The sequence below is a fragment of the Alosa sapidissima genome, chromosome 6 (assembly GCF_018492685.1).
Source record: "Alosa sapidissima isolate fAloSap1 chromosome 6, fAloSap1.pri, whole genome shotgun sequence".
In the NCBI taxonomy this organism is placed as follows: Eukaryota; Metazoa; Chordata; class Actinopteri; order Clupeiformes; family Clupeidae; genus Alosa; species Alosa sapidissima.
Window position 1 is genome coordinate 8,380,548 of NC_055962.1, and position 70,980 is coordinate 8,451,527.

Sequence of the window (70,980 nt, forward strand, 5' to 3'; positions counted from 1 at the left end):
GGTGGAGGATTTGAGGGATCTTTGGGTCCTGGTGTCATAATCAGGTGTCTTTTGCTGGCAAAGCTGGATTTTTCTGGCTCTTGTCAGGGTGGCCAAAGAGCAGGTAGTACTGTCAGAGAAAGAGTCAGTGCTACTGCTGCTGGCACTGCTAATTTTGTTACTACTGCCCTTGTAGGAAGTGGTGGTCGTAGTAGTGGAGGGTGTGGTGACGGTGGTGGAGGCAGCGCTGATAGAGGTTTGATGGAGGACACCGGTGTTGTCTTCAGAAGGAGGTTCTTCTTGCAGGCAGAGCTGGATGTTGTTGGCTCTTCTCAGGGTGGACACGGAGGAACTGCTGCTGTCCGAGAGGAAAGCCTCACTGCTGCTGCTACTGCTGCTGCTGCCGCCACCACTGGTGTCGAGGCTATTTGAGTTCTGGACACCAGAGCTGGAAGTCGCACTGGAGTGGAGGGCCAGAGCTCCTCGAGCCCCCTTCAGAGGAGACTGGCGATCTTCGCTACCCCTCTGAGACAAAGACGTGAACGAGGATGAGGAGAAGGAGGACGTTGACGAGGATGAGGAAGATACGGCGAAGACGGCCCTCTTTTCAGGCTGGGCCTCCTGAGAGAGGACAGTGGTGGATGCCATGCTGTCGGCTGGCACTGAGCTCGCGAGTCTGCCAGGGGCTTGAGAGAAAGAAAGAGAGAGAGAGAGTACGAGAGGATTCTGTGTGTCGTACTGGCCAATTTGACAAATGGACCATGGCTAAGAGGCTGGCCCTGATTTTAAAGCATTTAGCCCCAATACGTTGTCTGTCTGGACGCCTGCCCTTTTGTCCTGACCTAGAGTCAGCCTACTCAGACCTAACATACTGGTAGACTCTGTTTTAAAGGTGTAACATGAAGGCTTTATAGGCCAGACCAACTATTATAGTATCACCCTGAAGAAAGCATTACATTTTTACTGAACCTTAAGTAAGCAATCTGTACATATTGATATTAGACTCAACTTGTAGGTTATGGATTACACTACATGTGTCAGTCCCAGGAATATATTAACAGGTACAAACAAAAAAGTTAGATTTTGATTTTTGCAATGATGTCATTGTCATCAAGCATTTTTTCCATCAAAAGCTACAATTTTACAGCTTCTAAACAAGCAATCTGAGTTCAAATGTTTGTGATGATTCATACACAGTTTCTCCACAACTTGTCAACAACAATCTGCACTGCTGACATCTTTGAGACTTTGATATAAAACAGCCTCATCTGACCCCTTCCCAAAACCTTATTGCAGCACTCTTATCTTGCCCACTCCAGAGATGAGGAAGTGGGAAGGGAAGAGTGAGAAAACATCCTCACACACAACTCATAAAGTTCAATCAGAATCATTTCAGCACCTGCAGGTAGGAAAAAAATGAGGCTAAGTCAGAGAGAGGAGAGAGAAAGAGAGAGAGAGAGAGAGAGAGAGAGAGAGAGCGAGAGAGAGAGGAGTGTATAGTACTCCCAGACCATCATGGTGAATGCGGCTATAAAAGCTCCCAGTTTAATTAGGGCAACTATTGATAGTTGAGCCGGCAGTCAAGCTGTCCAAACTTTTTTTCAGGTCAGTGATTCCTGCTGTGCATTGATCACAGGAGTAGCACACAGATGCTAACGCAAATGCATAGCGAGTGATAGTGCAAGAATGTTGGTCACCTTAAATGGAAGTAGGCTAGTAGTGACAAAGAAGAAAAGACAAAAATTGATAACACTTTATTTCACTTTATTGGGGCCCTTGTCCCACATAATGGAGTAGAGTGTAACAACCTATGTAACAATATGTACTGTTATATCACGTGATTATGGTGTCCATACATAATGTGTTTTTGTGTACCTACAGATCATTAGTACATGTGTAATAAGAAGTGCATGTTACAATACGTAATACAATATATTGCAAATGTTTTTGAATCCAATCCTTCCTTCAACAGTTCCAAACGTGTCACATCCAACACCTTCCAGCATGGTGTAAAATCACAGAAGGCTGTAGCACAACTCCAAATCACCACTATTTCCAACCATTGGAGTAGGCTAATGATCATATTTTGTTTCATGGCGAAACATCTTCTTTTCAGACACCTTCTTCATATCAAGCAAGGCTTGTGACAATTCCAGGCATTGTTAACTGAAGTTGCTACACATGCTATTCTCACAGTGTTCAAAACTCTCACATATTTAGGCAGCATCAGACCAAACTGTCAACATCCCAGAGACAGTTTAAAGCAATCTGTTTGTGGTTGAAGAGATAGAAAAATTAAAGCGCAATCTCTGACAGATCTGGATTTTCAAATTCTTGTACTTGTCCCTGAAAGGAACACACTGTTTTTTTGTTTGTTTGTTTGTTTGTTTGTAAATGAGCTTATTTGCCATCTTAGTCTACCCCAGAGTTAGATAATAGCTAAAAGGGTACTATAGACTAACTGGTGTAACCCACTTCCAGTAAAATATGCTAGCTAAACAGTGTCGGACTGGGTTAGGCGATTACACACACAGAGAAGAGAAGAGCATACTGTACATCCTGGTGTAGACGGCAAATAAAGACATTTCCCAAAAAGTTGGTGTATTCCTTTAAAGCTTTAGCTTTCCATACAGCGTCTAACTGAGCCAAGTGTGCCAAAAACTTCTAATCGACAGCATAGGCTACAGGGAGCTAAGCCAGTCAAAAAACAGATCTTAAAGACGTATTTTGGGTGGCGGTACTGAAGTGGGAAATTATTTAACCTTTTGTGTACCCCCCCCCGTTTCAACCTGAATATTGGTGGGGACATTTCAGTCATTATTTGATATTGGTGTGAATACGTCCTTCGGACCCCACGCAAATCTACGCCCATGTAACTGTGGTATGGATCTAGCTGTGACCTATTAGATCAGGGTCAGAGTCAGAGCAGATCAATTCCAACCGATGTCTGGGTATATGACATGCCACTTTGCACAGGTCATGATTAAATTAAATGCATGTTTTCTAAACTTTAGTCTCAGCTCCCTCCCTTTCTAGTGTGTGTGTGTGTGTGTGTGTGTGTGTGTTCGCATGTTTGCGCTTGTGTAAAACACAATATCGCTCCCCTTTAAAGCACTTCAATGCTGTCTTGTCAGGATTCCTCTTGTCTGGGTATATGACATACCACCTTGCACAGGTCATGATTAAATTAAATGCATGTTTTTTAAACTTTAGTTTCAGCTCCCTCCCTTTCTAGTGTGTGTGTGTGTGTGAGTTTGCATGTTTGCGCTTGTGTAAAACACAGTATCGCTCCCCTTTCAAGCACTTCAATGCTGTCTTGTCAGGATTCCTCTTGTCGTGTTTCTGCCTGTACATAGTGGAAGGGAGATATGGGTTCTCTATGCAGTATATGTATGAGCCCTGGTGTTCTGTACTCTCTGTTTTTCAGATGCAAAATACTCCCCCACTTTATCTGATTTCCTCTTTCTCTCCTCTCTTTCTCTCTCTCTCTTTGTGTGTCTCTCTGATAGTCAGAGCCACATACCTGGACAGACTTGGGAAAAGACAGAGGCCTGTTTCACTCCAGGAAGACTCATCCTCCCCAATTAGTGCTGCATAATAAGTGGTGAACTGCCTGATTCCTGTGAGAGGGGAATCAGATGGTGTGTGTGTGTCTGTGTGTGTGTGTGCGTGTGGAGTGGGGTGTTTTTGCGCATGCGTGCCCCCTGGTGTTGGGCTGTGTGCACCCACCCCCTGCCCAACCCGCTGGCATACAGGCTCCCTGGGGGCATTTCCAGGCTGCCGGTAGCGCCTTGTGCCAACAAGCCGCTGAGCTGCCTCGCGGAGCTGTGTTGCATGCGTTGAACACAGTGCAGTCTTCTCCATCCTAACCTCTTTTAATCATCCTTCTGTTGTTTTTGATGGGAAACGGTCTGTTTAAGTGTGTAAGTGTGCGCCGTAAGAAATGACTTTGATCATTTGTCCTCAATATGAAAATGAGTAAGGGAGGGGGGGGGGGCGGTGGTGGCTGGAGGGTATTGAGGAGGTGGAGGCAAATTTAGAAACTCTTGCCCTGATGGCACCACACAATGAGCGAGGTGGTGTGTATGTGTGTGTGTGTGAGGGGGGTACTCAGGAGACAGCCACAGCCATGAAATTGATTCGCACTACACCAGTGCCAGAGAGGATAATTGGTGAGGGCTGTCGAAAGGTTGTGCTCTGCCATCCTCCACCTCCTCTTCTCTCTCTCCCTCTCTTTCCCTCTGTATCTATCTATCTCGCTCACTCTTGTCCAATTGCTCTCCCACACCTCCTTTTCTCTCCCTCGGGTGCACTTTCAGACCTCTCTCTCTTCTCTTAATCTCCTCACCCTCTCTCTCTCACTTCTCTTTCTCTCCCTCTCTTCACCCCTCTCTATATGTCTTTGGATCTGAGGTCCAGACTTAAGTAATGCCCCAGTGTATGTGTGTGTCTCTCTCTCTCTCTGTGTGCGTCTCTCTGTCTCTCTCTCTGCTTGTGTCTGTGCGTGTCTCTCTCTCTCTCTCTCTGTGTGTGTGTCTCTCACTCTCTCTCTCTGTCTGTGTCTCTCTGTCTCTCTCTCTGTCTGTGTGTCTCTCTGTCTCTCTCTGTCTGTGTGTGTGTGTGTGTGTGTGTGTGTGCTCTGTAGAGGTGTTGCAGCTCAGCTCCGCTCCTCGTAGCTCATTAAGCCAGAAGCCCCTGTGGCACAGCATGGCCCTGCTACGTCTCTGGGACTGGCCCTGAGCGCCGCCTCCTCCTCCTCCTCCTCCTCCTCCACCTCCTCCTCCACCTCCTCCACTCCCACAGCCGCCGGAGGCATGACACAACGTGTCCACTTCCATTGTGCCATTCATTGCCCTTGTAGTGTCGGACATCTAGTGGTCAGTGCGCTTCCATAAGAATACCTCTCTGCTGTCTGATACAGGCTATGCTCCCCCTGGTGGAAAATGACTAGTAAGACACCTGCTTTAGAAGATGACGACCACAACGAAAATCATTGATCACATGGAATGTAAATGTAACATTAGGCTGATCCTGAACTTGAGGTCGGAAGAGAAAGTAATACTTACAGTATACAAGTTTACTCTCAAGCACACATCGTGCATTTGAGTGTTTTACTTTTGTCCGTAAGGCTTTTACATGTGTATATATGTCTTGGGTTTCTTACTTTAAAGGAGAATTCCGGTGTGACCTAAAGTGTGTTGAAACATGATACCGAGTGTGAACGTATGTCTCATAGCTCATCTCGGCTTGTCCCCTGCACTCAGTCCAGCAACTGGAATCCATGCATTTCCACAGAATTATTTTTGGAATCTGAATTTTTGGAAAGTTTAGAACTTATCGTGACTAAATCCAAGATGGCGGCGAACGGTAAACTCCCTCAAGGTATTGTCTGTATAAATCGTCTTGTAAATAAACTACCAGTGCTTTTTCAAAGTTCTCAATGTCTCGTTTTAAATGTCAAGGCCCTCAGAAGTCTACCAATGAAGTGTGGAGCTACTTTGAGCCTCATAAATGGTGTAAAACAGTGATTTATTTGCATGGCTAGGCCGATGCCCGAGGCACCCCCATCGAAAAACTGTTGGTAGCATCGGCTATCTAGCGCCAGATTTCTGAGTGCAGGACAAGCCGAGATGAGCTATGAGACATACGTTCACACTCGGTATCATGTTTCAACACACTTTAGGTCAATATCACACCGGAATTCTCCTTTAACATCTTTGTAGTGATTGGGGAAATATTGTAGTCATTTGAAGTGGATGCTGCTTGGTCAGTGCCGTGCCGGAAAGTCTCTTTGCTTTGCAAAAAACATTTTTAAAAACTTGCATCTCTTCTAACCGAGTAGTACTGATAAAAACGCCGACCAAATCATGATAGATCTGTCCTTGTCCCTATACAGTTAAAATGCATTTTCAAACCACAGGCATAACATACAAGCGCTTGAACTGAAATGGACAAACTCTTTGCTGGACACACTCATCAGTTTTCTGCATGGCAACCTCATTCATGAGGATGCAGTTTGGAGTGGCTTGTGCTTCCACAAATTGTGTCTGTCAATGACTTCTTTGTCATCAAAATACTTCAAAACACTGAAATAAAACCCACCCCCAAAGAGCTGAATAAATCTGTGGGATTTCTTGTGCAGCATATCCCATCAAAGGCCTATTCACACAACTGTCTGGCGTAATAGAACAATCAGTGAATAGAGCCTGACTTTTCGATGGCAGCTTGAAGATACTAAAGAAATACAGTATTTGAAAGATTAGAGTAGATTCTAGTTAGTCAGTTTAAAGATTCCGTTTCTCGTGTCTTGGCGACCTGGAAAGAGAAAACATAGCTGCCGAGATAACTCCACTGGCAATGCAAGGGACCATCTGACCTGAATACATGTCATTATATCCCTTCTCCCCTCACCGCCACTCTGAGTGGAGAGAAGCTGGAGTGTAACTGCCCTAATGCCCTATCTGAGTGGCTATAAGAGAGCCCCCCGTCCCAAACGCACGTGCCCACTCAGATAGCCAGGGTCACATGCCTCCACAACAGCAATCATGACAAACAGGGCTCACTCCAATTGCCCGAAACATCTAAGCGCACAGGCTCTCAGTAGACACACACACACACACACACACACACACACACTCATCTTAATTAAATTCAGACACCGTGTTCAGCTATGGGAGTTGGGAAGAACTACTGAAGATTGCCACAGCACACAGACACACAAAGTCGATCCACTTAGCAATAACTCTTTACCCCTGAGAGAAATGGCAACTCAGCACACATATTGGTATGATATATGGGTTGCTTAATACAAAGCTAATTAGTCTCTGTTGTTATGTGATTTCATCTAAACCCCCCCCCCCCCCGCCCCCCCTCAACCCACACCTTGTGTAAGTTTTTGTCTTGTTTGCATTGTTGCATACAAAAGGTTCACCAAAGCTTTTCTCGGCTGTGATTGTTTTGACACACATTAAGTCGTAAACAAGCAAAGTCTACTCAGTCTCTTGTGTCGGCACAAGGGTAACCATGGCAACAAGCTGACGGGTGGAGGGATCAAGAGGATGGCAGTTGGATGCCTCAGTCTACTCCACCCTCCCCACCACACACACACACACACACACACAACAACCAATCACTTTTTCAGGATGGAAGTAATATACCCTGAGCAATGGCTCCATCGTGTGGTTGATTTGCAAAACATTTTAAATACTGCATATTGTAATAAGGAAACAGGCTTACACATTGGAAATACTGTTCAGCGGACATGTTGAAGAAATAACTAAAGCAATTTCCTGTATATTAGCCACATCGTGTATAAACCGCAGTGTATAAACGACAGTGTCTTATGCCCATTGAAAAAAACTTGTATTGACTGCGCACACGTGGTGAACCAAAAGCCCAATGGATCAGAATCATATTGTGATCCATGTCCCCTAAGGGACTTGGAGTATCTGGTGCGCACCAAAAAACAAACAAAAAGTTATATATTCATATATATATATATATATATATATATATATATATATATATATATATATATATATATATATATATATATATATATATATATATATGTGTGTGTTGATAATATTAATACATAATGCCAACTCACAAGTGAAATGTACTGAAAACACAGATGCTGTTTTGATAGTGATGCATGCATGCATTTATTTACCGCTCCAAGCAGTAGCCTGGTAAGATATCTGGTAATCCCTGACACATGTTACAGTATTGTGCCCAAACACACAGTTAAGATTGTTTACAAACAGCATTAAGGATCAGGTGCAGTGGTGTGCAAAAAAAAGAAAATATGTGTATACTTGTTATAACATGCAGTGACCCAAGCCCCATATATTGCAAAGTACTGAGCTGTGACAGGCAGGCAATATCTGGCAAACAACTGAAGCATTTAATTTGGGGAGTGTATGCTGCAACAATTGTCGACAATTGCTTCCACTGTAGTCGATGGAACTGAATACACCAGATGTGCTTGCGACGCCTGTACACTCAAAGAAATTAGACCAGTCTCATAGAATTATTTTTACGCTCTGTGAATGGAACACTTCAGCTACATGCCTGTGAGGAGAACAAGGCTGATATTCAGAACTGAGTGCACTGAACATGAGACAGAAAGACACATTTGCCATTAGGGTACTGACACACCTGCATTTCCCTACATGAAAATAAATAGGAAAGCAAGACCAAGTGAAAAAAATTAATGCTTTCCAGATAGTGTCTAGCATTAGGGACTTCCTCCATGCTAATTTTCTATTTCATACCACCCTGATGAAAAATACCTGGAGGCATACATGTAAACTCATTTCTGATTACAGAAAAGTTTCCAAAGATCTGGAAAATGTTTTTGATAGACAGTATATCAACACACAGAAACAGGAAAGGACACTGCCGCTGTCTAAAATCTACAGGTTGGAGAGTTCATCCCATAACAGGATATTAAAAAATCATAACAACTCAACACACATACTGCACAGTGATGGCAGAAGCTACAGCAAAACAACAAAAACAGCAGCAAAACAACAGCCCCATGACAGTGCTCACTGTGATATGACATTTGTGTTTGAATGTTATGACAACTGCCACTGACATACAAAAGCCAACTGACATGATCGATTTCAAATGATGTGTAGCTGAAACATTGTAACACACAAATATAAACTTCTGGAGCATTAGATATAGGCAGAAGCCATTACAATATGTCAAGTGTTGAGGGCACACTCTGGTTCCATATGCACACAGGTGTAAAACCATAAAGTCACACTATTATATCTATTTATTCCACTGCTTGGTTGAATTTCCCATTGTCCTACGGAATTTAGAACGACCATTAACCGTATGTTATTTGCACACCTATGAAGTAGATCCATTTTTTTGGCCGTATCACACTTGTATATTAATTCGCCGAACTTGTTGTGAAGTTTAAATGAAGTTGCATCCCAGCTGTAAAATGCAGACGTTCAGAACATAGCAACATTGTAACATATGACGGAGGTGGCTTTTAGCTAGATGGATGACAGCAGGCTAGGTAAAATAGCGATGTTTCAAAGCTAAAGTTCATCAGAATCTTGGGATACGCCTGCTTGACAACGGGAGAGATAGAACTAACGAACTTACAACCGTGCATTCATTTCTGTGAACAGACCACCGTGTCGTCCATTATCCCTTACTTATGCCAAATGTTGTTACACAAGAGACAAGAGGCATTTTTATGATGGGGGGGGGGGGGGGGGGGCATAGCAAAAGCTATTTCTATCTACATGGTTCCATCAACAGCTTCAGCTTCACGCCATAAAATGATGTACTTCTTGACCTAATTTAGCGCATATGGCGTATTAAGGTACAATTTCTAATAACAATATGCAAACAGTAAAATAAAGCTAGAATATAGCCAACACACTTACTATAAGGGCAGCAGTGACAAGGGAATGGGACAGAGAGAGAACTTTCATAGTCTAAAATCTCCACCTTGATATAAAAATACAGATCTGCTTAAAGGTGTTGCATGTAACTTTTGCTGAAGATGAAAACTGATATAGATTTCAGTTTAGAGGCTGCGTTAAGAAATACATAAAAAAAAAACTGTCATCAAAGACACAATGTGCCTACAATACATACAGGAATAATCATTATATTGGGCATTAGTGCGGTGCCTTTGTTCTTACAGAGATACATTACAGTAACACCCTGGAATTCCCATATGTAAAAGATCCTTGACTCAAGAGAACCCTAGAGATGATGCATCTCTGTGCAGTGTTTACTAACTGACATAGAAACAGCATTATCTTTCACTTTGTACTAAAGTGTCTGCTAAGAACCATTAACATAAACCATAAACATGTCGCTGTTCAAACTTGAGGTTATATTTGCAATTTTGCCCTCGGTTTCGGCAACAGTGTATGACTGATATGATATTGCATGTTGTGGTCTTAAATTGAAATTATTTTATTTGGATAGCCCCTTGAGATGTATCATCTCGTTTTCGAGGGGGTCCAGGACAAAATACAGTGTAATAGTGTATAATATTTGCTTGTAAAATTATTTTAAACTATTTACTACCACTCAATTAATATACTTTACATGCACCATATGTGCTCTATTGCTGTTAGAATTATAATTGTTGAAGAGCCAACTTTTCTTTCTTTTTGACTATCCACAGATCCTAATTCCCAAGTCCCACATCTTTGCAAACATAATTAACCTGCAGAAACAAAATGGGCTACATTTAATAAAAAAAAATACCTATATAAAATAATGCCACTGACATTATCAGTGACACATCTGGTAGTTTGGAGTGAAAACTTTGTGCGTAAAGAGCATTGGTACTTTAAAATCTAAAACTTGCACAATACATGCATATTACTATACCCCAATTTGATAGAAAAAGACAATTATGCTATAGTATTCAATAATTTGTTATATCAAAGATAAATATCACAAAAAATATATAAGTCTCACTATACCTGTAGAAAAGATATTCTATGAATAATAACTAACAGTGACAAAAGATGCATCTTTGTGTGTAGCCATCAACCTACTAATGAATCAGTGCCTTTAAGTGCATCCTCAATTCTTACTACCAGGCTTCTCAATCAGCTTCCCTTTGTGGTACTTCTGGCCAATCCCATAAGGCACATGGGCGGAGATGGTCCCCAGCTCCTGTGCCCCCTCGATGTGGAACATCTGGTCGTCGAAGAAGATGTGCGGCCGGATCTTCTGCAGCAGCGGCCCCTTGGGGGCCCCAGCGAGGAACAGAGCCTCGTCGATCTCCAGGCCCCAGCTCCGCAGGGTCTTGAGCACGCGCGCCCCGGAGCTGGCTGCACTGCGGGCCGTCACCAGGAAGGTGCGGATGGGGCAGTTCATGCGCTCGTTCTTGGCGTAGAACTTCCTCTGCAGCTTGCCCAGAGCCTCCAGGAAGCACTTCAGAGGACCCTGAGGAGGCCAGGTGATAATTAGATCACAGCTGCACTTCACTGCTAAACTGTCCAAATCTGACCAAGAGTGTGAAATAATGTAATGGATGAAGAATATGAATTTGCAGTAAAAAGCCTTACTGCTTTATTGCTATTTTAATCTGCATATTAAAACAATGAAAAACAAAAACCCAATAACTTCTTAATAGCATTACTATTATTGGTAATTTATTATATCAGTAATCATATTTTGTTCCAGTTAAGATATCTGGGATGTGAATATATCATGGATATATTTGACTGGTTCACATCATTGATACCAGCACATGGCTACATATTACCTGTGCAAGAGGTTTGTTCTCATACTCCTTCTCGTGCTCAAAGAATGTGTCCAGGCCATGTTTCTTTACGATGATCTCAGATTCGTCGGAGAAGAGGACAGCATCGCCATCAAATGCCACTCTCAGCTGATCTTCACACAACTGGTTTTGCGTGTCGGAGTTGAACATGGTGGCAGCTGCAATGCCTACATGGAAGAAGTCGAGGTTACACTTCTTGTTATGGACATGTCTAAGCCTGTCTAACTATGTGTTAATTCTCTGGTCCGTCCGTTGTAGTACTGATATTTAGCAGCTGTACACAAAACACTGTATTTGAAATGAATGTGTGGAAAACAGAATGCGAAAACTGTAAAGGTATGATGGTGGACATTGCTTGTAACATATAAATATTGAACCAACCTGAGTGGCAATGCTAGCACCACACTTGTCTCACTGAATCACAGTATATGCAGATATTCAACTCTAACTGTGTCACTTCCTGAGATTCCCCTCGTCCTGTCTGTCTCATACCTTCTTCTATGGCTTCTGTGACCGTCTCCGAGTTCTTGGAGAGGTAGAGGTTGGTCATGTAGGCCTTCAGGTAGCCAATGGGACTCTTCCCGCCGGTCATGCAGAACCTCTCAATGGTCAGATCTGTGGATATAACAGCACCAGAGTGGCTCATTCACTGCTTTCCTCTTCTTCTTTAACTGAACCTTTTGAGAAAATAGCTTATTTGCCGTCTAGCCCAAAGTTAGATAAGAGGGAGGCTAACTGGTCTAACCCACTTCCAGTGACTTATGCTAACAGTGTCACAGAGTATATATCCAGACCAGAGAATGTATTCTCTTATTTAACTCTGGGATAAATGGCAAATGAGTTTATTCCCCAAAAAGTTGGTGTGTTCATTTAAACTACTACCCATTCTTCCTCTATGAGATTCCATCTTGCAGTACATCGCTTCTCTAGATACTCACTCTCTCTGAACATCCTCAGAGATGTAAGGTAGCCAGTCAGGGCCTGATTTGTCTGCCTAGCTTTGGCGATGGTTAGGGGTAGATGGGGGTTTACATAGGGTTACAAGGGTTAACATATAGGGGGGCATAGCCTGTGGGACCATCATTAATATGCAATGTTTCATTTTGATGTGTTTAAGTGTAGCATAAAGCCCAGAAGCAACAGTGAGCAAGCAGATATGGCTCTATTGATGTCTTGCACAGTGTGGGCTTCAGTGCAACCCAAATAGTGAGCTATTCTAGCTTTCTCTTCCTCATCTGGAGTTTATTGGCAAATTGCCTGCTATATGAAGAGGCCTTGCATGGGCTTAACACCAGATAGGCCAAAGAACAAACAAGAAATGCTGAAAGAGCAAACAAAACTGAAAGACATTATGATAATGCAGTTTTAAAAAAGAAGAAAATTATAATTCACAACCTCACATTACCTGCAAGTAAGGTAAACACTATTGTGTGTTTATAGTATTACAGGACACCGTACTGCCATTGACAATTAGACTGTGCATGGAGTTGAATATGATAGTTCTAGTTGCTAACTAGTTGCTCATAAAAACACATCATGACAGATTATATCAAGAAATAGCAAATTCCCACACAGCATTGCTTTACATGCAGCCTACTCTTGTCATGGATTGTAGGATATGGGATTACATATGCTAATGTGTTTATTAAAGCTCTGAGTGATATTACTCTTTTTAAATTTGCTGTGGTGAGTTATGTTAATAGCAAAAAATTTGCATAGGATCAGCGTGGACACTCACCAAAAGTGAATTTACAACAGGATTACCGGTAAGTGGAACGTGTAGCAGAGCATGCCACACCTACCGTAATGATTGATGCTGTTGATCAGCCGCACCCCGACCTGGGCATGGTTGTTAGTCATCAGAACGATGTCGAAAAGCTCCTCGCTGTCTGGGTAGAGTTCCCGCAGTTTGTCATTCACCGTCATGAGGGCCTGTGGAGATCCAGCATTTACACAGGGATAATAAACAAACTAGAAAATTGAAAAGCATTGCACACACACACACACAAACACACACATACACACACACACACAATGAAAAAAAACACACTGCACTTTGCTTTAATGAAAGTGGATTTTGATCAGTGAATTACTAACACAACGACAGTGAAAAGCTTAGATCTGCATATGCTACTGACAGTAGGGGAGGGCTGCATAATTACTTGATTTTTTAATTGGAATCACAATTTGAACTAATGCAATTAGTTAATCGCAAAGGCTGCAATTAATTGTGCGGCTCACAACTTGGTTAATCTTGTCACATCTAGCACTAGCCATGCTCACCACTCAGAGGTGGCCCAACTTCAACATTTGTAATACTGAATTAAAGCCTGACTTTCAAAAAGTATAGGCTATTGCCAATCAAATAAAAAACAACAATTGTGGTGTCAAATAATAATTAACTGATTCAAACTCAGAAGAATTGTGACAAAACAATAGAATACTGCAGAAGGTGTAGCTTTAATCCAACACAGAGCATAGGTTCATGAAGCCAGCTGCTTCTGACTTTCTGTACATGGTTCTTATACCTTCTCATGTCGTCACTTGTTTGTGTGAACTCAGAATAGAACAGAGCTCCTATGTCCTCCTTACCTCTTTTGGTAATACATATGTGCCTAGGTATTTATTCTATTTCTACAAAGGACCTTTGACCCTGGCTAAACCATGGATTTTAAACATATCCTAATGTACAGAACATCTTTTAGCACAACTACAGAATATCTTATCAGGAAACTTACAAAAATTCACCACACAATATCCTTAAATAGCAACTTCAAAAAACAGAAAAACGCTTGACATTTTTCGCCTTTTGACTGTTCCTTTATTGCATCATTTAGGCCTAAGAGTTGAATGTGCTAACATGTGGTGACACTGAGTTAAGTGCACCTTAACAAACATTCCTCCCAAGCAATATTTTGAGCAACTTCGAGGCAAATCAAACGTATGCCGTAAACTCTAGCTTGCAGTGCAATCAATCCCTGTCTGATAAGATAATACAGTCATAACTTCTAACTAAAAGAAATAGATGATTCACAACGACAATAAAACGTGAATAGGCTGAGACACAACAATAAGTCAAATCTCAACCTGAACTCACCTTTACAAATGGAAACGCCGCACCGGGTCTCAGCGGTTCGTTTTCATGCGCTATATGATGGGCGACGTATGTCTCTAGCCCTTCCTCCTCGTAAATTTTCCTTTCTTCAGTCATGTTGAATAAAGTCCGTGAAGATACTGCGATGGTCACGGCATATCTTGGCTTGGGCTATCAATGGAGAAAATGCGAGCAAAGAAAAGCTGTTGACGTGCTATAAACTAATCATAAAGCAGTGTTAAGCGCGTCTCCCTCAGCAAATGAAACTATACTCACAGGTCTTGGTTTCTTCGTTTTCAAGTTGTCAAAAAATGCCTTGGCAGCTGCCCAGTCTTTCTCCTCTCCAGCATCGGCTGCACTGTCGGCCACCACGTCATTGGGTTTTATTTCACTCATGTTGTCAGATCGTTCTGCGAGAGCTGTAATTTATTAAAAATGTGTAGGCCACGTTCTAATCCGACACAACAATTCTGCTGTATCTTTCTACGAACTTCTACAATCACGGAAATGGGAATGGATGTTTGAAAGGGGCGTGACGTTTTACCCATGATGCTCGCTTCGCTGTTTGTCCCATCCTTCCAAGTAAAGTCACCTCGCGCACTTGAGTCTAGACCCCGGCTTAGTGCGTCTAGGCTGTTTGGAGGCCTATTTGTTCAGTAAAACACCTCGTGTCCAATTCCTCCCCCTGCTTATACAAAATAATCATATGTTTTTTTTTTGTATCATCTAGTCTGGTCTAGATACCCAGTGTCTGTTTCACAATATGCATGGGCCTAATATTTCAGGCTATCTATTGAAAGCTTCTGGGTACCCAGATTAATTTAATGCTAAGAAATTGCCAAATAAGGGCATAGGCTACTATAAACCTACAGGACGCGTTAAAGTAATTCAATTAAAAGAGTGATCTAAATATGTATAATATGTTTATAACTCTTTCTAATCTCATCTAGCACATTGTTTTTCATTTTCCATTTATTTTTCACACTTTATTTTCAAATTGCTCTTGTCATTGTGTAATATCATCTCACTGGTTAGTATGAGTGATCATATAAGGTCATTCATCCACCATCTTCTATTAGATAATAGATTCTTGGAGGTTTGAGGACTTGTGCCCAACCTTCAAGGCTATATCCTATTAGTAATGCGTGGTGTGCACACTTCAATAACTTAATGGATAGGGGCGCGTCAGATGATGTTTAAACAGATTCCAGTAAGGTACCCCCCTCCCCCCCACCACACACACACACACACACATATCAGATAGACATCCTGCAGAGATATTTATTTTTGTTGATTGTGAAATGTTACAATCTATTCAAGTCATACATGTCATAATTTATTCCATTAATGTCCGACAACGATGTGCTCTACACAACCTTCACTAGGCTAGGCATGGTAGAGAGCAGGGTCTTACGGGAGGACAGCGAAATTACATAACAGGGATGCACATGGGGGTAGGAGGGAGGGGAAGTGTGGGCTTGCGCGCGCGCCAGCGCCTGCGTATCCTTCGTCGCAGCCTATTGTAGGCTACCTCGTCCTGTCATCGGACAAGACTCCTGTTTCCTCAAACATGGAAATATACCTACTCCACTGCTTACACCCAGCGTTGGTCTTATCAGAAACAGCACATCATGGCGATTGAGGGTGAGTGGCAAAGTTTAGCTTACTATGATACATGTTATTACCGTTCTTCGTGTGGGACAGACCTGTGTTGACTCAGGTTGTTTCAGGAACTGCGCCAACGTGGTTGCTGACAGATTAAAACTGAATAGGGTGAAGTTTACCTTCGGGTGGAAATCGATCTGTTCCTGTTGCTGCGAAACGGGGAGGTACAAGCTGCAACTGCATTGATGCAGACCTTGTCCTGTGACGGTGTATTGCGAGTAGCCTAGTCCTGAATGAACAGCACCATAGGTTGCTAGGAGAGAAGTTCAGCTCAGCTAAAAAAGGACAGGCGTCGGAAATGTCAGATAATAGCGTACGATAAGATGTTTTGTTTTACATCACATAAAATCTACAATATGTCGATATGGAAGATGCCATTTTAAGATGGGCTGTCAAATTTATGTTTTCGATAAGGAGACGGCAATCTGCATGACTGACACATTTCTATGTGGAGCAAAAGATACAACAGACAATTTTGCTTAGTTGCTGTACGAGTGACTCTGAGCGTTTATGGGGGCAGTTTGGATATGAAGCTGTTTCCTTTGCTGTTCGACACCCTATGGAAACAAGCCTTCACTACTCTCTTTCTCTTGCCTAAGTAAATATTTCAAATACCCTAAGTGTTGCACAGCGTAGCAGTGACTCTCAGGTGTCCAGTCTCACGTAGGCCTCCAACGAGAGTGAGAGTTAATTCATTGCAGGAGGTTGAACTGAGTGACTTATGCTTAAACGCTTGAAATGAGTTTTTATACACATTCAGGGAAATGTTAATACATAAAGTCATTCTGACGATATAATCACCCATCTCTGATTTTGTCTGAAATGTCTGATATGGATTAAGTTTATGTTACCCTGGTGTGTATGTCCACTGTCACCAATGCCAAAAGAAATCGTCAAAGTATAGACTCCACTGGTAATAAAGAATCTAGGTAAAGTTTATTTAGTTGATATTTTATACAACGATAAGGAAATTAATGCAAAGGCTTAACACATAATTTCTAACAAATTCAAGTTGAACGTAAACGTAGACAACAAACTTATTAAAGTAAGTGTAATGCTTTCTGAAGTGTTCTCTAGTGCCTTAATTAGTAGAAGGTTATATCTACCGTAACATCATTCCGGCAAATACTATATTCATCTACTTAGGTAATAACCCTACAGGTGCCTCTATCAACGCAGATATGAAACAGCTAGAGTCAGTACTGAAGGCCGGAAGGCCTATTCCATGATCATAACAAATGCACTGTAGTTCATGAATGTTTTATAAACAATATAAAGGGAATTTTAAAATATGTAGCCAACAAAAGTATTTGAAAACTCAACAACTGGAACCCTATCAAACAGTAGATATAAGAGAATATCTATATGTGGTGATGCAGTTTGTAAGTGTAGTATTACATAGCCTCTTCATATGATATTGTGATGACCTAAGGTGTGTTTACGATTCCTGAAGTGTCAGCATTACAGCGTGTGCTCTTAATAGAGTGGTTTGTAGGCAGAATTAAATTCTTTTACAGCTGACAAAGGAATTCATACACTTTTCATAGCGAAGACAAAAAAGAAAAAGAGTGAGGAGGGACTGTGTGTGTGTGTGTGTGTGTGTGTGTGTGTGTGTGTGTGTGTGTGTGTGTGTGTGTGTGTGTGTGTGTGTACAGAAACAATAACACATGTGCAAACTCAGGAAAAAAACAGAAGAAAATTATTGTATTAAAGTGTTTTTTTTAAAACTGACAATGACCATTGTAGTTGTACATCAGATTTTTTTAATTTAATCGAATTACTTTGCTAAAGATTGATGCAAGTAATTGATGTTAAACAGCTGATGTGTCTCACTAACAGATCAGTGTAGACAATAATCATGGCATGGCATATGTAGCCTAGAGTTAGTGTTTTATATATGCCCTAACAACAACTGGTTTCTCCTCAGGAGGGGGGCGGAATTGTGGCATCCATGAACTCATATGTGCCAGAAGAGGTACGTTTACCCCGAACCCTTCCACACCCCCACCTCCACCCCCACCTAAACCTGCACGGTGTTTTCGTCAAAGCTTGCCCACTTCTGTCCTTCTGTCCTTCACACTCTTCTGTGCTTCTATAATTTATTATGTGCAGGTGATGCAGTTTCTGTCAGCCTGCCTAAGCTAACACTGTATCGTGTCAGAGTCAGACTGATTTTGCGGCTCATAGTGACAGTCAGGTCAGTAATAGCAAAGGAAGCCATAGTGTTTGTAGGCACAATCTGTTCAACAGTAAGGTTTGAGTCAAATTTACAGTGAGAGTGAAGTCGGATACTTAATACTCTGGCGAGCTCCTCTGCATGGCTGTAGGGTGAGACTGCAGTATGCAGGTAGTTTGTGGTGGGCTAGCCTGGCTAAGTGTAGGGGAACAGCTATGGGCCTGGGTCTACAGAAGGGTCCTATATCACATTTAGCGTGAATTATAAATGAGCTATCAGGTTTTTTGGACCTGCTGCCATGTTTAATTTAGCGCCAACGGCTCTATTTCTCTCTTTGTGACAGAAAACAGTGTTAAAACAACAGCAGGTTAACCATTGTAGTTTAAGTAAACATGGACTAGATTTCCTTGGCTCACATGTCATTCACATTTAAGGGGCCAGGTGAGTCCCTTAATACATTTGGGTTTCTTTAAATAAACTGTTACCTCTGGATCAAAATAGCTTTGCACAGGTAGAACTACTGAATCTAGAACTTTACCACAAATGGAAAGGAATGCTTGTTATTTAAAATGTATTATACATTTCAACCTTATATTATGTGAACTATAAGCATATGTTCAGGAAGTTCAACATAAAGAATTGCTTGCAATTCTTCTGTGTAATGTATTTCCTAACATAACCCTGCAGATGGGAAATTGCATGCCCTTGCATTAAAAGCAAGCTGCCATGCCATATGAAATAAGCTGTAGCCTCAGCCTATAAGGCTGACATGCATACAGCAGCCCTATGACTTGGAGTGTCTGTGAGATGTGGAGAGGCATCTTGCTGTGCCGTGCATTACATAACCGGCCCAGAAGCATGGAATAGCTCCAGTGCTGCATCCTGCATCCTTCTGGGACACAAACAACCCAGTCAGCTGCCTGGAGGCCCATGCATGCACACTGCCTGTACAGAGCAGCAGCTGCTCTTCCTGTACACAGAGAGCTGCCTCCACAGATCCAGCTCGAGTTAGGTAACGGCTCTCCAGTATAGCCTGCAGTGGATCTCCTGCTGTTTCCTCAGCGCTTTAGAATGTAGCCGAGGCTCAAGGACAGGTGTGTGCTATGGATATGTTTGTCATTTAAATAGTGTGAAATCTCAGATGTTTCTGGTGTTTTAGCCCTTCTCTATTGTGTTACTTTTGGTGTTTTAAGCCCCCAATGTTGTCTTCCAGGCAGCGCTGCGTGGAAGGCACTAGGGTTAGGCAAGGGTTAGAGTTAAGGTTAGGGTTAGGTGCCTTGAAGTCGACGGTGGGGGCTTAAAATACCATCGAGCCTCTAAGGTAGGCTAGACATTTCTGATACCTTAGCTCAAGTCTGTGATCTAGGGGGTTCAGGCGTTTGGGCTCTGTGACGTGTCTTGAGACAATTTATTGGTGCTGGAGAAATAAATTAAATTGAAAATGAAAATGGACAAGTTTAGGATTCCTAAAGTAATACACTCAGGGAGGACAAGGAGACTTAAAAATAAATAATGCTTGTGTTTGGTCGTAGCCTGTGCATTTTGGTCGTAGCCTGTGCATTTTTCTAATGCTTGGAGATAGCTAACTTTGCTGGATTTCTTGGTAAAGCATTATCTGCACACAATAGCACAGCACATTTTTCATTTTATTAGAAACACAGAGCCATTTCAGAAACTCAACATTTTTAGTTGCTTTTCAATTGATTTTGGACTTGGACATGAGCATGACTGCCATGGGCTAGAAAATTTAACAACCCAATAATTGTGTCCAGTGTGTATGAAATTAATCAGTTATGGCATTTTTGAGCAGTATGGCTGCAAGCTATGATTGATACCTGGCAGTCGCCTGTAAACAGACAGAGAGCATCACGCAGTAGTGAAATGGGAGCATTGATCATTTCATTAGGGTGAGAAATTGCACAATTTGAAGAACTGAATCATGAATGCTCAAGGACAATTTGGATCCCATAGTGAATGCCCTATCTAATGTGTACTAGTTATAACCAGAAACAATACAGTCAGTAAAGAAACTGATAATTGACATGTTTTGAATACACAGTGTGAGTGTTTGTGTTTATATCATTGCCATCTCATGAGAGTCTCTGCATGTACTCGATACCCATCCTGTATCTTTGTCTTATAAATACTCAATTTTGAATTTCCATTGAGTTGAACAAGTCCCAGAGTTAATACAGGCCATCAAATGAACACTAAATAAAAGTCTCAACTTTAATTTACTTTAATAACTATTTTATTTTTCACATGTACACCTCCTCTGAGCTTTACAATGCGCTACCATAGCCTCTGTTCATGTATATCAACCGTATGAAACACAACACCACAGTGACCCATTTCCTTAGTGTTTGGCCTGTCTGCACAAGGGTTTGTGCTTTTACAACACCGTCGCTGGTTAAAGGCCTTCCCTTGCCTCTTCATGGGAATTACAGTGGCATCGTGTTTCTTCCGCGCTGTGAATTATTTAGTCGCTTCTTTTGACTAGCCGTGGGATTGCCATATAGGATGTCAGGTGACTGTGGAACAAGTAAAAAAAAGAGATGAGCTGAAGCTGAATCTCTGAAATGAGATGTAGACAGAGTGGGAGCCACGTAGACTAATTGAGTGTGAGCTTTAGTAGGTCAAACAGTACAACAGCAACAATGCTGCCATTTTCAAGCAGAGAAAGGAGACCTGTGCTGGTGACATTTTGAATTTTAGTGGGGCGAAGCGCAGACTGAGCTCTATTCTTTTCTGAGTACATCGGGATGTTATATCTGCCTTTTGATGTTTTGTGAATCATATTAGCAGTGCATGCAGTTGAAAGGCTCATTCTAAAAGAAAGAGGTGGGTGTTTTTATATATATATGTACTGTATGTATATATCTCCACTGAAATATTTGCTGCCTTTTCAGGTTCTATCTATATAAGAGGTGGGGTTCCAAGACTGCTGGCATGTTATTTGCAGTATTTTCTAAACTCCATGAGTTAGCTCAGTCATATTTTTTACTCAGTTGTGTTATTTTAACCTGTGAACTCCATGAGTTTTTTACCTCAGGATAAACACAAATGCTGAGTTTATTTGCTAGTCTCCTGTGAGAGTCTTTAGAGGATTTATCTCCTCTAATATCAATTCCCCCATGACATTCCCTATAGGAATCTCTGGAAACGTCTAGAAGCTCCTAGTAGAAATATTTCTGTCCTCATTATGTCCGTTTTTTTGTGTGTTTTTTTCGTCTGGCTCTCTGTGTTTTTTTCTTGATTCTCACATATTCTCTCCATCTGCTTCTTCTCTATCTTCCTCTTTCTTTCTTTCTATCTTTTTTCTTTCTTTCTTTATCTCCTCCTCAGTGTCTCCTGAGTTGCTAGGCATCCTGTCCTCCATAGCTGTCTTCATGGCGGTGATTGCTCTTTTTTTCCTCTACCTCAGTAACAAGCTGTCAGTGGAGAACACCAGTGAATTCTCCTGCTTTGATGAGTACAGGAAAGACTTGAAAGGTAAATACATGCAGACTGATTGATTAAGATGACTGGGCAGCCCACTTTTAAGTGAATTTTAATAGCGTTATTAAAAAAGTTATTAAATAACTTCTGAAATGTGTGTATATCTATTATATTTATTGTCATTCTTACAAAAGTAACAATTAAAATCATATAGTTATATGGTAATGTACAGTGCATAGTCTCATATTACTATGTAGTCTGTACTGATATTATATTACATATTCGGTTTCTGTTTCTTGTGGATGAAAGTGGATTAACTGCAAGTTATTTTGCCCTTCAGTGCTTTATGGGATGAATAACTAATATTCTCAGAGTCTAAAGCTTCTGCATACCCAGGCGTGTCTCTGGGCTCGTTTTTGAGATTGCTTTTTTTGTCTGTCAGCAGATTTTCTTTGATCTCATTAAGACAAAACTTTTGATCATTATCATGTTTATTTAGGACACAGTTCCACCCCTGTGTATGTATGTGGCTGACTCCAGGAGGAATCAAGAGTGAGGATCTACAGAAGAGCAGTAATTACTTGAAGTCGGAATAACTCCAATCATTTTCTTGTTATTCTTATCTTCATCCCTGAAGATGGGAACCTGCTAAGAGCATAATGAAAGATGAAGAGAGGAAAAGTCAGTCCATAACTTTATGATCAAAGAGCCTGAGAACTACTCTGAAGCTCTGCATTAGCTGCGAATAAACACAAACACTGGTTTCAGCCACCATGGCATTCTTTAAGAGTTTCCAGCAGAGCTTGCCGTCTGTCACCTCCCTCTTGGACTCGGTCTCGAGCAAAGTGGACGACCTAGCCAGCGCAGTGAGTGATGCCACCTACACTGTCAGCGACCAGCTGACGGAGCAGGTCAACAACATCATGAACAAGGTGCAGGCGGAGGAGGAGGAGAGGGCCAGGAAAGCCGAGGAGGCAGAGTTGGCCGCCCAGGAGGAGGAGAGGAACCAGGAGGATGAGGAGGAGAGGGAAAGGAGGGCAAGGAAGGAGGAGAGGAGGAGAGAACGAGAGAGGAGGAAAGAGGAGGAGAGACTCAGGGAGGAGGAGAGGATGAAAGAGGAGGAGAGGAAACGAGAGGAGCAAGAGGAGAGGAGACAGGAAGAAGAGAGGAGGAGGAAGGAGGATGCGAGGAGAAGAGCTCAAGAAGAGGCAGAAGAAAAGGAGGTGGAGGAGGTACAGGCTGAGGAAGAGGACGAGTGGTCTCGCAAAAATAAGGCCCAGAAGAGCAAGGAGCAGACCAGGAAGAAGAAACATGAGGAAGAGGAGGATGAAAAACAGCAGGTAGAGGAAGAAGAGGATCAGTGTACTGGTTCAAACTTAAAAAACCGTCAGAGCAGGAACCAGGGCGATAAGGACGTGGAGGACAGAAGAGGTTCTTCCTCCTCCCAGAACAAGAAGAACAAACGTGGGCAGCTAGAGGAACCAGAGGGAAATGACCACAAGGACAGTCATGAGGGCACCAAGGCAGCTGACATCAAGAACAACTCAAACACCCTCAGATCTGGTACTCAGAAGAGCCAGAAGAAAGCAAACAGAGGTTATGAAGAAGAGGAGGAGGAGAAGGAAGAGGAGGAGGAAGAAGAAGAAGAAGCTAAAGAAAGCGAGGAAGAAGCTGAGGAGGTGGAGGACTATCACAAACCTGGGAAAGGGGTGAAGAATGGCACCACAGATAAGAGGAAGACCTCCGTGGCCAGCAAGGAAGATGCTGGTCGGAGAGGATCCTCACGAGAGATAGAGATGATGAAGGAGAAGGAGAAGTCACAGAAGAGTTCCGGTGGAGGAGGTGAGAGAGTGAATGTGTGGCTCTCCACCTCCGCTGTGTGTCTTCTGGATCTGTCTTTCCTCTGTTCTTCCTCTTTCACAGCTACCTCTGTCCTTCACAGCTACCACTGCGTCCTCATGGCTGCAGTCCTTTGAGTTTCCTCCTGTCCGTCTGAATTGAGCTTTTCCTTCAAGTCAGACGGCATTCTGCTGCCTGCGTTTCTATAAATTCCGATAGCCCATGTGTGATGCTACGAGGCTCAAGGCTCAACATCAAACTCTCAGCATGGGATTCTTACTGTTACTGGGGGTTTTCTGTGAGAGAAAAAGTGCCTTTAAATTAACGCAACAACATTTTCTCTTTTTTTGCGATGAGGAGCGTTCAAACAAGCAGTGCCTCATCAGATCTTTAATTGACTGAACTGAATTCCTTTCTTTCAATCACTCCGTCTTCATTATGTCTGCCCTCTGTTTGTGTGCTATTTGGCTTTTAAGTCAGTGTTTTTCCATCCACTCTCCCCCCTCAGACAGAGGCACTGACCAGGGGTCGTCAGAGAGCGAGGAGGAGAGGCCGTGGAGACGCGGCGAGCCGGCCTCCCAGCCCCAGAAGACGTCTGGCTGGGGCAGCAACCGCAGCAAGCGCTCTGAGAAAGAGGCCTACAACAGCAAAGCCCCGACAGTTCAGGGTAGGCTGTTATTATGGAGATAAGAGGTTCTCAGTTCCATACCCGGTGTATCTTTCATCTCTTCCAACTACAAGCTCTGCTGATTAAAGTCAGTGTACTTATCCTACTCTGGATGACCTAAATCAGGTACTACAGAACTAATCAAGACAGGCACTGATGAGTTCAGACAGGCACTCAGACAGGCACTCAGACAGGTAGCAGAGGAAACCATCCATCAGGAGCAAAACTAAAATCCACTAACAGACACCTGTAAGAAATGTTACCACCAAACTATTCACTTGGAGAGATATATTACATCAGTCATCCCCTTTAAGGCTACGATGCTGCTGCTTGCTATCACAACACTGGCAACTCCCAAGCTCCAGTAAACAGAGTACTTCTATTATGTTTCCTTTCTCTTATTTCAGCCCATTTGATTTTGGTTATATTTTTTCTCTAATGTACAGTAGTGACAAGATTTACCAGCCTGCCTAAACTTAGCTTCTACTTCTCTGTCCTCTCCCCATAGCTAACAGTGTCCATCGCATGAGGCACTCCACCCAGCTCAACGAGCTCCAGCCGCCTCCGTACAAGGCCTCGTCTCAGCCGCAGTCCCGCCAGACCCGCGCCCAAGACTCGGAAGAAGAGGACAGCGAAGAGGAGGATGATGATGAGGAAGAAGAGGAGAGCGAGGAGGAAGAGGACAGCGATGACCCGGACTACCAGAAAGAGGACGCTCCCAGCGACAGCACGGCGGTCCTCGGTCCCGAGGTAAAGGAGGCCCTCAAACGCGTTCCCCGGTGTGTGCTGCTGTAGGGACCCCGCTGCTGCCCGAAAGACCTCCACCTCCACCACGACCACCACCACCTCCACCTCCACCCCTCCCATCACTCCTGCCCACCCCCCTCACCTCCCCCAATCAATTAAAACATTTGTTGACACATATACGGTAACCTATCCACCTAGCCCCATAAAAGCAAAAGGGAATGGCTAAAAATGGATTTGGCTTCACTCTTGGATTCACTTGGATTCTGGGAAGTCTGTGTTGTTTTCTGTACAGGTTTATGGATCAGGCCTAAAATTAGATCCCTGTTTGATCCCTGCTTAGTGTTTGAGTTCCCCAAGGATCTTGTTAGAGAAGCAAAGAATAGTGCAACCTAACTCTTTCAGAACTCTTTTGTTGGTTGATTATTTCTTTTTTAGATATCAGAAGCAGAGGAAGGCAAAGATGTGACTTTAAAGTAAAAAAAAAAAAACGATTCCCCCATGTTGATTGTTTTCTTTCTCGCATCGCGTTTGACAAAAACGTAACTGTTTTTGCATATAATAAAAAGCGTTCCATTTCATCATAAATTACAGAGACATTTTGCTCAACACATGTTTCACAAGAAAAAACAAAATACTCTTGCCATATCCCCTCTCATCATGATGCTCTGTACAAATTAGACATCAATCAACAGTCTCCATCTCATTTGAGTCAGCTTGTTTCAAGCAGCAGCCATGGACATTACTGAGCTACCAGTAAGCACGGACTGATTTAAGATTGTGGACGGAGGAGCAGGGGTGTCTGTCCCTGTCTTCTCGTCACTTGTCTCAGGAACACCAGAGACACATCAGTCTGTCCAGGGCTCGGTAAGTCCTGCTGCTCTCCCGGAGTCTGCCTATGGCTGCATGGTGACAGTCTCTACCTAATGCATCAGCGCTTGTTGGTGGACTAGGTACCAGAGGCCAATGTTGGCTATTTGCATTTGGAGCAGGGGAATGTCATATTCACTTCATAATAAAATAATAGTAATAATAATAATAATAATAATAATAATAATAAAATGTATCACTTTTCAAGTACAGAGCACAAAGTGCTCATAGACAGATGTCACCTCATAGATGGTGTTGACAAAAGGCGTTGACATGTGCAGGCTTGGGTAGGTCATTTAAATGAATTCTTAAAAGCAGAAGGTGAAGCTAAAAAAGATGAAAGCCAATTTAAATGAAGATAATTGTTTTTCTCAAGATTTATTTGGAGGAGTTGGTGGGAGGGGGTGGGTGTAAATTTGAGGATACCTTGCTCCATTTGTAAATTGTCAAAAGAGAGGCACAGTCATGCTACTTCACCAGCTTAGGCAACTCTAAGAAGGTTTGGATGCTGACTGCAGATGGTTTTCATGCACATAAATGCACCTGACTGTTTGTGCCCTGATTGTGTCAGAACCTCCTCTCCAGTGCTGGTTCTGTGCTTGCTCCTGCCTTCCTATGACCTCTTTTGTGCTTTGGGTTTTCTAAATCCTGCGATCCTGTTCTCTGCTCTTTCTCTTTCTCTTAATCTTTCATTTTTTTCTTTCACTCCATGCCCCTATCTCTGGCATTACTTAATGTTCTGTCTTTTCATCTACCTCCATCCTCCCACGTTCTCAACCTTCTATTCCATGCCTTCTTATCTGTCTATTTGTCTCTCTCTCTCTCTCTGTCTCTCTCTCTCTCTCTTTCTCTTTCTCTCTCAGGACTCCTCAGTGCCTCCTCTTCCTGCAGGGTACGAGCCGGAGGAGCTGGGGAAGTATGGAACGCTGGACGTGGCGTTCGAGTACGAAACGGGCGAGCAGCGCCTGGCCGTGACGGTCACGGCCGCCACTGACATTCCGGCCCTCAAGAGCACGGGCAACGTGTCCTGGCAGGTGTGTGGAAGAGGACAAACTGACCGTGGGGTTCTGCAAAAGAAAAAAAGAAATGCATTAACATTTAGTGAAAAAACTGAAACAGATGCCAGAAAACAAGTAGATTAAAGACATTCCAGAAATGACTGAGATGAAAGTACAGTATGAGGCAAAAGGGATTGTTAGGGTGTGTTCTTCATTAAATTGTGGTTCATCCTCACCCAGAAGCTTAACATCAGGAAATGTACCCTTGAGCCATAACTGTGATAGCTTACACTGCTAATTTTAAAGTGCTGGGTGATACACACCACCAATATGTTTTTATGACATTCAACATAAAAGTTCCCTAACATAAAATACATTGCCAACCAATAATGTTCCTCAGTCCCTCCACTGTTAGCAAAACAAAGGGCAAAAAGGACAAAACAGGAACTTGTTCAATGTCACATGACTAATTATCCTCTGGTCTAAATGAAGCCTTGTGCCTGCCTGTGCCTGTTTCTATCTAATGAATACTACCCTCCCTTCAATAATGCAATGATGCAGTACTTTGGCATCGGCTTTGGTACTGCAATTGTTTTGGCATTGCAGCCGGCATTCTTTATTGTGGGATGGTGCATATGTCAGCACCTATAACACCACATGCAGCCCTTGCATTGCACCGACTGGTTTATGACTTCCATTGCAGGTCCACCTGGTTCTCCTGCCTACAAAGAAGCAGCGGGCCAAGACTGGGGTCCAGAAGGGGCCGTGTCCTGTGTTTACTGAGACCTTCCGGTTCTCACGGGTGGAACAGGAGGCCCTGGGGAACTACGCGGTGCGGTTCCGCCTGTACAGTGTGCGGCGGATGAAGAAGGAGAAGGTGCTGGGCGAGAAGGTGTTTTATTTGACCAAGCTCAACCTGGAGGGCAAGATGGCACTGCCCGTCACTCTGGAGCCAGGCTCTTCTGTCACGGTCAGTACTGTGTGTGTGTGTGTGTGTGTGTGTGTGTGTGAGAGAGAGAGAGAGAGAGAGAGAAAGAGAGAGAAAGAGGGAAAGAGAGAGAGAGTTGGTGGGAAAGATGGTTAGTGGATTGTATACACTGAAAGTTTGTACAAAGATGGGGATTGATAAGAAGGAAAGTAGAGAAAGAAAGGAAGAAAGAAAGAAAGAAAAGGAAGAAAAAAAATTATGATAATCTTTCCACGCTCATGTCACACAGATTACTGCTTCATCTTGCTAATAAAACAGTGATTCATTCATGACTAAGACTTTCCTCAAATTCTTCTTAATTCTCTCATAACTCTTCACATTTGGCTACACCACAATAGATCGCCATGTTAGTTTCTCTGAGTGACACTACCCTATATGAGTGACACTGCCCTATATGAGTGACACTACCCTATATGAGTGTGCATGTTGTGTTGTGTTGTAGGGCTGTGGCTCTATGGTAAGTGTGTCCCGCAGCATGGGGGCGCTGTCCTACCACTCCACCGGAGACTCGGCCACGCCCGAGATCCTCCTAGGCCTCCTCTACAACTCCACCACCGGACGCCTCTCCGCCGAGGTCATCAAGGGCAGCCACTTCAAGAACAATGCCTCTGACAAACTGCCTAGTAAGAGACTTCATACTGTAAACGATTATATATTTTGTCATTGATGAAATGTGATTAAATTTGATGATTTGATAATTAACCTGATACTTTTATCGTGTTGCTTTGACAGAGATAAATTGTTGACTATGCATTAATTGTTCAGTTCATTTTACAAAACTTGGCACTACATATTGACCAACAACTTAACCCACTCAAAGCAACAGGATGACTTGACTAGGCATCGTTTAGTCAACAAATCATTTTTTACAGCACAAATTAGGATTGCTCATTTACCGCCCATTACTCTTAGTAGAATGTTAAGGATAACTGTGCCAAAACCTTTCTACCATCTACTGTAATGTAATTAATGTAAATCCAGGATATTTTAACCCAGTACCCTCAATCCTTTCAAATTCCAACAGCAACAACAATACTGCTCCATCTCCCCAACATTAAAATACAGGTGGGGAAATGGATGATTGATGCCTCATTGAAAAAACACAAAAAAAACCTCAATTACTTGAGGCAAAAGCTGAAAGGCTCTTAAAAGTAACATACAAATGCTCCTTGATATTGAATGTGTTTCAAAAAAGCTCATAAAAGTTCTTTTTTTTGTGACCTTATAATATAATATTTGACATGACCTCGTCAGATGACGCAAAATGGCTGATGCCCCATTTAAAAAGCACAATTCAGTAGTGTGGGATTACTCTATATCTATATTTCTGCTCGCGCTGTTTGTTTTCCTCTCCTGCTTGTCGCTTGCGCCGTTTCCTCCTAATCTTTAACTTTTCTTTTCCTCTACCTCTTCGCACCTCCTGCTTCTCCTTTGTCTGTGCGTCTCTCTCACGGCGTCCCAGTTGGCCTGTTCTGCTGCATAAAGCAGTTCATAGGAGGCCAACTCTATATCATGCGAGGTGAGTTTATGTGCCCCTTCCTCTCTTTGTTGTCTGCTGTCGATCACCCCCCCCCCCCCCCCCCCCCCCGTAAACACACACACACACACACACACACACACACACACACACACACACACACACACACAAACAACAAATGTCCTCCTACAACAAGTAGGCCCCAACTTTGAAATTGGTCCATTGGTGATCAGTGAAGGCATTGCTGGTGGTCCCTGACCATGTATTTACAGTAATAATGTAGTTCAAATGTGGAAATCACTACTGTTATTCAGTGGTTGTCTTCAGGCTGACTCTGAATGATGGTCCCTGGGCCATAATCAGTTGGAAACCCCTGTTATAATGCATCAATTCAGTGTGTAAAATGAGCAAACTGCTCACTTCACCGGCAACACAAACTCCTCCCCTCCACTTTGCTCTATCCTTTTTGCCTGGGGGTTCTCTTCCCTTTTCTCCCTCTCCGCTTAGTGAAGTCTTTGGTCTCTCTCTCCCTGTTCCCTTTCCCAGACACAAGGGATGCTGAGAGTTGTGTGTGTGTGAAAGACTTTTATGCGCTCCAGCTGTCAAAATCCTAATGTAAAGAGACTCCTGATACTGAATATACCTCATGCTTGCCATATTTCTGACATGTTCCAAATTAATTTGAGACGAGAGGCAGGGCATGTCTGTCAATCCCTGACTTTGCAGGAGTGCTTACAGAGGGCTTTCGTCATTGGCTCTCGGGATGTCAGGAACATTTGTTTGAGGCGTTGAGTCAAAATAGGCCATACAATCTTGTGATGCATGCCAGTCTCAAAGAAAAGTGAAGTGTCATTCATTCATTATGTTTGCCACTGTGTTACCCAAAGACACCACTAGATGGCTCTCTCTCCACGTCTTTCCGTTCCTTCTCCTCCCGTTCTCTATGTTGCAGGAAATAATTACTTGTGGACAACAAATGAAAGGCTCTGAAAAGTAACATAAAATGTCCCTTGATATTGAATGTGTATGAAAAAATGCTCATGAAAGTTCTTTTGTGTTCACTCTGGAAATATTTGACACAACCTTATCAGAGCACCCAGAGTTATGGTTGCTGCTTTAATAAGAGGGGAGTTTGTTAGCCTACATTTTTTACTGACTTTCTTATATAGAGTAAATAAAAATTGCTATAATTGTTTACAGGTTGCAATTTTTACGATTAATAAAATTACAGTTTTATTAAAGACTTCACTGCATGTTTTGTAATATCCCAAAGCTGGGTTGAAAATCCCTATGGAAGCATTTTAAATTCCCCTGCATATTTACAATCACCCATGGACATTAACACGACCCCCCCCCCCCCCCCCCCCAACACTCCACAGATACCTACGTCAAGCTGATCATGCTGGACTCCAAGGGCAAGCAGATGTCCAAGTGCAAGACGTCGGTGTGCCGCGGTCAGCCCAGCCCCACCTACAAGGAGACGTTTGTGTTTCAGGTGGCGCTGTTCCAGCTGTCGGAGGTGACCCTGCACGTGTCCGTGTACAACCGCCGCAGCAGCATGAAGCGGCGAGAGCGCCTGGGCTGGGTCTCCCTGGGCCTTAACAGCACCAGTGACGAGCAGGAGGACCACTGGACGCACATGAGGGAGGCCGAGGGTCAGCAGGTGTGTCAGTGGCACACTCTCCTGGACACCTGAGCGCGCAGGCCAGGCCAACCGGGGGGAAAGCGAGAAAACAGAAACGCATTACGATGCATTTACGACGCAAAACGACACATGGAAGTGAGGGCTGCTGGGATGGGGACAGAGAAATGTTATCGCAGATTTGTTGATCTTACGCGTCCGTCAGTGGGCTCAACGGCGTGTTTTTACGGGCTCTATGGAGAAGGGGAGCAATAGGTATCCGGATGGGTCAGGGTGCAAATGCTGAAACATATGCCTGTCTGGAACCGGAGACTACTTCTAAGGTTCTACTCCCTCTGAAATCCACAGACTGAAAATGCTGATGGGATGATAGAGAGAGAAAAAAAAAGAGAGAGAGAGAGAGAGAGAGAGAGAGAGAGAGTTAAGAAACAGCAGCACATGCCCTCAACTCTTCTCCGTGTTTGCACTGACTGCAACAGCTACTGTATCTGCTGCACAGCCCTTTTAACCAACCAGCTCACCCCTGGAACCAACAAACCCTTTTTAAAGCTCTGTTTCCTGTTCTTGACATGGACTTGAGGATTTTTACGAACCCTTCAATGCAACCTGAGACCAGATTGGGTCATTGAGGTCACAATTATGCAATATTTCCTCTCTTACACACTCCAGTATGAAAGTGCATGCAACTCATAGAGGTTTAAAGGACTATATCATGCATCAATCTTGGTTTCAGAGATTTTGCCATATGCTGTAGGACCAAAGAGCATGTAAACCACACTGAACAGCTAGACATTCGTGATATAGGTTTTGCATAGATGTCATGTCAGACCAGCCAATGCAGCCCAACAGGTCAGAGGTGGTGAGGAATGAAATCTAGACCAGCAAATATTCATATCTGCCGACTCTGAGATATGTATGGTTAAGACTATACTATATTCTGTTTACATTCAAATGGGACACAATTATGCATATTTCTATGGCTTTGTAACTGACTGATGTCACAGGCAGTACCAGTGTTTCTATGTAGGATATGGTTTGGGTCTGGTCACTGTTTGATGTTTTTTTGTTATGAAATGCACAAACTGAAAATAATTTGAAATCATTTGACTGATATCTATATATACATATATGTTCTTTTGTTCTTTTGACCACAGATTGGTATTGCTCTCTTTTAAGTCATGCATTGTATCATGTAATAAATCATGTTTACAGAAATTCAAATGGGAATATGAATGTCCTTATTGAATCCATGTCTGTTTTGCTTCAAATGACATCTTGTCTTATGCCCTTAGAAATAAGACCACAAGTACATTATATTGCACAACCTAATCTAGAACTACTCCTCTCATTCAGACATTCATACTTTCTAACTGCCACAGTGGTTATTTTCCCACAGGCCATACCAGTTTTCAGAGCGGGAACACTTATCTCTTTGTGCTTTGTTGTGCGACGGCAAAGGCAGCGAGAGGAAGTAAATAGGTGAAAAATACAAGCTAGTGCTTGAGTTCCTTCTTCCTATTTCTTCTGATTTCCAGGATGCCCCACTTTAAAAAAAGATCAACCAGGAAGCCCACTGCATTGCTTGTAACAATAAGGGATGCCAGTCAACTTTCCTGCCATGTGCCTTGACAACTGTTCTCTGTAAGTTGACTCATACCTGTTGTGGTAATCTTTTCTATTTGTACATCCTATAGCAGTGGTTCTTAACAGGTCTGCCTTTCGGACCAACAATTTTCCATGTTCATCAAGTCGCGACCAATATATTTTTATTTTGGCGTTCAAGACAACAGATGGGTCATTCTATAATTCGGGGTACATTTCCCATCTCCATGATAAAGATTTAGTTATTATCAAAAAAGTAAATCTTTATGGAATCAATTTTGAACAATTATGCTAACACCCTTTCACCAATAACAATGCTTTATATTTATTTTAGACCCAATTTATCCACAAAATATTAACTAAATTACTTCTACACCCCATATTATTGACTGTCTCCAACTAGATTTATGCATTCAACTTGACTAAACATGATGTTTTCGATCTATTTAGATGCTAATGATCTATTTTTTGGAGATTAATTTACTAACATCAGTTATATACAATGTCTATTTTCTGTATTATTTCTGTATTAAGTTTAAAAAATATATAATTTTTTGGTCCGTCTCAAAGTTCTTGTCAACTCTGTTAACTCTGTTATAAAACCCCTTAAAATTCACACAGACTTTGAATATGAAGCATGACGCCTGCCCTACAGAGAGACGTCAATTCCTCTGACAGGAAACTTTGGAAAGGCAGTGAGATATGTTAAGCTTGTCCTCTCATTAATTTGAACAAAATGTTGAAGATACACCAACAGTTATTGCGTTATTGGAGTAAAACTCTCGCTCAATTATAAAAAAAAACAATAATATAGATTAAAATCCATAAAATCCATGAAAACTAGTTTGTGGACCTAAACCACAAAATGATGGGAAATGTCAATGTCTCTGTTGACATGTTGACATGCAGTTAAGAACCACTGCTATTGTGGGATTCTGTGTTATTCTGCATAGATTAATGATAACAGAGTTGACAATGATGTGCTGTCAACTCTGTTTTCAATAGCATTTAATGAGAGTGTCAACTCTGTTAATTTAAGATTTTGCTCTTAAAATGATGACTAAATATGTTTTTTGTTTCAAATGTATATCAGAAGATGTGTTACAATTAATATTTTTACCACAGGATTTCTTTTTTAAAATTATATGTAAAAGCCACCTTTTTTTTTTTTTTTTTGAAAATATGCACCTCTTGGAAACTTGCCAGTGGAATGTGTTTTTTTTTAATTTCAGGAAAAAAAGTAGCAATCTTATCAAATTTAAAGTTGTTGTAACGTGGAGTTTATTTACTTTTATTTATTTGGTAGCATGTTCATGGTCCAGCGCATGTAGCCTACTACAGACAACCTGACACTTCCAACGCCGACACATCGTGTTGTAAAGCTTTATTAAACAACAAAGTGGAGCATCACAAACATTTCTATTTGAACTTCAGTTAAACAGACGAATCTGCGGCCAGGTATCGGAGGCTACATCATCAGCTGAACACATCTGCAAAAGAAGGGGGCGGTTACGTTAACTCCAGAGGCAAAGTAAACAGTCCAGCCAGTTAAAAGCCGCCGGCTGCTGTTTTGCACGCACCAATACTCCATTTCCCACCATGCAACCGTAGCCCACGAACTCACTGCGGCGCCGCATGTGGGCCTCGGCTTCATTATTCATCAGTATTCTGTCAGGGCAGATGTCAACTTTCAGCTACCCCCTCCCCAGTGTTGTGCCTGAACACGTTCATTGAACGAAAGTTCATGAACTCGTTCATATTTTGAGCGAACGTGAACTGAACGTACTGTATTAGCCTACTACTGCCTGATGAACGTTACTGTGAACTCGTTCATTCTGGTGTCTGTGAACGGCACGCTCTTTCAGTTTAACTTCGTTGAGTAGGGTGTCAGATTTCTACAGAGCCTTCCACGCGAAAACCCGGCTAAAACACACCGTAAAAAGGCCTTAATATGGCAGCATGCAGGTCACAATTTGTCAAACTATGGGCCGCGGTCCGCAATGTGGACAATGGTCTGCAGAGTGAAATTATTCCCGGGCCATCGTCTGATAATTTGCTGAGCAATTGATCAAGGAGCCGCGGACAGAAAAAGAAAACAAACATTTCTGCAAATAGTAGGAAATACTTGTTTGGTGTCATCAAAGGCATAGAATTAAGTCGTGGTATGGGCGTTTATTCAATGCATGCGTGTGCACGTTGGTAGCATAGCTAAGCTTCAACCTATTGGAAGGCTATTCAATTATGAAACGACATAGAACGACGTGGATTTATGCAACTTCCATAAAAAACAGAGCACAGACTATATAAAACACTGTTTGGCATTAAGTATTAAAGTCAGCCAAAAGCTATTAATTAGTCTTAGTTAAAGATAGTTAAAGATCTCCAGATCAGTGATTTACGCATGATCTGATCCGCCATTTACCATTCACAAAAGCTGGTATTGTGTTTCCTGAATCCTTACATTCAGGCATTCAAATGAAATGTAATTAGCATATAAATATTCTATCAGTGTATGATGCTTGCATGAGGGAAACATCCCAAAACAACGGCACCCATATAACTGCTGTTGTTTTGAGAAGTATTTCTCATGCAAGCATCATGCAACAATGCAAAAACAATGAAACTATTGTAGGCCTAATTATATTTTACATTAGTAAAGCAGTACTCTGATGTGCATGTTTTCACAAACTTTTGTGAACAATCTTAGCACTTTAAACATTGACTGGGCCTCAGGTCAAAGAAGTTTGAGAAAGGCTGATGTAGACGACAAAGTAGCAAGGAGGCATCGTATGATCATTTAAACAAGTGTTATGACAAGGTCGGTGAGGATGGGAAAAATCGTACATTTCTGTGCAAATTTTGCCCGCACTTCAGTCACAGTCATTATTCATTTAATCATTAAATAAAATACAGTAGGCCTACACGTCTTGGTTCAATAGGTTACGTGCAGTCATTTTAATATGTTTTAATAAACATTGAACCAGTCCGGCCCTCGGCTTGTAGCAAATTTGTTTTTTTGGCCCTCTAATGTATTTGACTTTGACATCCCTGATATATAGATAACCGAGTAAAAGAAAACAACAAGTAGCCTATTGCGTGCCTGCGTGCGTATTCTCTCTCCTGCTCAAACACAATGTGTGCACGTTAATTTTGATAACATGTTCAGTAACTTTACGTAATAGAAAATGGTAAATAGCCTGATGGCATGCAGCTAATGGGATACTGTGCATAGTTGGGAAGGTATGGTAGGCCAATTTGGTGTGAATACACACACACACAAGGGAAATTTACTCTCGCTGTTGAGTAGCCTGATGGTACGCACAGTGCGTATGGACGTACACCTGCAGGCGCGCCTGAGAAACACTGTCCTATAGAATGTCTCTGTAGTTAGAAGCATGCCGCTCACTGTTAAAGCGAAAAGGCTGAAATACATGCGTAGGTGTAGACCACATTGACCACAAACAAAAGTAGCAGACTAACTTTGCAGGTGGTGTTTGTGTGTGTGTGTGTGTGTGTGTGTGTGTGTGTGTGTGTTTAGGTTGACACTTACCGTCTTATGTCCCTGTTCATTTCTGCACTGTTACAGTTTGTGTTTAAATGCATTTTCTCTCATTCAGATGCCACATTCCTGCTGGCCATTTACCAATAGCAGAACATCAATCATCATGATCCATCGGCTGCAGGTTTAAAGCCACCCAGTCTAAAGCTCTCCAGTTGCTTATGCGCCTACCATTAACACAACATTGTGCTGCCTTCCTTTGTAAGACTTGTGTCTGTGCTAGTTGCAAATTACTTTTTGCATATAGGCCAGTGATATCCACTTACCACAGTTCTCCCAGTCCACCCCTGAATCCTGCAGAGCCCTACAATCAACTGACCCACACCACAAAACCCCACCCCCTCACTAACATGGCCGGCATGGTGACGAGGCTAGGTAGTTGGCACGACTTAAGTGCGGTCTCAAGTGTGGCCTGACGAAAATGAAAATTAAGAGGGTAGGAGGTAATCATTTAAGAATGTCATTCATAGATGGCTCTGTGCAAAGGGCTGGATGAATGGTGATTACGCTTGAGGAGGTTGCCCAGTATGTGAGGAAAATTACATCAGCCGAGTTGGGGCTATTCTGTGGGATATGATGAAGCACTTCAAAACTGCTGCTGGCCAGTTCAGTCAGACATTAAGGTAGACTAGAACTACCGTGTTGCGATGGTTTGCCTCTGCAAAGTCTTGAATTTCTGGTTGACATTCATTTATGTGGCGAGGCATGACATAGATTATAGAGTCGAAAGGAGTCTAACCAGCTGATCTTTTAGCCCAAGTGAACCCCAGGCATTCTTCAGATATCACATTCACGAGAAAGGGACATACATGTGGTCACACTGACCTTGACCTCCAAAATAGAATCTCAGAGTCCAAGTGCACATGACTTCAGGTATTCATGAGATATTGTGTTCACTTTATTCAGGACGCACATACGGCAATGCAAATACAACCCGCAAACACAACACCTCCGGCCACGGCTGCTGCCATAAAAATCCTGTCTTCCAGGCAGCGCTGCATGGAAGGCACTAGGGTTTGGCAAGGGTTAAGGTTAGGGTTAGGTGCCTTGAAGACGACGGTCGCAGCACTGCCTTGAAGTCGACGGTGGGGGCTTAAAACACCATCGAGCGCTTTGTACATGATTTCCGCAAGGCCAACCCAGTGCTGAAAAGGGATTGTGACAGTGGGCTCTGTCGCGGAAAACGGCAGCCTTCCCTCATAACAAAACAATACACTTGCCCTTGTATGCATGAAATACATACAGGTGTTATGTCGGTACTTAGCGTTGTATCGTAGCTTGGCAGGCACTGGTATTGTCCTCTGTGTTTGTTTGTACTTACGTGTTTTCACTTCCGGGTATGGGTGCTGCTCTGGGACAAACCAGACTGGAGGCACAGAGACTGTTTTAAAGAATTTGTCCCGCGAAATAGGGAAGTGGGGTGAGCTCATGGGGAGGGGGCGATAACAGGGTTGATAAGCCGACTCAAAGCATATGTTAAACAGGAAGATGTGAACTGTATTTATTTATGATGCATTTGCTAAAGAACCTACTTTTCATGTTGTGTAATTGCTATTTCAAATCATATGTTTAATTTTATCCTGTAACTGAATGTTATGAATTATGTGACAACCCTGCATGTTTTGGTTGGGACCATGGGGGCAGGGTTACAGGGTTAAAAGCAGGCTGGGTAGGCCTGATGGATGAGTGGACGTTGAGACCTAAGAGAAGTAGGTACAACTGAGTTGGTGACTGTGAAGGGAAAATACTGCAGCTAATTTTTGTAAATTTAGACCGTCGTGAGACAGGTTAGTTTTACCCTACTGATGATGTGTTGTTGCAATGGTAATCCTGCTCAGTAGTGGACAGTAGTGGACATAGAAATCAATGGATACCACGGACGAAGATGAGGACAAGGGGAAAAGGGGCCGACTGAAGACCCAACCAGCTCAACCTACAACAACTGGCCAAAATGCTGAATTCCTTGGGCTGATGAGAAGCTTCATGGAGGAACAGCAGAGCCGAGAGGAAGGGTTCCTGAGTGAGCTACGGGAGACTCTACGACCAGACCGAGCACCAGGTGTTGCACCAGAACCTCAGCGGCAGCGGGGACCAGCCATCCAGGGGCTCGGGTTACCAATGGCAGCACCACAGCAATCAGGTGGCGCCATGGAGGGATATGATGATCAACCCACCCGGTCATACCTGTTGCATGAGTCATCGGGGCCCTCTGCTGGTGGCGGCCGAGCTGATGACGAAGACTTTCTGCCATATCAGCCAGAGGTTTTGTCGGGGCCCCGTAATCCACGTCGAGCATCTATGGAGAGGGGGTATATGCATGACCCAAAGATGCCAGTTTACCAGCAGGGGGAGGACATAGAGAACTACCTCCTCCGCTTTGAACGCATAGCCCGCACCTGGCGGTGGCCAACAGATGAGTGGGCCTGTCGACTTGTGCCCTTGCTGACTGGACGAGCCCTGGAATCCTACTCAGCGATGGAGGAAGATCAGGCAGATTGCTACTATGACCTGAAGGAGGCGCTGTTGCAGAAGTTCGACATCTCTCCTGAGACCTACCGTCAGCGGTTCCGGGAGACGGCCATACCTCTGGGAGAGACACCTACCGAGACTTACCATCGGCTAAAGGGACTCTACAGACGGTGGATACGGCCAGAGCAGCACAGCAAAGAGGACATCGGAGAAGCCATCATTCTTGAGCAGCTGTTGCAGGTATTTCCTGGAGACATTCGGATGTGGGTGAAAGAGCACGAGCCAGAAGATGGCCAGTCTGCAGCCAAGCTGGCCCAGCAGTACCTCAGTGCACGTAAAGGGGCACCACCACACCACTACTCATCTTTGCCTCGAGGTACCCGTGATGGCAGACAAGCACAGCACTGGAGGTAACTATGGGGGCTGGGAGAGTAGAAGGAGAGAGACGGGCAGAGATCGAGATACATCTGGAACTGGTAAGGGACTAATCTGTTTTTATTGCCAGCAGCCGGGCCACAAAGCATCGGTGTGTCCAGCAAGAAAGCCAAAGCTTAGTGACTATTGTTATGTACCTAGGGAAGAGGACAAACAACAGAAAGACGATGAGGCTACTGTCTGTTATAATGTCACCGTGAATGGTCAAATTTTCCATGCGCTGTTGGACACTGGGAGTGTAATGTCACTTATGAAGTCATGCTATGTTCCAGAGGGCAGTGTTGTATATAGCCACACCGCACCAATACAATGTGTACATGGGGATCAAAAGTGGTATCCTATGGCAGAGGTTACTGTGACTGTGAATGATCAAATGTATCTGTTGAATGTTGGGGTGGTTGCTGATTTGCCAGTAGACATGATATTGGGAAGAGATATGCCTATATTAGATGATTTGTTGTCGTTCCCATGTGATTTGACTGAACCTGTTCCCAACCATGTGACTGGTGCTGTGCTTACACGGGCCCAAGCGAAAGCTGGTTTGCAGCCACTCCCAGACTTCTGTGATAGTCTGCTGGATGGTGGAACCAAAGGCCCAAGAAAACCACGCCGCCAACGGCGAGTGGAGAAATACCTAGGGAGACCCCTTGTAGAGCCAGAGGTAACGGACCTTAAGGTATCAAACCTGGAGATACCGGAGGACATAGCAAATCTCCAAGCAGAAGACAAAACATTATTACCATTGTTTGCTAAAATCAAAGGGGCAGGGGAGGTTAGTCCTGTTAACCATTGTGAGGAGCTGAGTATAGAGGGTGGGGTGCTGTACGTTAGAGATGGGGAGAAACAGCGACTGGTAGTACCCAAGAGTTGTAGACTTATGGTGCTAGAGCTGGCACACACCATTCCTTGGGCCGGGCACTTAGCGCATCAGAAAACTTACCAGAGAATCAGCTCACGTTTTTACTGGCCCTCCATGTACACTGACATCCTGACATTCTGCAACACCTGCCCCACATGCCAACAGACTAGTGTTGTCCGTAAATCTGACAGAGCTCCACTGTATCCTCTGCCGGTCATCACAACTCCATTCCAGCGCATTGGCATGGATATTGTGGGCCCCTTGGAGAAGAGTCAGTCAGGGTACCAGTATATACTGGTTATCTGTGACTATGCCACCAGGTATCCGGAGGCCTTCCCCTTGCGCTCCATTACCACACCAAAGATCATTAGCGCACTGGTCCAGCTCTTCTCCCGGGTGGGATTCCCAGAGGAAATCCTCACCGACCAGGGGACAAATTTCACATCGCGCCTAATAAAACAGCTCCATCATCAGCTGGGCATCACTGCTATCCGAACAACACCATATCACCCACAAACCGATGGTTTGGTAGAACGATTTAATCAAACCCTGAAAAACATGCTGCGCAAATTTGTCAGTGATACTGGGAAAGATTGGGATAAGTGGTTGCCATTTTTACTCTTTGCATATCGGGAGGTGCCACAGGCTTCAACTGGGTTTTCCCCATTTGAGCTGCTGTATGGGTGGTCGGTACAGGGTCCACTGGACCTCTTGAAGAGAAGCTGGGAGACGCCCACCAGCAGCAGTCCAGGTAACATGGGAGTGGTGCAATATGTTTTGCAGATGCGGGATCGGCTAGAGCAGTACCGTGAGGAGGCACAGAATAACCTGAAGAAGGCTCAGCACAATCAGAAACGCTGGTATGACGAACACGCTCGACGTCGAGAGTACCAGCCGGGTCAAAAGGTCCTGTTACTCCTGCCCTCCTCAGCAAGTAAACTTCTAGCGAAATGGCAGGGGCCATATACCATCACCCGGAAGATGGGACCGGTCACTTATGAAATCCACCATCCTGACCGTGGCAAGCAGAAGCAAACTTACCACGTCAACCTGATCAAGGAATGGAAGGAGCGGCAAGAGAGTCCAGCCAAGGCATTGATGGTGAGGAATGTGGAGGAAGATGAAGGCCCCTGCGACCTGAGAGCCTGGCAAGGCCAGTGTCCTGTGGACCTAGGGCACCTGAACAAGGACCAGCGAGTCGACCTGCAGCAATTGATCTTGAGGTACCCGGGCCTGTTCCAGGAAAGGTCAGGGAAGACAACGGTGCTGCAGCATGTTATACACTTGAAGGAGTCAACACCCATCCGACAAAGACCCTACCGCATTCCTGAGAGGCTGCTAGAGCCGCTGAGGGAGGAGGTGGAGACCATGAAAAAGCTTGGAGTCATCGAGGCATCAAGCAGTGAATGGTGCAGCCCTGTGGTCATTGTGCCCAAAAAAGACGGGACGCTCCGGGTCTGCATGGATTTCCGCAAACTCAACGCCATATCAAGGTTTGACGCCTACCCCATGCCTAGGATAGATGACCTGATTGAGAGGATTGGCCGTGCCAGGTTTATCACCACCCTAGACCTCTGTAAATGGTACTGGCAAGTGCCGCTGGAGGAGAAGTCCCGTGAGTACACCGCTTTTCAGACTCCTGTGGGCCTATACCAGTTTACTGTAATGCCCTTTGGACTTCATGGAGCTCCTGCCACCTTCCAGCGGCTAATGGACCGCGTCCTTCAAGGATGTGAGGACTGCTGTGCCGCTTATCTTGACGATGTGGTGATCTATAGCGACACATGGGCCAATCACCAACATCTGCAACGCGTTCTAGGCCAAATCCATGATGCCGGGTTGAGTTTGAACCAGCGGAAGTGCGACTGGGCTAGGAGTGAGGCGCAGTACCTGGGATACCATCTAGGTGGAGGCCAGATCCGACCACAAGTAGACAAGCTGGAGGCCATCCGCAACAGTCCTCGGCCTCACACGAAGAAACAGGTCAGGTCCTTCCTAGGCCTGGTAGGCTTTTATAGACGATTTATTCCGGAGTTTGCAACCATAGCAGCCCCCCTCACAGATCTCACGACCAAGGAAGCCAAAAATCCAGTGCAATGGACTAAGGACTGTGAACAAGCATTTGCCACACTGAAGACTCGCTTGTGCTCTTCACCTGTCTTGCAGAGTCCGGATTTCACCAAACGCTTCCTGGTCCAGGTAGATGCCTCTGCTGTTGGCCTCGGAGCTGTGTTGGCACAAGGAGAACCTGGAGAGGAGAGACCTGTGCTGTACCTGAGTCGAAAGATGCTGCCACGGGAAACCAGATATTCGACAATAGAAAAGGAGTGCTTGGCCATGAAATGGGCCCTGGACAGCCTGCGCTATTACCTGCTCGGAAGGGAGTTTGATCTAGACACAGATCATCGGGCCTTGACCTGGTTCCAGTCAATGAAGGACCGGAATGCTAGGGTGACACGATGGTACTTGGCACTCCAACCGTTTAGGTTTAACATCAGACATAAAGCCGGGAAGCAGAACATTACGGCAGACTACCTTTCCCGATTGCCGATATGCCGCATATGTTAAACAGGAAGATGTGAACTGTATTTATTTATGATGCATTTGCTAAAGAACCTACTTTTCATGTTGTGTAATTGCTATTTCAAATCATATGTTTAATTTTATTCTGTAACTGAATGTTATGAATTATGTGACAACCCTGCATGTTTTGGTTGGGACCATGGGGGCAGGGTTACAGGGTTAAAAGCAGGCTGGGTAGGCCTGATGGATGAGTGGACGTTGAGACCTAAGAGAAGTAGGTACAACTGAGTTGGTGACTGTGAAGGGAAAATACTGCAGCTATTTTTTGTATTATAGTTTTTTTGTTTTTGTCAATTTGAATATTATTCTGCACGTGGATATTGAGGACTATTCTCACCTTAACGGTGGCACTGTTTTGCATGGGCTAAAATAAAAAAAAACCTTTGCACTTAAGTGCTATTGTGGTTGAGCCATCATTTTTTTGAACGTTTACTGGACCCGGAAGGAGCCTTTCCGACAGGGATACAACATCGTCACACAAGGCGGGGTCCAATGTCCTGTGACTTCATCTGCCAATGTCCTGTAACGTGCTCTGCAGCTTTACCACTCTGGGGGTGTGAACGTTGGGCTCAGCGCTGGTCAGGGAGCTCATGCAGAATAGATGTTTGAGATTTAGACAAAGGAGTGGGGATCTTTCAAGGAGCCCATTATTTCTAGAACCTGCTTGAAGAACTATGTTTCAGTTGGGATAAGGATTCTAAGATTCTGGTCTGTTGACAAGGCAGGAGGAGGATGTCTGTGATTTCTCAATGCAGACAAGCAAAAGGTAGCCAATTGTTCCCTGTTTACAAAAGCAACTCACGCAAAATGTCTCATATTACCTACTGGTGTAGCAATGCTATTCTTACTCAGAGAGTGGGTGGGTGGATGGGTGTGGAAGGACTCCATTGAGAAACTTCAGAGCCAGATCCTTACACACTGTAAAATGAAGCAGGAGGTATGGCACCTTCCCAATCCATTTGGGGAAAACTCTCTTTTTGTATGTTAGCACAAACACAAACATAAGGTGTGAAGTGTTTTTTTTTTTACTCATTTATTATTTTCTACTGTGAAAAAAAAAAAAACACATTTGGTGAGGACTGAACATTTTGAAATTCACTAAATTCTCCAATACGTTTTGCTAAGCTAACAGGCCACACAGTAGAAACGAGTGCTTTCACTCGAGTGCTTTTTTAAAATACATGTAAGTTTTTCCAGTTCACACCATGTTTTATAAAAATAAGCGTAAATAACATAAGAAACAATGTAGAACTTAGTTCTCAGTACCGCTGTTCTTGACACAACTTAAAATCAGTAAACCACATGAATGCACTGAACTATATCTGCATTAGGGAACAGTGAAAGTACCAAATGCACGAGCAAAATCATGTCAAACACCCCAGCTCCCTAAAAAAACAAATGTACAAACCTAAACTTTGAAGAATCCTTTTTCGGATTGCAAGCACTTGAGTATGTCAGGAGCTCCTCCCTTGCACAAGTCCATACTAGTCTGGACCAAACATTGAAAAAAGGCCTCAGAAAAGAGGCAGTAGGCATTTTTGAGGAAAAGTTGTTATACAGCATTTTTAGATAGTTCAAAGGGTCCTAAATACAAATTTTCCTTCAAAAATGGATGGCTTGCTCTCAGTCGAGAAAATACTGGTAGATAGGGTAAAAATGTAAACCTTTATGGATCACCACAAAACTTTCCCAGTTTGTCACGTACATTAGGACAAGTATTTTTTGTATTACAAGTTTTCTGAAATGTAATGTCTAAATATGAAGCATCAATTGCATTTTTGAGGAAAAATTGTTATACAGCATTTTTAGACAGTTCAAAGGGTCCTAAATACAAATCCACCATATAACATTTTTTTTAGGTCACAAGTTTCTCAGAATTTTCCTTCAAAAATGGATGGCTTGCTCTCAGTCGAGAAAATACTGGTAGATAGGGTAAAAATGTAAACCTTTATGGATCACCACAAAACTTTCCCAGTTTGTCACGTACATTAGGACAAGTATTTTTTGTATTACAAGTTTTCTGAAATGTAATGTCTAAATATGAAGCATCAATTGCATTTTTGAGGAAAAATTGTTATACAGCATTTTTAGACAGTTCAAAGGGTCCTAAATACAAATCCACCATATAACATTTTTTTTAGGTCACAAGTTTCTCAGAATTTTCCTTCAAAAATGGATGCCTTGCTCTCAGGCGAGAAAATACTGGTAGATAGGGTAAAAATGTAAACCTTTATGGATCACCATAAAACTTTCCCAGTTTGTCACGTACATTAGGACAAGTATTTTTTGTATTACAAGTTTTCTGAAATGTAATGTCTAAATATGCAAATGAGGCTTAATCTACTGAAATATGCGCTAATATGCACACATTTCCAAACTTGACACGTACACATTGGATGAAGCATCAATTGCATTTTTGAGGAAAAATTGATATACAGCATTTTTAGACAGTTCAAAGGGTCCTAAATACAAATCCACCGTAAACATTTTTTTTTTAGGTCCCCAGTTTCTCAGAATTTTCATTTAAAAATGGATGCCTTGCTCTCAGGCGAGAAAATACTGGTAGATAGGGAAAAAAATTAACTTCTATGTATCACCACAAAACTTTCCCAGTTGGTGTCTTACATTAAGACAAGTATTTTTTGTATTACAAGTTTTCTTAAATGTAATGTTTAAATATGCAAATGAGGCTTAATCTACTGAAATATGCGCTAATATGCACACATTTCCAAACTTAGGCTAGGGGTACTACTATGATCGCATCAAAATGGCTAGTTTTAAAATACTAAGGCGGCTTGACACAACTGGACACTTTGCTTGTACTATTATCAGGCTTCCTACATAACTCGAACATTATTCATTCGTGCACAGAGGGATGGAATCTAGGATCTGCACCTTTGTGCATTCCAGAAAATGTTGCCCTTTTTCATGCGGTATAACCACATCAATTATGCACGGTGGGGCACTATCTACCTGAATGAAATGCACCAACTTCCTAAACCAGTAAAAACGCAAAGGTTTGGCCGTTTCTTTGCCAACCTGTCCCAGACCCTGCAACACATTGCAAACAAAGACTTGGCCACGCAGGATATTGAAAGCGAGCTGTTGACAGCACCACAGAAAGGTCAAAGTCAATTAGATACATTTGTTGTTGAGAGGCTGTTGCCATCTGGGGGAGGGGCGAGAGTCTCGTTCAGGGACAAACTTAAAAAAAACAAGTATTTAACATTTGTGTCTTTGTTTGAAGTTAAGAAGTCAGATCTAAAAACTGAAAAGGTGAAAACTGTCAAGGCAGACCGAAACATTCTGCAACGCCTCATTGCTGCATATGATGCAGGGCGCCCAGTCAATCTTGACACCATTATGATGCATGAACTATTTGTTGTGCACTTGTCTCTGGCAGATGTAAATGGACAGCTTCTTGGAGCTCCAGCAAATAAGATCATAGTTGCTACAGGTGGCTTCAGTGATGAAGAGAGAGTTGAAGCCTCTAATTCAACCTTTAACACTGACTGCTTGGAAGCCAAGCATGAAGAAGCAGACACAAGAATTGTTCTTCACTGCATTAGAAGCAACGCATCAAATATTGTTGTCTCAGCGAGAGACACCGACATCTTGGTACTGCTGATGGCCCATTTCCACATGATCTGGATGAAGACAGGTACAGCAAAGGACAGAAAGTACATTCCACTTCATGCCATAGTGGAACATTTGCAGATGGAACCACAGGTCCTCGATCTGCTTCCAGGTTTTCATGTGCTTGACTGTTAGTGACTTTGTACATTGCTGGACGCACAAAAAAGTCATGTTGGGATGTATTTGTACAGCATCATCATCTGTTAAAGGGGCTTGGTGAAGGTCCTGATCTTAGTGAACTCACCATTCAGAATGTAGAACGTTTTTTCTGCAAACTGTATGGAGCAATGAATGTTGACAACATCAACGACGTTCAAGTAAGCATGTTTGTGAAGGGCATGACAATAGAAAGACTGCCACCAACCAGAAATTCTCTCTACTTCCATATTCAGCATTCTCACTCCCAGGCTTTGGTTTGGCGGCAGGCCCACATGCAGCAGCCAATTCTGCCACCCCCTGAGGCCATGGGATGGAAAATGGAAGAAAAGTTCACTTGTTCCTCAACTCATGTCACTACCTCCATACGGTGGTGTTTGAAAGTGTCTGAGACGCATATTGTTTCAGTACAAAATATTAAGAACCGGTACCCTAATGAATATGTTATATAGTGGATTTATATTCAGGAGACATTGAACCTTCAAAATATCATGTATAACAACTTTTACCCTCAAATGGCTTCATCCAATGTGTACATGTCAAATTTGGAAATGTATGCATATTAGCGCATATTTCAGTAGATTAAGCCTCATTTGCATATTTAAACATTACATTTCAGAAAACTTGTAATACAAAAAATACTTGTCTTAATGTAAGTGACAAAATGGGAAAGTTTTGTGGTGATACATAAAAGTTTAAAATGTTACCCTATCTACCAGTATTTTTCTCACCTGAGTGCAAGGCATCTATTTTTGAATGAAAATTCCGAGAAACTGGGGACCTAAAAAAATGTTATATGGTGGATTTGTATTAAGGACAATTTGAACTATCTAAAAATGCTGTATAACAACTTTTCCTCAAAAATGCCTACAGGGTTACAGAATCCTGAAATCTGGTCCTGACTATACTTGGCAACAGTTCCAATGTTTACAAGAAGTTTCATTCAGACAAGAATCTGCCAAGCTAACCATAGGCTCTCAACCAAGAATATTTGGTTGCAAAGGTCACCCTTGCTAAAAGTATGTTGACAGTGACTTCAGATCACTTCATTAACTGATAACTTGTGAATGTGTGTGAAAGAAACAATTCTTATGTCTGAAAATAACATTAGCTCAAAATGCTCATGGTTTTTCTGGGCTCATACCTGATTCACTCCCACTACCTGAAAACCCGAAAAAACAATATTTTGTGAGACAAGAACAACCAAGACGCTCTTGTAAACTGAAACATAGCAGCTTAAGCATATGCAGTCCTTGGCACCACTAGAGCAAGAACTCCATCAAACTCAAAACTTGTGATTCTAATTCAGTTATGAAGTTGGGGCTTAAATATCTGTTGTCACACAAATCAGATCTTTCACTACCAAATGGCAGGAGTATGTCATTATTGGTATTTTTCAGGCCACAAATTTATGGGATGATATAACAGTTACACGATCTAGTTATCTGGACCAGCGCTTAACAAAAGTCTTCCAAGAGATGTTCAGAATCTGAGCGCTGTAATATTTGCTGTATAAAGCTTCTATAGCTGCTAATGTGAATGTGCACAGCAAAAGCAACCCGCTGGAAATATACCAGAGTTTTAAACACAGAGGTGTTCAGCCTACTTCAATGTCATCCTTCACCCTCCTCCTCCTCCTCTTCTTTAAGAGCATCTTCTGCCACTTTACTCACAGTGAACCTGTTCTCACTGCCATCCTCCACTTCCTCTTTATTTGTCTTCACTTCCTGTTCTGCCGTGCCATTTTGGCTCTGTGTTGATGTTGGGTTGGGTTCTGTGCTGTCCCACGAGCACCAGCGTTTAACAATGTCCTCCTGCTGCGGTGAGCTGCTCTCTGGGGAGTTTCCCTCTGGGCTCTGGTCTTCACCTGAGTCCTCCAGGAGAACCTGCTTCTCGTCGTGCTCTGTGTCGGGCACTATTGACCCTTTGGCCATGGAGACGATGGAGAAGATGTTGTCGCTGATGCTGAAGCGCCGCTTGAGACGGGGCGAGTGCTCGAGCGTCATGATGACGCCCATGTCATTGAGGATGTCGTTGCAGCTCTTGGAGCGTGGCACGTCCTGGATGGTCACCTCCTGGATGGTCACCTTCTTCTTCTTTTTCTTCCTCTCCGTATTGGGCTCGGAGCCAATCTGCTTGATGATGGCACCATAGTCCTCCTCCCGCACTGTCAGGTAGTTGAAGATGTCAATGACACTGGGCTTCGGCTCGGCCGCGCCATGCGAGTGGACCGACACCTGAGTCTCCTCGTGCTGTCGGCGCTCCTCGAGCGAGAATCGGTGCCGCCGCTGGTACCGGCGCTTCTTAAACACCTTGTGGGCCTCCACCACCATGTAGACATTCCAGCTGAAGAACAAGGACAGCCAGGCCAGTCCCATGAAGATCCAAACCTCCACAATAAACCGGTACAGAGTTGGGTATTCGATGTCTGGGTCCACACCTGACACATGAAAATATAATAACATTAAGTAATGTGTAATAGAACTTTTTTCCAGCAGTTGTCAGAAGCACTTGTTATGAGAACTATGAATCTGCAATTTTCTGTTTCAAGCTGTCATCTTTGTTCAACCATTTGGCAAGATTTGGTTGAAATAGCGTATGTCTGAGATGACGTCATGAAAATGGGCATGGCACTGTGGCCGGACGACTTCATCCTGAAACACACTTGAAACAGCATAGATATGTGGAGTAGAGTACACTGGTCGAGCATGGAAAAGCATATCTGAACTCCATTTACCTGCATTCTGAGTTTGTGATTTTAATTTACATCGAGTGCTCCTGCTTTCTTTGCTAAGCCTGGTCATAATGCTGGTCTGAATACACATAGAATGACTTGCTGAAGTAAAAGACTTTGAAGAAAAAGATTTTTAGACCAATAGTGGCAAAATATTGGGCCGTTTGTCTGCAACCCGCCAGCGGACCGCCAGATCTGCCCCCAGTGGGCCGACAGTGGTCTGCCAGCCTCTTGCTATCTGGGATGGCGAGTTGACAGCATAACATTTTGTTTCCTTAGCAACCTGTTCCAAATAAACAACTGACTAACACTGCAAGTAGGCTATGTTGGCTACTAATAATACAGCAATAATCAGCCATTATAAATTCAAGTTGCATTGAAACACAGTGTTTTTGTCATTGTTATGCTTTTAATTGTCACTCAGTAAAGTATTTTCCCCTAATTTGATGGGATCACTATTACTTGGTTGGTGCACATTCCATTGCACTGCCCAATTTCAGTGCTATTAGCAAAGTCCTTGGACACTGCGCCATACGCTAGACAGGCTAGACCAGACATGCAACTAAAGGGGTCTGTTTGCCGAGCGTGAAAATAGTTTTGGAAGACAGGTCTAATTTGTTTGCACGTCAGGTGTAGCCAGTTCCATTGCTTATAGTGGAAGCTAACTGTTGCAGCAAAATGGTTTAGGTCTGTGCCTGTTTCAGGCTGCACCTAGGCACAAAATGCAGGGCTTTCCATTAACTCTTTATAGCGTAAGCTGCCTGATGCCATGATGCATTGTGCACTGGTCTTTTAATAACTCTGACACACGCTATTCTAGCTGCTTAAATGAAATAAATGAAGTCTTTCCAAATAACAGTGAGTCACCATATGCGAACAATACACACAGAAGAGGAGCGTGATGGTGGGTGAGCTTGTCCTGTAAATATACAGCCCTAGAGGATTTGCACACAATGTAGGTCCCTTTAGCCTACGTGTGCTAGGACCAGTCTTGTAACCTTGTAAAACTGTAGTTACATGTCTGAGCCTGGTAACTTTAAATTCAAAACACACTACTGTTTTCAACTATGGTCCATACATATTCAATAGGACTGGGGACAGGACATGCTTCTTTTGTATCCAATACCAATGCTTGCCAGAATATGTAAATGTTTGCAAGTCTAACAACATTCCTGACAGAATTACCAATAGGATGGCACATTGCCCACAGTTAACAATTGCATCCATGTCTGAACAGGTCTTAGGATGCATTGAAGATGCACACATTTAAGCATTTTTAGAAGAATTCATGCCCCACCCCCCAAAGAAAAAAAAAAAAAATCTGCAGTACCTGCAACAAAGTCCCCGAAGCCCACTGTGGTGAGAGTGGTGAAGCAGAAGTGAAATCCCTCCAGATAAGACCATCCCTCAATGTCCATAAACACAAATGGAGGGATGACCAGGTGGAATATCAAACCCCATAATAAGAACAGGGCAATGCAGGTACATTGGACTTTTCTCTGAAAATGTTTAAAGTGCACATAATTACATTCATGTGCTTCGATGGACATGCAATGAAATCAGGAACTTTTCAATGAAAAGGCAATGCAACAACATGCATTAATCACAGTCTAACATGCTGTTGAAAACTGTTTAGTTAACATTAATTCGACAACAGAATCTGTCAACATACTGTAGGTCCAGATGTTGGCTTTACAAAAAAAATCTTTAGCATAATTATGAAAACTGCCACACAATGCAACTCTTTTCAATAAATGCCTTTCCACAGTAAACTATGTTGTAGAGTGAGTCTCGAAAACATCAAAACATCAAATGACCTGTGTGTTATTTGCACCCATAACGAGACAGCTATGTGGAAAACTAGATGTACCGCAGAGCAGTACAAAATATGACCGCCGCCCAGTCCAGCACATGTTTTCCACAAAAATAAGTCACGCTGAAAGGCATATATGATTCTGTCTCACTGAATTGCATTATGCACACTCAATTCTCACTGGTATCTGCTAGACAACAAGTACCAAAACATGATTAGTTCATAGATTTCACATGTAAAATACATTTTATATAACCCCACCCCCATCTTGCCTGTTCATAATTCTGAGAAATTCTTGAATTGTGTGCATGTGTGCGTGTACATGTTTATGTTTATGTGTGTGTGGGTGGGTGGGTGGGTGTATGTGTGTGCGTGCATGTGCTTGTGTGTTTGCCTGTTTATGTGCCTGTGTGTGTGCATGTGCATGCATGCGTATATATGTCTACTGTGTGAGTATATGTCATACGTAGGATTACTGTGAATGTATGTGTGTGCGTGTGTATCTGTTTATGCACATGTGTGCATATGGAATGGGTTTACATGACCCCTGGAGGAAAACATACGCAAAAAATTGGTCATCCTAGGCCCTACGGTTCTCAAGATATTCACAGAAAACTGTGTCTGCCCTACCCTCCTTTCGGGGGGTCCAGTCCAGCGGGGGGGCTACAGATTAAAACGAAAAACGATGGTTCCATGCTATCCATGTGGGGTTACATGCCCACCAAGTTTCGTGTACCCCGGTCTTTCAGTGTCCCGGGAATCCTTGTTGGTGTACGGTCACTAAATGTACACATAAATTATTTTATTGTAAGGCATGAACGAAAGTCCACGAAACTTGGCATGCATTCGGAGGGTGTCCTAATGATCCTACACTTTCAATTTCGTGCAGTTTTGACCATGTCAGCCAGAGATATTGTGATGAAAACACCTAATGTTTTGCTTTTTAATTTTTAACTAGGTGGCGCTATACATGAAATAAGTGGTAATGGGATAGGTTGACATGCCCCCTTAAGACCAACATACAAAAAAAGGTGGACCTCTTAGGCCCTACGGTTCTCGAGATATTCACAGAAAACTTTCTCCGGCCACCTACAGGCCAGTTGGTGTATAGTAACATAAATTAATTTATTGTGTGGCCCCCCATGAACGGAATTCCACGAAACTTGGCGTGCATTCAGAGGGTGTCATAATGATCCTACACTTCCCATTTCATGCAGTTTTGACTATGTTAGGTCACAGATACCTGCGATTACAACACCTCATTTTTACTTTTTTGTGTTTAACTAGGTGGCGCTATACATGAAATGAGTGGTTATGGAATGGGTTGACATGGCCCTTTGAGATCAACATACAAAAAAATGGTCCTCCTAAACCCTACGGTTCTCGAGATATTCACAGAAAACTGTGTCTGCCCTACCCTCCTTTTGGGGGGTCCAGTCCAGCGGGGGGGCTACAGATCAAAACGAAAAAAGGTGGTCTTACAGTGTCCCGGGAATTCTTGACGGAAATTTGGACATGCGAAAAAGAAAAAAAAAAAAAAATCTGACTAAACCTATATGACCGCCGCTTCGCTGTGTGGCGGTCATAATTACAGAATCACACATGAATTAACACAGACACACAAACTCATACTGCTAATAACTCACTGGTGTAAGGCCTCTCCGTAACAGCACCTGGCTGATGCGTTTGGTGCGACCGCTGAAGAACGTGCCAACCTCACTGATCCATGTGAGGCAGAGGGGAATGCCACACAGTCCATACAGGATACAGAACACCCGACCCCCCACTGTTTTAGGGGCCACATTGCCATAACCTATAGGGGCCAGGGCAAGAGAAGAGGGTTTTGATAGGAATAGGAGAGGTTGATATCACTTCAAGGACAACTGTAGAGTGGATTCAGAATGGGAAAGATTCTGAAGATCAGCTGATTCTGTTTCCTTACATGAAAAAAAAACACACTGCCTAAATGGTGCAGTCAGTTTTATACGTGTTCAAGTGGTACACTTAGAATTCACATGCGTTGTATTCACCTATTGTTGTTATTACAGTGGCAGCGAATATCACGGAATTCTGCCAGTTCCAGTTATTGAAAGAGTTTTTGCTTGCGATGGACACGCCTTGTCCAGCAGACTCTGTCACGGCCTGGGAAACATGGAAGTAAACAGTGAGGACATAACAGGCTTGCATGAAATGATGACAGGAAGTGCACATCAGTGACAGTAGCTGTTGCCAACATAACCAGTAGCGTGTAGAATCCATGGGGCTTCCCTCTCATGGCTCAAAGAATTCTTTACTATATATTAGACATCCTCTATTAATTATATTATGTATATCACGCGACAGGGAAAAGACAGGCCCCAGGAAGGATGTTTGGAAGGGTTTCAGTTAGATATTTAACTGCTGTCCCTATTTTCGGAGCGCCGTTCTTCCTGGTGTTCCTGCCAGCATGTTCTCTCTGTCCGTGCCATTAGAAGACCACTGCCAAGAGCGCCATTGACACTTGTTAAAGGAAAAACCGTTTCACAATGCTTACTGACGTAAACGGAGCCCGCACGCCCTAAGCAAATTCCTCTGTGGCGTGTCTTCTCCTCCTTGGTTTTGCTCAAAGGAAAACAGAACACGCCCAGTCACAGAGTAATCCTGCTATGGCTGACTTGGGCAGGTCAATGCAGAGTTGAGACTCGTCAACAACTACAATTCCCAACCCTTCTCATGAAACTCAAGGGGGGTTGATCTCTGATTAACTCTAAAATTAGTAACCCACACTTCACATTGTCAGTTAATAGTAATTCTTAGGGAAGCCAACTGTTAATAACTTACTAGATTACAAACCAACTTTAACATTTGGAATTCAATTCCTTGTTGCTGTTTACTCTTACTCATGGATATACAATGTGTGAAACCTGACAAGGAACCAGTTTGGGCTACTATTATTACGGCTACTGTCATGGCCAGTTTGTTACTTGCTTCGAGGTTTACTCAAAGTCTTCTTTTTCTATTCTGTAAGAAATCGGTATGTTTAGTTCAAATGCAAAGGGGAGTTAAACAATAGAACAGCTCAAATTTCTCCGAAACGAATATGATTTTTTAGCAACATAGGAAACAACGTGTGTGATCCAAAAGTTTTTTGTTAACAATGCAATAGCCTATCCAAAAGTTTGCTTTCGACACTGTAATAGCCTATTCAAGATACACCTTCAGACTAAATTCCTTCGAAATATTAGCAGGTCATACCTTCACAATCTCCTCCAGATTTTCCTTCGACAAACAAGGATATTTTTGGAGAAGTTTGTCCTTTTTAATTTCATAGTCAGCTACGGCTGACTTCCAGTTTGGCTCTTCTAGTATTTGAAATATTGCTGCTCCAATTGACAGGTAAAAAATTATACCTGAAGTCAGTATTGGTCCTTTATCAGCCATACGAACTACAGTGGTCAGTTCACAGGCGTTTTATTCAAACAACATTCACCGTTTTAACTTCAAGAAAGTATTCCGAGATTGTTGGTGTAATAAGCGACCCATGAGCTGAACTTATAGGCTTTATACAAAACTCGCGCGAAGGTTTTTTCCCTCCAGTACTCTCCGCTGCAACTTTATGTGTAGCCTATCCATGCGTAAAAGAGGAAATGAAAAACTGAACCACCCACATATAGGTGAGATCCCTTTTCATCACCCACAGACGTAGCTTACACAGTAGTGGCGGCCTAACATAACCAAACAAGTACTGCTGTTTTCTCAAACCTCGGGAAGTGAGAATTACTGTAACACATTCAGTGTTCTCCATTGATTGTTAGCACACCTGGTGCATACCCAACGCTCAAAAATGTAGTCTACAACCAGAACTGAATACTGTAAAACGACGAGTTAGGCGTAAAAGAAATGATTATATTTAGATTAGATGCCAAGCCTATCGGCTCTCTCTTATCAGAGATGTCATGCATGTAATATATGCAAAAAAATGTGAACTAAGGAACTGATGTGTACAAAAGTTTGAGTTTGAATTTGAGAAGGCCTTTTTCTGTGTGTGTGTGTGCATTGTTCGAATTATACTGTGAGCTTCAGGGGGTACAGCTATTTCGGCTGGCGACGTCACTCTCTATTTTATATAGGCTTACACACATGATTTCACACTTGTGGTTCACAGTCAATTTTCCTTCAAAATATAGGCCATATGACCGTGGCTGGCTGGCCGACACGTTAAAAGAAGCTAGTCATACTAGCAAGCACAATATACAGGGAAGGGTTGAATTTGGGTTTCAAGGTGCTCCCCGTGTGAAAAATTGCGCGCCACAGTCAAAACATATGTTTGGTATAGCAGTGCAATGCAAACATGGAAATGCATACAGATAGCACGGAAATGGCAAACATACAACTTAAATTTAAGACGCAGAATTGTTTACAGATGGGCCACAGAAAGTCTCCCGTTTAATAGCCAAGTACACCTAGCCTAAAACAAGGCCTGCCTTTGGATCATTTGATTAGTTTTTCTTGGATAGCCTAAGCCTACCAAACATCAAGCAAATAAAAAAATGACTTGTTCACGGTTGGAAAACAAAAATCTTCACGTTGTTTAGCCTAGGCAATTCATATAATGTAGCCTAGCGATTCATATAGGCTAATGTGCGCCTGGTGTTATATCACAAAACGTTTGTGCAGCAACACGCTTTTTAGAAAGGCTGAACTCTAATAATGACAACGAGGAAAGACATTTCAGGTCCAATTGATTATGTTCACGTAGCGTTTCAAACAAACTGCAGGTAGGCTAACGTTGCAATTATGGGTGTATGGGCATTTGCTTAAAAAAGGTTGAGAACCACTAATCTACATGCAAAATTCCCTGAATATTAGTGCAGATTCCCTCTTTTTAAGACATTAATGCACAACATGATAAATTGCCTCATTAAACATCTCTCTTTGTCAGTCTATCTATGGAACTCCTCCTATGGCGTGTGATTGTAAGCCAGATGTTTAAGCTAAGCAGCAGCGATGGTCGTGGCCGCTGAGTGGAAGGGAGACCTCCTGTTAAACCATAGCGATCTTGCTACTCAATGTTTTTCTAAGGTTGGCTATCACTATGTTACAAAGGCAGTGAAATATTAGACAAATGGCCAGTTGGCCACCGCTTGTTAACCCATTCGTATATCAGGCTTTAGCAGCCTACACTGTGCATTTGTTTTAATTCGTCAGTATTATATTATGGCAAAGAACACAGTCGGAACGTACCAGAGAAATGGTACAGCCCAATGGGGGTGAGGGTTTGAAAATCGTATTTCATTAGATTATATCCTGAATTGTTGGTATGTGATGGTAATACTGCATTTAATTACATGCAATATTGGATAACATTACATTTTATTACATTTTTTCAGTACCCCCCAAACTATTATTTTCATCCCTTTTGGGAGGGTCCAAGTCTTATCTAGGGGGGTAGGACCCCCCCCAATACCCCCGCTAATTCGAACCATGTGTGTGTGTGTATGTGTGTGTGTGTGTAATCTGAGTCTCAGACCAAAAGTAGTTTTCACATTGCAATCTGCTACTAACAGTTAAAATAAATGGCCACCACATATCAGTCAGTCCAGAGCCATATAAAGGCTCTGAGTCAGTCACGCTCTATGTCAGTGACAACAAATTGCTTAAAATTTGAATCTAGCATGGATCAGATTAGTGTTAAATTAACCACCCCCACCAACCCCTCCTGGCAAACCCTGGTGGATTATTAAATCACAGTCAGCTGATAGGCTGGAATTAGTTGATATGTGACATTGCAATGCTTAAATTCAGTTTCCTGTTGAATGTTTATCTGCAGATTAATTGCTTTAGTACTATTTGCCTCTGAGGGTGGGGGAGCTAAACTTGTGCCATTTTTGCTGGCTTTAGTGCAGTTAACTTTAAAAGAAGTTGTAGTTCTGGACGCATATGTGTGTGTGTGTGTGTGTCTTCACCAGAGGTAAATGTTATGTTTTACACATATTTTAATAGCCAATGATAAAAGCTAAATATGAACTCTTTCAAATAGTTTAATAGATGTTGTGGTAGGTAATCAGTAGCCCATGGCATTACAGTGAAAAGTGATAGCCTATTATGAAAAGTGTATGTAAAAAAAATCAACAGAAGGTTTCAACAGAAAGAAGAAGTGGACAAAATAGACAGAAAGAAAGTAACATCTGCACACAATCTGTGGTTAAGTCTATTCCAAAAACAACCTTCAAGCCACCTGGACTCACATGTCAGTGAGGTGATGATTTCCTCACATGGGCTTTACCTCCCATTTTATCACCTTTAATCTTAAAGTAATTAAAATGAACAAATACATGTATTGTATTATTTTCCTCCCTCAAATATATTTCAACATCTGTCTGTTTCATGTCCACTTTAATCTTAAAGCCTTCTGGAGTGGCCTAATCCAACACAACACTGATAAGGACAGTGCCTGCTTGATAAGTCAAGTGAAATGCTGTTGTAGACGGTATTGGTGGTGTTTTTTTGGCTACAAAGTTTGATTGCTTGTTGGTGATTTTGTATTTAATGGTACTGTAAATTAACCTAGAAACCTAGACGCACTCTAGTGGCAGCAAATGTAATTCTATGTAATTCTAATAAATCTTGATCTGGGTCTGGCTCGTCAGGCTAACTGTAAATAGGTTTGGTTGTTGATTGGCTGCTGTAGGAAATCCCCTACCTATAGGCTAGCAGAAGGAATTTAACACTTTTCCTTGAACTTTATGGACTTTTTAAATAGTCTACTTACAGTAATATCACAAATGGAAAAATGTACTAAATAGGTAATCTATTTAACACATTGGGGCATCTTCATCACAGCCCTATCGTAGAGCCAACATTTTATTTTTCCAGTTGGTGGAAAAAGAAGAGTGCAGTACCTTAGTTTGACACACATAGGAAATATGTTTTTTTTTATAAAGTATCTAAAAGAGATAGGATAGTTCTGTTAAAGGTTTTCACTTTGGTCAAAGTGTCTATATTTGTCATAAAGTTTGTGTTTAATTTTATGAGTCAGAGGATTCAAGCTGGAATGCTTTTAGATTTGTAAAGATGCGATGACTTAATCACAATGACGTACTTATGGAACCTCTCAAATAATATGAATGATGACCTAAGATGCATGTACCATAAGGTGACCAAAGGAACTTCCTTCCTGTTTTTCAATCCATATTCAACCTGCTATAAACAGAAAACTACATTATATTGCATATTGTCCTTACAGGCTAGAATCATAAATCGGTTGCTGCTACACTAATAGCAAGTATTTCCTACTGACTTCCATAATTCAGCTGTGTATTTCATGTGAAGCATAGGTTTTGGTACAGTATAATTGTCTTGATACTTTTGTCAAAGAGGAATTGTATCATATTCCTGGCCACTAATACAAAATCACTGCTTAGCGAAGCCACTGCCAGGTATAAAAGACAGCATGCAGTACTTAGGGGGGAAAAAACTTCAAACCTTGTGCGTGGGACGCTCAAGAACCAAATAGGAAACGCAGAAAACTGAGAGGTGGATTATGTAAGTCAGATCTGAGAGAAATATTTCATTATGGACTATTAGACTTTTACTAATGTGACATTTCATTCTGAAAGGTAATGCTGACACTCTTCTGTTAAAATATTTCCTTTATCCTTTACTTAGCCTAAAAAGTGTATTTGAAAAAGCTTGTAGTTGTAGTTTTCAGCTTTTATTTAGGAACTGAGCGAAATCTCAGATCAATTTTTTGTCAGAAGGTTGAGATATTTCTGATAGTAATTTTTTGTCATGAGGGAACAGTATTTTCATGTTTTAAATAACATGAAAGAAAGTGGCAACCATCAACTTTGCCAGATTAGCCGTACTCAAGGTTCCCACGCAGGATTGCTTTTCTTCACATTCAAGAACTCAACACAGCATTGGGACATAAATCAAGATAGATTAAATCAAAATCATTACTGGGATGGAATTCCAAGGTGATAAGATTGGCACTACTAAGACCCATGTTAGTAGCTTCCTTAATAGGACATGGCCCATTATGATCACAGCATTGGCGGTGGTCAGCTTTGCTGCTTTCCACAAAGATTAACCGGGTTTCTTTACCATTCCTGCCCAGTTGTATTTAATTATTTACAGCCTACACCGACTAAGATGGGTCAAGGAGGCACACCAAACCAACTAGTGGGGTAGTGAGGCAATCACTCTTTTGGCCCTTTCCATGGAAAAAAAATTATAATTCAATATTCAAGCTATTTTGCTGCATGCGGTCATGATGATGTTCCTCGGATCTTTAGGCACTTCAATATAATGAGAATTTTTTAAAAACATATATGATTTCCTGGGTGTCTGATCATTTTAATAATTTTCCAGTTGATGTTCCATGACTGGAATATTCCAGGTTTCCAAGGCTCGACTATCCAAATGCAGGGTATTCATTACACCAGATAATTAGGATACACTAGGTCTACACAATTTCAATTGGATTTGTTAGCAAAATGACAATTTCAACTAATGCAATTAGCTAATGGCAAAGGCTGCAATTAATTGTGTAACTCGCAACTCTGTGCCAATGGTTAATCTGGTTACATCTATGATTTTTATATTCATGTCATCCTCCTTGTGTGACAAACAGTGAAGCTCATTTCACATGAGTTCTGTGCTTCTCATGCTATGCATGCTTACCAATCAGAAGTTGCACAACTTAAATTAAGTCCAAGCAAAATTAATTAATTTAATTATTGAACTGAAGCTGCTTGACTTTCACAAATTATGACACAAATCATATCGTAATCCCGATATCTATCAGGAAAATCCCAATTAGATATTTTTTAAGATACACTAGGATACACATGCTTAGTTTAACAATATCGTCTGATTTGGGATTGAACATGAATAGCAGTTATGGCTAATTCTCAGTAGGACACCCAGTAGAACATGAATGAAGACCTTTCAGTAACACATAGCATTTCATCTCAATATTTTCTGTTTTCAAACAATGGAAAATATATGGAAAACAGTGCTAGTAGTCCCACAGAGACAAGTGCAATGACATACAACAATTATTTATTGCGCACGTAATAATATATCTAATGCAGGCACTGCAGTCTGTCAAGTGCATAAATAAATGGCTCTGAAACCTGTAGTCATATTTTCTGTATCTCTTTGGAAGGTGTGGTAGGCCTAAATTAAATCTCTAAAGTTAAACTGTATTGCAGGTGTGAAACCAACACATGATGTGAAATTCCCAGATCAAATTTGAGAGTGTGTATTTCCATGTTCTCCTCACTTCCTTTCTTACACTCATTTCAAGAACTACATGTATGTACAAGATACAAACAAAGTATATTTACCTTTTAAGGTATTTTGTATACCTTGAAAGGTATTCACCTATTAAAGCATATCTATATATAGATGCATCTATATGTATAAATAAAGTATATTCACCTTATATATAGATATGGATTACAGTTTTGGGCAGCAATGCACAACTGACAGAAAAAAAAATATAAGAAGTAAATTTACAAACAATTAAAACTACATGGCTCAGGTGAAGTACACATCTGCACTGGGTAATACCACCACCTAGTGTTCAAACATGGCTACTCATTTCACATGTACCGATGCTCTTGTTTTTGAAAGCCTACCCATACACCTATTCTCTACATCCTAAGAGCACACCTATGCAACTAGGTAATTTTGCAATGAAACAGGAATGGATTTTTCACTATCTATACAATTTCACTTTTGCATTGTCTATTATAAAGAATTTCACATTCACATCTTTAACTTAATTAATACATACCTCCTTAAGTGATTCATAGGGCTCTTATCTGAATGACAGGCAAAGTAACACGCCATATGGTTGTTAGGCCAACAATAAAAAAATATTATTAGACTTAATGTAGACTTTATGTAAGGGATAATGTATGGAACGCTGGTCATTATCAGGAAAATAAGTCCCGACAAGGCGAACCGGACCCCGACGCACCTCCACTGGCAAATAGCTGACAAATAGTTTGCAACACACGCTGAACTTGAATCAAACATTGTTTAAAACACAGCTGATCAACCGTCTGCTTCCACTTTTTAATGAATTCCATTGCAAGAAGTGACCAGACTACTTGCGGAGTGATATGAAAGATGTAAATCAGATGTAACACACAAAACCCGTTGCCATTGACAGCGGTAATTATTTGTTTGCAGCGGTAATTATATGTTTGCAGCGGTAATTACATGAATTTTACCATAGGTTCAAGTCAATGGAGCGTTCTACAAGCATTGTGGGGAGCGGTATAATAAGTAGACTTAATGAAGACTTTACCCGTCATTCAAAGTAGGGCCCATGATGTCTTTTCTGAAGGCCATAATAAAGACCATAATGGCTTAACTTACTCCAGTGTGTGTAAGTGGACCTTGGTTTTCCCTTTTAGAGTGAGGGTGAGCTTAACACCCTGACATCGCTATAGTGTGAGCCTCTGCTGTTATCAGTAGACTGAGCCTTTGTGATAGAGTTATTCAGCAGCTCGTCAGTGTACGACAGAGAGCTGTCTGTCTCCGAGGATGGGCAGTCGACGAACCTGTAGCTAAAATTGTACCCTGTGGCCGACTGAGAGCTGTATGCATCTTTGAGTTCATACTGGTCCTCGGTCTCAAGCAGAGCTTTCCGCTTTAAATGGTATAGCGCCCCCTCTTTGGCCTCCTCCTCTGGTTCTCGCTTGACCTCCAGGGGTGCTGTGCTGGAGCTCAGGGGCATGTCGGCGGGGTACATGCCCGAGCAGGGGGGCTCCTTCTGGGGGAGGCTGCAGACGGAGGAGTGGGTGGTGAGCAGGAGCTCCAGGCGGGCACGCTCATCCCGAAGGGAGTCCACCTGCTGGTGGAGGCTGGCCTGCTCCTGTTCCAGACGGTCTGTCTCCTGGGGGACAGAGGCATGTGCGATTTAACACATGCGTGTACACACACACACACACACACACACACACACACACACACACATATGCACAGATACATCACAGACACATACACACACACCATACATTAGACACACATACACACGCACACAGTCATATACACCACAGGCACATACACACACCGTACATAAGACACATACACCTACACAAAAACTATTTTATCACAGGTCAGCACTATCAAACTACTAAAGCCTAAGGCACTTCATATGCATAGATAGATAGATAGATAGATAGATAGATAGATAGATACTTTATTGATCCCCAAGGGGAAATTCAGGGATGCATGCACATAAACCTTTTTTAAGTCATAAAATGAAAATGGATAAACAGAAATAGTCAATTTAGCCCAGGGGCTCCTTCTACAAAAGGTTCATACTCCCAGCGCCAGGAGAGGACGACTCACCCCTTGCAGGAGGTCCGTCAGTTCCCTCCTCCGGTTCCGGCACTTGGCAGCGGCCAGCTTGTTCCGCTCCCTCCTTAGCCTCTGCTTCTCCTCCTCCTCGGGGCTCAGCTGGAGGGGCCACATAACACACTCTTCAGCCCACAGGAACAGAACAGGTGGGTGTGGAGATGGATGGATGTGTGGGTGGTGGATATATATAAGTATATAGAGTAGGCTATATGTTGTGTTGTGAAGCACACCATATGTTTATTTTCACATTGACAAAATGTAGAAGTTGAAGGCTTTTCTCTCTCTCTCTCTCTCTCTCTCTCTCTCTCACACACACACACTCTCTCTCTCTCTCTCTATCTATCAATGACTGCTTTTGTATTTACATATGATGTAATGCTTTGGATAAAGGTGTCCACTAATACCCTAACCATAACCATAAAGCAGATTTTTAAGGCTGTCAATGTCATTTAATAAACAATTTACATTTATATGTATGAACATCAAAGACTAGATATGAGACTACTGGTTGGATCTCTCCGTGACTTACCTGTTGAGTTCTCTTCCGCTGCCAACTGGTGTTTCCTATGGCGTGTATGACACCTGGCCGAGCATGTTCACTGTGGGTGGTGTGGGTGATGGGCCGGCTGTATGGGTGTGACGGAACACCGTGGCCTGACACGGACCCTAGGACAGCTGGCTGGACCATCCACTGTAGGTCCTGGCTAGAGGCTATTGCATTTATGGTGGGGACGAAGGCACTGCTGGGGATTGGCATTCTCAGGTGATTTATCTAAAGTACAGAGAGAGAAAGAGAGAGAGAAAACGAAGCGATGAAGAGTGATCTCTTTTCACTGAAAACTGAACTACACCAATTACATCAATTATAAACTTTCAACATCTGATTTAAATTTCCCAGTTCCCAAGTGAGTCATGCCATGGGTAGGTAGGGCTACATGCGGTGAACTAGACTCACATGGACATGAATGAAGTGGAAATAATATTATGCACTATGAGCAAAAATGTGTAGCCTAAAGAATATCATTGCTGCAAAATGAATTATTTACAATTAAATGATATCAAATTATATTACATGTATAGCCTACTTATAAGCCAACCTGTTGTGTTGATGAGCTGAACTCGCTGAGGTCCCACGGCAGTTTTCTTTCGGCACTCTCTGTTGAGGTTGAAGGAGTATCCTCAAAGTTCTCTTGGCTCATGTTTGGCAAAAACTGAACTATGTCAGCGGTCGGCTCCGATGACACTGAACTCAGCGTAGCATGACACTAAACTTCGTTTTAACTAAATAGGTTAACTTGAATACGTAGAAATGTGATTCGAATAAAAATACATTAGGCTTATATTTTAGCTTCGGTATTGCCTGGCTAAGCGATACAATCTGACGTAAAAGTGTTCATACAACCGACAGATGATATGATTTATCGTACGTCCCTCTCATCTCACGAATCATGTGGCTGTTTCAAATAATGTGATATGAAGCTTGCATTTGGACTAAATTGCCGGCTGACGCATCCGTCCAAAAATGGGCAATTGCGTCAGAGCTCCGGAGTGTGGGTTACCTTGGTTTGGATGACGTCAAAGACGGCAGGATTTCCGTCCGTTGGTTGCGGACGTCCCTACAGCAAATATGTTAGAATCAGATGCAACTGAGAAATCAATCAACAGGAAATAGCAACTATAAGCTGGAATCAGAACGCATCACAGATTGGAACGATGAAAGACATCTGCATGTGAAGGGAAAGCCATGGTTAGTCATGTTTCTGGCAGCATTGTGAAGCTTTTACAATTCTCCATGTTTCCTTTCCACCCCCATTTTGCACCAGTGGTTGAAATCATCAGTCACCTTCACTGATAAATTACAAACACACAGTTGTTTACAGCAAACCTCAGATATCTGACATAAATGTAGCATACTTACAACTGATTTTCTGTGATATTGTCCTTTTTTCCCTAGAATTAGGTCTCTGTGCACATCCACCTGTTCCTTCCTGTCATGGTAGCCTGCTTAACACACGCACACTCTCTCTCTCTCTCTCTCTCTCTCTCTTTCTCTCTCTCTCTCTCTGTTTCCCCCTCTCAAGCCTTGTCTCACAGGTCATTAGATTCAGTCGTCCAGTGTTGGACAATAGAGAAGTACAGGGTGTACCCAGCTTAGTTCTACCCACCCCAACCTCTGTCCATTTAAAAATCTCCTTGCACACAAACACAACCCCGCCTGAACAGATGTATCAGTGCTTTTTCAGCATGCTCTAGGGTCAGTCTCCAACCTGCCCGCAGGAAGGAAAACAGAATGGAACGATTAAGAAGCCTGATCTAAGTATTTGTGAATTGGTTTGGATGCGACTTGTTGTTGCTGATTGTTTTGTTGATGACAGATAGCACCAACATGTCAGCCTTAAGTTATTACAATCAGTTTGTTCTGTGTGGCTGGGCAGTGTGTGCCTATAGCCAGTACATCCACACTACACTGTTCTGATTAGCATAGCATGTTTGTGATAAACATGTGGATGTGAATGCACTTTTGCATCTGATAGAAACATGATTCCTCAGAGTACTTGTGCCATGTCTTATGTACTGATGGGATATAGTGTTATAGGGTTATAGTTTGCCCATATTTAATCTAAACACTTCACTGCTTTTGCAATTACAGTTTCTTTTGCAGGCCTTGCACAGCATTGAACAGATGGCATTGGGTTACACATTTTTTTCTGGATGTGTGTAAGAGTGCCTTTCCTTTAGTAATCAGTTTCCTGGCTATTTGCTTTGTTGCAACCAAAATAATCATTGATGTGGAAAGAATAAATGAAAAAAAAGTAATTTCTAAAACCTAAAATGGGGTGCTGTGGATACGGCGATATAGGGTCAGTCTCTGAGAGCTGATGTCTGTTACGACATGGATAAAGAGACATGTTGTATTTGTGTTCTAAAAGTGTATCTTCAGTTGCTTATACAATATAATCAGTGCGGAAAAAAAAAACTAACAGGGAGATTATAAAAATAAAAAATAAATAAATAAATAATCTGATAACAGTCTGTATTTTGTTTTCAAAGATTTGGCCCTGAGAGCACAGAACAGAAGAGAAAGAAAATGCTTTGCTAAACAATATGTATACCCAGGGACTCATCCACTTTTAAAACCAGATAGTGGGTAAAGTTTAGGAACTGCCAGTTCTTAAACTGCATTTTGTTTTGGGTGTTTCCCCCCTCATTATCTCTTATTGTTTTCTCATTTGTCATAGATCACCCCTAAAACTTTCTTCATTACTTTCCTCAGTGTTTTTTCTTCATTGATTATTTCTCTAGTGGTAAGGCCACTATGGAAACTAATGAGTACAAGTAACTTTTTATAGGGAGAAGATTACAGTGGCAAATATGAACCTTGGTGTAACAAATGCTTATATCAGCAGAGTGCAGAGAAACAGTTCAGATTATTGATTACAGAAGAGTGGTAATGAGACACTATACTGAGAAAGTGTTCTGCTGAATGCTGGAGTCTATTTTATTGCAATTCATTCTCGGCTACTTTTCTCCATACGCTCATTGATTAGTCATACGAGTCCGAGGAGGTCTGACTGCAGTGGCATTACAGTATGTGCTGTCTGTGACGTGGGACCAGTCATCCCACAATGAGGAACTGGACCACATGCTTTGCATGTACTCCAAGGGGGGAGGGGTGGGGTATTTGGTGGAATTATCATATGGTATTCATATATACAGAAGGTTAATAGTGACAGTTCACTAATATTGCAATGCTTTAGGCCCTGATGAACACTAAACGGCAAGACTAAAAGACATTTAGCATTTAGTCAGTATTTAATAAATACTTTTTATTTTTCACACAGGAGTGTTATTCTTCTTCTTAGAGTCCCTTTGTGATGAAACATTGTTGACCCAGGGAAGCATTCCCCTCTCTTGTTCTTTAATAGTGATGCTTTTATTTGATTCTATTTCATGTATATGCAGTCAGCAAGGGGGTAGGGCATTTGTGCTTTTTGGCAGGGGCATAAAAACAGGGATGGTAAACAGACCACCTAAAATAGCCAAGCAGCAGACAATGTGACACGGATGATGACATAGAGACATTCACCACTGCTGCGTTTCAAACATCAATAATACTCTATATGCTATTAAGCATTTTGAAACAAAGGAGTTACCCCAAGGTGACTCAACTTGGGGTAGCCCAATGATGAAGGGTCTACTAAAAGCCAATCTCTACAGTGATGACCCAGTATTGCAGATATGCACTTGTTTAGGTGCGGTTGCATACCGTGCGCTTATGACGGGGCTTGCTTGAGCAATACAAGCATGTGTGGGCGTTTTTGTCCACAGGCTTTCCTGTTTCTCGGTGAGAAAGACTGGAAAGGAGTTACTACACTGTTATGCAGAATATCAAAATACACAGAGGCAGTTGTGAGGAGTGCAGCTCGTAAGTGGATGCTCAGAGGAGAAGTAAAGAATTGAGAGAGAGAGAGAGAGAGAGCAGATGGGGATCAACAGAACGACAGTGAGAAAAAAAGATGAGAGAAGCTGCCAAGAAATAAAAAGCATTCAGATAATGGGAGAAAGACCAGCAGCATGGGGATTAAGCACAGGGGTGTGTAAAAAGCAAAACTAAATAAAACTAAATACAAAAAACTAAATACAAAAATAAATAAATAATAAGTAAATGAATGCATGGATAAATAAACATGAGAGTAGGAAAGGAGGAAATGAGTGTCGGAGAGAAAAAGAGTGGGCTACTGTGAAGAAATGAAGGAGACAAAATAGAGGAAATGAAAGCATAGTATGAGCAAGAACACAAGTGCGAGAGAGAGAGTGAGGGGAGGGGGGGGGGGGGGGGGGAAGAAAACAGAGCTGCTGAACGGCGAGAGATATAGCAGACATCCCAACCTGCAAAAAGCCATTTCAAGGAGGTAAATGCCCCCCCCCCCCCCCCCCCAAATAAATAAATAAAAAAATAAAAAATAAAATAAATATCAAAAATTATTTAGCCTTCTTATACTGAAATAGTGATGAATAGCCTATGTTTGTTAATTAATTGTCTCTACTCAGCACACCAAATAAGGAAGGCCTATAGTTAATAATAGACTATAGAAATTGTGATAATAAAATATGTAGATTTTGGTAGTTTGGTCTTTATGTACCCTTGGCAAATAGCCATCTAGTAGGCTAGTCTGGAATAATATGCACATGAAATGACACTTGTTAAACTCACCTCAGCATGTCTTTTTTTCAATCATTTAACCCGCCATGGGCAATGCTAAAGTCACTGTTACAAACAGTGCAGCATGCAAGACTATCGTTATTTTGAACTCTTATGAGACAAGGGTACACTTTCGTGTAGTCTGATGTGAAATGGGTCCTTTTTGCGGGCACTCTGCCTCTGCCATGACGCTCCTGTTCCTACTGAACTGAACATGAAACAGGCCAATCATGCTCTCTGTCTTGAACAGGCACCCACGCACTACCTCTCTCTCTCTCTCTCTCTCCATCCCCGTCGTGTGCGCGCTACACTCAGATGCACACACGATTTGAAGTTTCGGTCTCGTGTGCGCGCTCTTGCTCGCTCGCTCTAGGTTCCGGGAGATTTTATCTAATTTGCGGGCATCAGGGAACCGTTATCAATATGCGGGAGACTCCCGGAACTTCCGGGAGACTTGGGATGTCTGGATATAGTATGTGTGTGGGAGGTGAATTGTGTTTGTCCGCACCATTATGAGATGGCAACCTGGGCTCGTTCACGTCTTGTAAGGTCTTCCAGAGTTGTAGCGTACACCTCAACAACACAGTTACTTCAACAATCCTCACTGTTCATGATGTATGTTGCTGCCATGAATAATAGATCATGTCTGCTTGTTAAAGCCCGCAGCATTGGCATTCAACACAATTTGAGGCCTTCCACTTTGCTGTAGAGAATAGCAACCATCCTCCATTACCTTATGACCTCATAGAATTCCCCAGTGCCATGGACTGGGCTCCTCCAACTACCAAGTCAATATGCATGTAGTCCAGCAAAATACACTGGTTGCTGATTGTAAATGTCAGCATGTATATTTAGTAATAGTTTAACTTTAACCCTTTAATGCCTAAACCAAGAAATAATGGACAGAAAATTCTATTTTTTTAAATCTGAAGTCTCAATTAGGCCCTTTAACAAAATCTAAAAAAATAAATAACAAAAATAATTTGCAAGTGTGTTTTTTTGTTTGCATCATATTTGATACTTTCGGCATTACATGCAATTTTTGTTTGTATCATATTTGATACTTTGGGCATTACACACAATTTGGGCAATAACAAGAACTTTGCAATATGTAAGATCTTTGGATATCCATAACATTCAAATCTTTTTTTTCTTTAAACAGCTGGCTTTTTCCATTCTTTTCTTTCATTTTGAACTTCAAAAACTGTTTCTTTGTATAACATCTGCATCTTTGAACGTTGAAACGACAGTCTTTTCTTTCCTTTACTTTGCCAAATGGTAAGCAAGGAAACAGTTCCTGTTCTTGTTTAGGCAGAGGTGGACATTGCATTTTACACCGAACACATAGGAGAAGTGAGGAGTTTCTTTGCAGTGCTTGCACCTTTGTAGTGTTCAGGATGGGAAGTGGTCAACCCCATCTCTCCTACAGTAACATCTGGAGGAACACTGCATAGTGGCCTCTTCCGTGGTGGGGTATGTGTTTGTGATGGTGAGGAGTGTGGCGAAGGGGAATGTGATGGAGAGGACAGTGGCCTATACCAAGTACCATCTCCTGGTTTTCAAACTGTATTTGTACAGGGCAGGGCAGAGAGCATATCCTAAAACTCAACACCACCCATAAATTTGTTGTAAGTCTCCACAATGGCTGTTCTGGGAACCATAACGTCTTCCGATCCCAGTGTTTCACCTGACCTTGGGGAGTCCAATTTATATCTTCCACATCATCATCTGTCTCTACAAGGCCCTGTATGTCACTCAAATTGCCATCAAGGAAATTCAGGACATATTCAGTAGAGAACTTCCTTTTAGCCTTTTCCCTTTTAGCCATCTATAAATTAGCCATAGATATTTATGAATTATGAATAAGAGTTATTAATTATTTGTTGTGAATATCACATTTCAATCTGTAAATTGTGTAATTGATTCATTAAAAAACTGTATTATGGACTATGGAAGACATAAAATACATATAACATCCAGAAAAAATTAACTATGCCCATTGAAAGATTTACCACTAAATACCTGCTGTATCAATTGTGATACAAACATTTTCTGCTCGATTTTACACCAAACTACATTTTACAATTTTTGGAAATTTAAAATTTTTTGAACAAAGTCATTTTTAATATTAAAATATTGATAAATATGTAAAGGTAAATCTCACCATAAAATGATCAAATTACCAATATCCTTGACCTTTACATAATCAGCAGGGTACTAATGAGATTCCACCATTTCAGAATTGTTGTAGTGCAAAAGGTATCCAACAGGGGGCAGAGGACAAGTAATAGATTGTATACAACAGGGTTTTATGCAAAGTTTATATCTCATGGTGATGCAATGGGTCTCAGAAATGCATGTCTCAAATTTGATACGCACGGCATTAAAGGGTTAAATATGGTTTCTTCGGTATTTAGAGCAGTGTTTGATACATTCTAGTGTGTTTCATCAGTACTTCATCAGTACAGGAATTCCAGCGTATTTAACCATATCAAATTCCAGAATGTTTCAATTATAATATTGTTTTTAGTATGTGATGGAAACTTATTGGAGTAATATCTTATCCCCACGAAAACCCCCCAAAAACAACCGGTCCTACCTAGCTTGAGTTGCTGCAGAGATGTATGTGAAAAAATAGCTGGAATTCTCCTTTAATGTATGCCTTGATACTGTGCAGTATATATGTATATGTAACCGAGGCGAACTGAGCTAGCATGCTAGTTGCCCGTGTAAATCCTCACAGCCTAACCTTAAAGCAGTGGTCCCCAAACTTTTTCTTCCGAGGGCCAGCTCACTATGCCTGGCTCTAAGAGAGGGCCAGAAACTCGGAGTATATCAGTAACCATAAATAGCTTAGTGCTGTGAACAGCAGTCTACCTTAGTTGAATATTCCATTACATTTAATCATAGGCTATTGCAATTTAATACCATTGTTAGCTGTGTTTATATTGCCATCATTGCCATATCAGTGTAAAATGTAGCTCAAATTAAATAATAGGCCTACTAATAAAAATACTTTTGCATTCCCAAAAGTATTAGCAGGGAGTCCCAAAAGTATATTTTATTAAAAATGTGTGAACTCTGAACTCTGTGTCTTTGAATACACAGCACATGTTGTGAATATCCTACAAATAATTTAAAGTTCTCAAACTCTGAGAATTTTAGGAAGTGTTGAAGTGGTCTGAAATGACCACCATTCTAACTTTCACTCACCTTATGAGAACTTTGTGAACTCTTTGTATGAACATTTGAACGAGTGAATAAAAAATAGAAATAATTATCCCAGAAAGTCCCAGAAATATGACTTGAATAGACGTTAGTTAGTTATTAACAATTAATGGATAAACTTTTAGAATACTTTGAGCACTGATGCAGTCAGCATAGGCCTCTTACATTGTTTGCAGGTAGGCCTGTACATTTCATTCCGTTTTCGATGGCAAATGCGAAACAGCGGCAAAACAACCACCAGTAGACAAAAAGAGTATTACATGTGTACTGTTAAGACCCGCCATAGAGAATGAATGGGGGAAATTGCGGAGGTTATAGTTTGACGATGTCGTACTCCCGTGCGGGCCGGATGCTACATACCACAGACATGTTTTGGGGGGCCACCAAAAATGAGGTGGCGGGCCGTATCGGGCCCACGGGCCGTAGTTTGGTGACCACTGCCTTAAAGGGACACAGGGGCAAGCCTGATGCTTTTTCTCTA

The 70,980-nt window shown here is 42.2% G+C and overlaps 5 protein-coding genes across 19 annotated transcripts; 2 read left to right on the forward strand and 3 right to left on the reverse strand.

The window, feature by feature from the left end:
- Positions 1–10,008: 10,008 nt before the first annotated feature.
- LOC121711463 (cytosolic 5'-nucleotidase 1A-like) lies at positions 10,009–14,856 on the reverse strand. Of its 2 annotated transcripts, XM_042095097.1 has the most exons (7): positions 14,634–14,856; positions 14,361–14,528; positions 13,066–13,195; positions 11,756–11,878; positions 11,246–11,430; positions 10,546–10,923; positions 10,009–10,503 (listed from the first exon to the last, which is right to left on the reverse strand). In XM_042095097.1, exons 1-6 carry the CDS (start codon positions 14,751–14,753, stop codon positions 10,558–10,560), a joined length of 1,092 nt encoding a protein of 363 aa, XP_041951031.1. In that variant the 5' UTR covers positions 14,754–14,856; the 3' UTR covers positions 10,009–10,503; positions 10,546–10,557. The 2 variants fall into 2 exon arrangements, with proteins under 2 accessions (XP_041951031.1, XP_041951030.1); XM_042095096.1 differs by having other exon boundaries at positions 10,009–10,923.
- Positions 14,857–15,872: 1,016 nt separating this feature from the next.
- syt14b (synaptotagmin XIVb) lies at positions 15,873–32,858 on the forward strand. Of its 10 annotated transcripts, none has more exons than XM_042095073.1 (10): positions 15,873–16,001; positions 17,950–17,997; positions 21,544–21,690; positions 23,984–24,142; positions 24,651–24,892; positions 26,620–26,790; positions 27,458–27,724; positions 28,185–28,365; positions 29,196–29,261; positions 30,599–32,035. In XM_042095073.1, exons 1-10 carry the CDS (start codon positions 15,989–15,991, stop codon positions 30,913–30,915), a joined length of 1,611 nt encoding a protein of 536 aa, XP_041951007.1. In that variant the 5' UTR covers positions 15,873–15,988; the 3' UTR covers positions 30,916–32,035. The 10 variants fall into 10 exon arrangements, with proteins under 10 accessions (XP_041951007.1, XP_041951013.1, XP_041951008.1 ...); XM_042095079.1 differs by having other exon boundaries at positions 30,715–32,035; XM_042095074.1 differs by having other exon boundaries at positions 29,205–29,261.
- Positions 32,859–37,803: 4,945 nt separating this feature from the next.
- On the forward strand, positions 37,804–38,918 carry LOC121711467. The gene has a single exon (XM_042095101.1). It carries the CDS (start codon positions 37,889–37,891, stop codon positions 38,903–38,905), a length of 1,017 nt encoding a protein of 338 aa, XP_041951035.1. The 5' UTR covers positions 37,804–37,888; the 3' UTR covers positions 38,906–38,918.
- Positions 38,919–43,543: 4,625 nt separating this feature from the next.
- Positions 43,544–54,328, reverse strand: LOC121711459 (potassium channel subfamily K member 5-like). Its single transcript, XM_042095089.1, has 5 exons — positions 53,942–54,328; positions 52,738–52,849; positions 52,354–52,520; positions 50,225–50,393; positions 43,544–48,600 (listed from the first exon to the last, which is right to left on the reverse strand). Exons 1-5 carry the CDS (start codon positions 54,125–54,127, stop codon positions 47,774–47,776), a joined length of 1,461 nt encoding a protein of 486 aa, XP_041951023.1. The 5' UTR covers positions 54,128–54,328; the 3' UTR covers positions 43,544–47,773.
- A 6,537-nt stretch (positions 54,329–60,865) lies between these two features.
- On the reverse strand, positions 60,866–64,209 carry LOC121711471 (fos-related antigen 2-like). Of its 5 annotated transcripts, none has more exons than XM_042095109.1 (6): positions 63,987–64,209; positions 63,628–63,684; positions 63,166–63,284; positions 62,598–62,840; positions 62,060–62,167; positions 60,866–61,601 (listed from the first exon to the last, which is right to left on the reverse strand). In XM_042095109.1, exons 3-6 carry the CDS (start codon positions 63,265–63,267, stop codon positions 61,116–61,118), a joined length of 939 nt encoding a protein of 312 aa, XP_041951043.1. In that variant the 5' UTR covers positions 63,268–63,284; positions 63,628–63,684; positions 63,987–64,209; the 3' UTR covers positions 60,866–61,115. The 5 variants fall into 5 exon arrangements, with proteins under 5 accessions (XP_041951043.1, XP_041951045.1, XP_041951044.1 ...); XM_042095111.1 differs by having other exon boundaries at positions 63,166–63,224; positions 63,987–64,203; XM_042095110.1 differs by having other exon boundaries at positions 63,166–63,262; positions 63,987–64,201.
- Between the last annotated feature and the right edge of the window lie 6,771 nt (positions 64,210–70,980).

Excerpts from the sequence above, each read along its gene's own strand:
- LOC121711463 (XM_042095097.1), bottom strand. The coding sequence starts at position 14,753 with ATGAGTGAAATAAAACCCAATGACGTGGTGGCCGACAGTGCAGCCGAT. Across the intron at positions 11,879-13,065 it reads CAACAGCATCAATCATTACG|ATCTGACCATTGAGAGGTTC; the intron begins GTAGGTGTGGCA and ends TTATATCCACAG. Across the intron at positions 11,431-11,755 it reads CACAGAAGCCATAGAAGAAG|GCATTGCAGCTGCCACCATG; the intron begins GTATGAGACAGA and ends TCTTCCATGTAG.
- syt14b (XM_042095073.1), top strand. Across the intron at positions 26,791-27,457 it reads CGGGCAACGTGTCCTGGCAG|GTCCACCTGGTTCTCCTGCC; the intron begins GTGTGTGGAAGA and ends CTTCCATTGCAG. Across the intron at positions 29,262-30,598 it reads CCAACTCTATATCATGCGAG|ATACCTACGTCAAGCTGATC; the intron begins GTGAGTTTATGT and ends AACACTCCACAG.
- LOC121711467 (XM_042095101.1), top strand. The coding sequence starts at position 37,889 with ATGGATACCACGGACGAAGATGAGGACAAGGGGAAAAGGGGCCGACTG.
- LOC121711459 (XM_042095089.1), bottom strand. The coding sequence starts at position 54,127 with ATGGCTGATAAAGGACCAATACTGACTTCAGGTATAATTTTTTACCTG. Across the intron at positions 52,850-53,941 it reads ATCTGGAGGAGATTGTGAAG|GCCGTGACAGAGTCTGCTGG; the intron begins GTATGACCTGCT and ends CATGTTTCCCAG. Across the intron at positions 52,521-52,737 it reads CACTGTAATAACAACAATAG|GTTATGGCAATGTGGCCCCT; the intron begins GTGAATACAACG and ends TGGCCCCTATAG.
- LOC121711471 (XM_042095109.1), bottom strand. The coding sequence starts at position 63,267 with ATGAGCCAAGAGAACTTTGAGGATACTCCTTCAACCTCAACAGAGAGT. Across the intron at positions 62,168-62,597 it reads AGCGGAAGAGAACTCAACAG|CTGAGCCCCGAGGAGGAGGA; the intron begins GTAAGTCACGGA and ends TGGCCCCTCCAG. Across the intron at positions 61,602-62,059 it reads TGACGGACCTCCTGCAAGGG|GAGACAGACCGTCTGGAACA; the intron begins GTGAGTCGTCCT and ends TCTGTCCCCCAG.